Genomic DNA, 64426 nt, shown 5'->3' on the forward strand with positions numbered 1-64426 from the left:
CTTCTTATCAATGTCATCACTTCCAGCTTGGATTCCCAGCAATGGGTAACAGTCAGAGGGCTGGATCAGCTTAGGGAGTCTCCTGGTGATGTCCCTTCTCTGGGCCCCAGGCAGGCAGCACACTTCCCTATGGGATGGCTCAGGATGACACAGGGCTCCCTCAGTCCCCCTCAGGAGAGAGTCCCCAACAACTATAACCCTTCTCTTTGTCTGGACAGTGCTGGTCCTTACACTTGGTGGGGACTGCTTGGCCTTAGGCATCTCCTTCAATGGTTCCCCTTCAGCCCTCTCCTCCCCGTTGCCCTCGGCCTGCAGGGCCTCATACTGATTGTGCAAGGGCAACTGGGGTGGGAGAGGGCCGGGATGGATTCCCCTTGCTTCCCCTGACAGGGACCTGTACCCATCCCTCCCTGTCTCCAGGGATGCCTCCCGCAACAGGGGAGGGCTGCAGAGCCTGCTCCCACATCTCTAACTGCCTTTGACATTCCCCTGTAGTCCTGAGCCTAGATCCTTCATCCTGCAGCTTGGCCACTTCATCCTTAAGCTCAGCCACCAGGCTGAGGAGAAAGTTCACCTGCTCACACCTGACAGAGGTGTTGTCTCCTTCCCCCTCCATTCCAAGTGCCAGGCTCCAGCACTCCCTGCAGCCAGCAGCCTGGACTCCTGTGTGTTTGTGCACCAGCTCTGTCTGGGCACCAAGTGATTTTCTGATCGCCTTTGGCTGAGTTGTTGCCATGGCTCAGGGCTCTGTTGTTAGCTGTTAAAACAAACTAATCAATACATAGATCTGTTCCACCTCGATACTATCATGTATTTATTTCAATGCTATAGTTATAAATACAATCATTTGCATTTCCCCTAAATACTATAAACCAACAGAGGAAGCTCTCAGCTCAAGCACGCTGGTGCCGGTGCCGGTGCCGGTGCCGGTCAGCTCTGGAGCCACAATGGCTGCAGAGTGCAATGGCTGCAGGGTGGCAACTTTGCCTGAGCAGGGGCTCTTGGAGTCTCTGGCTGTGGTCAATGGCTGCTCTCCCTCAGCTGCTGTTGCTGCTGGGAGATGCTCTGCAGGCACCCCCAGGGCCTTGTCCCCCAGGGCTGCACCAGGGACCCTGATGGCTTCTCCAATCTGTCCCTCCTCCAGCTGGACCCAGAAGCCAGAGAGAGCCTCAAGGACCTGCAGGTGAAACTCAACCATGTCCTGGAGGAGCTGAGCAGAATCTTTGCCAGCAGGTACACCTGGCTGAGAGGAGGTGGGTTTGGGGGTCAAGGAACTGCAGCTGGGGCCTGGCTGGGGCCTCTGCTTGGCCAAGCAGGTCCTGGGCATGGCTGTGGGAGATGCTGAGCTGACTGAGCACTGTGCTCCCCGGTCTCCAGCCACGCCTGGAGGAGTGCTGAAGCAGCTGGGTGACATCCTGGGCCAGCTGAAGGAAGGGCACTGGCAGTGTCCCTGCCAGCACCTGCAGCAGTGCTGCACAGCATGCTGACCGTGTCCTGCAGCCCACCATGGGCCTCCTGGGCAGCAAGGGAGTGTGGGGCCAAGAGAAACACAGACATCTCTCAGCGCCCCTGACCGCCCCGGGAGTGTGGGGGACCTGCAGGCTCTGTAGTTCCTTTGAGCAGTTTGACAGAGTCAGGTTGCTGCTGAAACCAAGCAGACCTTTAGCTGCCAGGGGCAATGCTGCCTGAGCAGGGGCTCTGGGAGCCACTCTGGGCTGTGCATCCTGCAGTGCTCTTCCCTCTCTGAGGTGAGTGAAAAGCAAGACTGCTTCGTAGGGTGAGTTGTGTCTGAAAGAGCATAGAAGGGCTGAGGTTGGAAGGGGCCTCAGAGATCAACCTTCCCAGCCTGGGCAGGGACAGCTCTCAACTGGACTCAGCTGCTGGAGGCCTCATCCCAGCTGGCCTTGGACACCCCCAGGGAAGAGGCAGCCACAGCCTCCCTGGGAAGCCTGGGAGCAGCCTGCAGCCTCGGGGTGCCGGCGGGTGAGAGACTGGAGGGGAGGCAGCAAGGGGCACTTGCAGCACAGGAGGCCAGTGGCATCCTGGGCTCAGCCAGGGCAGCAGGGCCAGAGGGGCAGGCAGCCGGTTTGTGTCTCCTGGGGCAGCAGGAGCTGTGTGGGGGCTCCCCGCAGGAGCAGCTTGGCAGCCCTGGGGCCCGAGAGGCTTTCTGGGCCTGCCCTGGGGGAGCTGGAGCAGGGCTCCACAGGCAGCTCCCCTGTGGGCTCTGGGCAGCCCTGTGCCCGCTGGCTGCCGTCTGGTCCCAGCGCTGGGCACTCCTCTCTTTGTGCCGCGGTTGCCAGGGGGCCGCTGGGTGGCCTCAGGCTCTGTCGCTGTGGCAACCAGGCACAGCCCGGCCGCGACTGTGTGGCAGTGGGATCGCTGCTGGGTGCTGCTGGGTCCTGGTGGGTGCTGGTGGATCCCATTGGAGACTGGTGCCGGCCCCGGGCCGAGGTGACGATGGCTGTGTCCCCTCCCCAGCCCCAGCCCGGGGGGACTTTGGCTGCTGAGCTCAGGAGGGAGGGCTGGGAGCAGGGCCGGGCAGGGAGGGTGGAAGCCTGAGCGCCGCTGTCCCGCACAGCAGTGCTGAGGCCATTGCCGGCACCCAGCTGCTGCTCGGGGCAGGATTTGAGGGAGGAGGTTGCCCCTGGAGCCAAGCGCAGGTTCTTGTGCTGGGGGAGAGCCCCCTGGAGCTGCAGCACTTGCCATGCTGGGCACCCCCGGAGGAGCTGGAGCCCCTTCTCCCTGCCCCCACAGCTGGACAAACTGCTCCCTGAAACACAAAATCCCTCTGGGTCTTCTTTGTTGCCATGGGATGCTGCTGTGTCTGCACCCAGGCTGGGACTAAACGCGGAGGGGAGAGAGGCTGCCTGTCTCCCTGCTGCCAGTCTGATCCTCCTTCCCTTGCACCTGGGCTTTGGGATGTCTTTGCCTTCCGTTTTCACCTGTGCTGCCCCATCTGCAAGTGAGGGGTGAGAGGATTTCACCTCTGCCTAGCAAACGCTGTGCAGGCTGAGGATGAAAGATGCAGCAGCTGCCTAGGTAGCAGAGACTGCAAAGCTCCCCCAGCCCAACTCTCCTTTCCTTGCATTTTAAAACCCTAGGGGATTTCCTGAGAAGCAGCAATTCCTGCATCTCTCTCTTGAAAATCCAGAGGCTGGACGGCTTCAGGAGGCTGCAGGTAACTCAGGACAGGTTGTCCAACCTTGCCTCTGAACTGAGGGATGGGAAACAACTCCGTGAAGTCCAAGCTTCACCAGCACGGGGTCCCAGGCAGTGCTGCAGCAGTGCAGCCGCTGGTAATGTTCCCTGTCCTGGCAGCCAGCAGTGTGTGTGTGTGCTGGGGAGCCGGCACCAGGCTGAGCCTGCCAAGGTCAGGCTGGAGGCTGCATTCCTGCTGCTGCTTTTGGTCACTTCCCCTTCTGCAGCTGGGTGTCTCTGAGCTGAGTGTTTCTGTTCTTCCAGAGGCTGGGCCCCAGTGTGGGGGTGGGGCAGGCACACTGAGAATTATTTGCCCAAGAAGGTTTGGAGGATTGAGATGAAAGCAGCTTGGTTGGGACTGAGGTTTCCTGAGCGTTTCAGATCTCTCAGGGAGGCTCCAGGAAGGCAGCTGGTCAGGATGTGACCATCAACAGCCTCTGCTGGACACTGGCAAGTGCTGCTGCAGAATCTGCAGCTGGCTCAGCAAGGGGGAGAGGATGTTGCTTAGGGCTGCTGGCAGTGCCTCTTGTGCCAGCTTGGCTGTGGATCACTGGTGCCCCTCAGCAGAGTGGAGCTCACTGTTGATAGCTTTGTGTCGATGAAGAGAGGTGGTGGCCATGCTGCTGAGTGGAAGAAGTTAACCTGGACCTGCTTCACTCAGGGGGACCTGTTAAGCCATGCTACTTGTAGGCTAAGGAGGCTGGAGAGCCTCTGCTGCTGTTAGGATGAAGCCTTAAGTGGCCCTGCTCTCACCCCTGCAGCATTTCTTGCTGAGCTGCTTCCTCGAGTGGTTTCCTGCTTTTCTTTCTGCTGCTACAGCCTCTGTGGTGCCTGTAGGGAGCCTGGAGTTTGGGTGTCAGGGAGTGAAGAGCAGGGCCCCCATTCTCCATGGAGAAATGCTGGTGGGCACTGTGGTAGTTGTGTGTCTGGAAGGAGTCATCTTTGCTGGCTCATTTCTGTCCCTGAAGCCAAGCAGAGCAGCCCTGAGCAGCTCTGCTGAGCAGCTCTGCTTCTTGCCCAGGGAATGGAGCTCTGTGCTCCCCGAGGCAGAAACAGCAGCAGGGCAGCCCAGGTGCTCTCCCCTGGGGAAGGATGCCCCAGCCTGGAGACACTGTGGAGCCTTTGGCTTTGCTGGGAGTGGGCTTCTGGCTTTTCAAAGGTCTGCTGCTGCTCCTTGCAGGTGAGCTGAGCCATGGCCACTGAGCAGAACCAGCGCTCCAGGAGGCCCTCCAAAATGCCTGAGGGGCTCCAGGGCACAGTGGCAGCACCTGGTCACCTGAAGCCAGCCAGAGAGGCAAAGCAGCCTGGAACTGTAAGTAGCTGCTGTGGTCAAGAAGGAGCCCTGGGGCAGGCTGCCCAGAGAGGTCCCAGACATTCCAAACCCACCCAGATGTCATCCTGGGCAAGCTGCTCTGGCTGACCCTGTGTTTGCAAGAGGGTTGGACTGGCTGAGCCCCAGAGGTGCCTTCCAACCCCCACCCTGCTGGGATAGCCTCCATGGAGCACAGATCCAGCCCTGCAAACAGTGGAGTCAGGGCAATTCTTCCTTCCTCTCCATCCATGTCCCCTTTGCTGACTGGAGCTGCCCTGCTGCTGAGGGTCTCTCAAGGAGATGTCTCTGTGGAGGGCTCTGTGAGGCCAGGGCAGAGAGAATGAAGGAGAACTCAGACTTGGAGGCATTCCTCTGCACCTCAGCCCTGGCACAGGGCTGCTTTTCTGCCCTCCTCTGCCTCCCCCAGCAGTGCCATCTCCCCAGGGCAGGCTGGGGAGCCTGGGCCAAGGGCAGAGCTGGGGCAGTTCTGAGCACTCTTGCCCTGCTCTCTTCAGAGCTCCCTGGCTCTATCCAGCAGCACTACAGAGGGAACAAGTGCCCAGAGAGCAGCAAGCCCCAGGCATGCCCCAGCAAATCAGGCAGCAGCTCATGGGACAGAGCCCCTTGCTTGGAGCTGCTCTCTTCTGCTCTGCCTCAGGAATGCTCTGGGGTGAAACACTGCAGCAGGTCCCTCAGGAGGCTCCCAGGACTGGCCTGGTAGCTCTGACCACAGATTACTCGTCAGTGGCACTCGGACAAGAGGAGCAGAGGGCTTGCTGTGGCTTGTGCTGGTGGTCTGTGTTTCAGCTGCCTTCCTCCTCCTTCCTGCAGGAGATGCCTGAGCTCATGGAGCAGAGCCTGGGTGGCACTCAGGAGGGGAGCCTGCCCCAGATCATCCAGAGGGGTGGCAAGGCTGAGGAGAGGAGGCTGCCCCAGCTCAAGCAGAGGCTGGGCAACATTCAGAAGATGTGGCTGCCCCCAGTCTCCACCCAGAGGGGCAGCAGCCTGGAGGGGAAGCTGCCCCCAGTCTCCACCCAGAGGGGCAGCAGCCGGGAGGGGAAGCTGCCCCCTGTTCCCAGGAGGGGCAAGCCTGAGGCCAGGACCCTGCCCCTGATTGCCCAGCTTGCAGACTCCAGTGAGGCCTCCTGTCCAAAGGTAAACTTTTCCTGCCCTGCTCCTTGCTGTTGGCTGAGGCATTTGGAGAGGAGCCTGCTGGTGGCAGGCCTGCCTCCAGCTTCTCTCTAGAGCTGGCTGGCCAGGGCCTGCTGTGCTGTGCAGCTGCTGGCAGTGCTGAGTTCCTCCTGCCAGGAGAAAGCTCAGACCTTGCTCCCTGCTGAGCTGTTCAAGTCCTGAGCTGTGCTGCAGAAGCTCTGCTGCAGCTGGGGGGGGTTCCTGGAGCTGAGCCCCTGGCACTCAAGCCCCATGCAGGGGGCAGGCTGGGGCAGGACACAAGGGCAGGAGCTTGCCATTTGCCATCCTCCTGCTGCCACAGGCAGCTGCTGCTTGGGGTGGTCGCTGCCAAGGGCCTGGGGCTGGGACTCCTTCGCTGCTGCCAGCCTTGGCCTTGGAGGGCTGAAGGCCTGCAGGAGCTGCTCAGGACTGAGCACACTCAGCTGCAGTGGTGCTTTGGGGTGGAGCAGCAGGTTGGGGCCCTCCCAGGGGGCTGGGTTTGCAGGCTGCAGGCTCCTGCCAGCTGCAGAGGGGCCTCAGCCCCTGGCTGTGCCTTGTCTGGCTCAGTGTTTGCTGCAGCTGTGCCTCAAGCTGCTTTGCTGCAGAGCTGCTGGCCAGAGCACACAGCCCCGAGGGCAGAGCAGGGAGGGAGGCTGCTGAGCAGCAATGGCCAGCAGCACACCTGTGACATACTGCTTGAGGGTTGCCCTGGCCAGCCCAGGAGGTTGGGAAGCCCTCAGCTGGGCACACAGAGGGCTGGCAGCATGCTGCAGCTGCTGGCTTCAGCCTGGCCATGGCTTGTGTGGAGCAGCAGGAGAGCTGCCTGGGGCTGTGGAGTGGCAGCAGCACAGCTGGGAGAGGGGAGGCAAAGCAGGGAGGAACTTTCTCCTAGCAGTGCCTCTGCTCTGCCAGCATTTGCTGCTTGTGTGCATTGCCAGGCTGCTGCTGCAGTGGAGTGGAACAAAAGCAGCAGCACCAGAGCAGGACCAAAGAGCCACTGAAAGCTCCTGGCAGAAGGAGCTGCCAAGTCCAGTCCTCCTCCAGCTGCCCAGTGCTGCAGAGAAAGGAGCTGAACCTTGCCAGCACTCAGCTCTCCTTGTCCTGCCTTCCCTCCTCTGCTGCTGTTCTCTCCTTAGCAGCTCCCAGGCTTTACACTGGCAAAGCTCTTTGGGGCTGTGTGGGCCTCGGCCTCCCTGCCTCAGAGCAAAGATCATCCCCAGAGTGTTTCCCCTGGAGCCTCCTGTCCATTGCTGGCCCTCAGCTGCTCCATGAGTGCTGCCAGCACTGTCAGGGAGTGCTCTGGTGCTGTGTGACCACAGCAGCACAGGGCTGTGCCCCGTGTTTGGGAGAGGGAACCTGGAGAGGCAGCCCAGGAGCTGCTTAGCCTGAGCCTGCTCAGTACAGCCCAGCTCCTCTTGAGCCACCCAGGAGCCAGGTGGGAGAGCTTCTGCTTGCCCAGGCTGAGCTGGGCAGAGGGACTCGCCAGGACACTGGGCTGGGCTGGAGAGCAGTGTAGGGTTGTCACTCATGAGTCCTGCTGCCAGCAGCTGAACCTCTGCCTGCTCTCTGTGCACCCCCAGCTGCCAGCTGCCCTGCAGCAGAGCTGCTTTGAGCCTCTCCCAGCAGAGGTGCTCTTCCAGAACTACCTCCCCCACCAGGTCTACGAAGCGACGCTGGTGCTGCGCAACAAGGGCAGGGTAAGTGCTGGGGGGTGGGAGGAACCTGCCCTCTCTGGGCATGCTGTCTCTGACACTGCCATGTGCTGCTGGGATCTAGCCCAGAGGAGCTTGCCTAGAGAGCAGCCTTGCCACTGAAAGCCCTGGCTCTCTGACAATGTTGAGGGCTCTGCAGCTGTTCTCTCGTCTCACGCTCTGCCTCAGGTGTGCACCGCATCCTGATGGCTCCTTGGTTAGTCTTGGCTTTGGGGAGGGCATCTCCACCTCTCACAGCCTGCTTAGCTGCTTCTGCAATTCACTGGCAGAGCTCAGGGGCTGTCTTCTCCACTTGATGCTGGGACAAGGCCTAGGGAGGGGCTCCAGGAGAGGTGTTTGGAAAGAGCAGTGGAACAGGCTGATGGAGCAGCAGCAAGGGGAGGCCTTTAGGCAGGACCTGGGGGTCCTGCTGAGCTTCATTCAGCCCTGCTGGGGCTTTTCTGGAGCTCTGCTTTCCCTTTGGAACACCACAGCACATCCAGAGCCATCTCCTCCTGAAGGTCTCCACCTGTGCTTGGAAAGAATTGGTGGTGCTGAGGAGATTCCCCAAAGAAGTGGAGCAGGGAAATGCTGCCAGATGCCAGCAGTTTTGTTCCTGTGGCAAGGGGAACGTTTGAGACTCTCTGGATTTCAGCTGGGGAAACATTTGCTGGAGTGGGGCAGGTGCCCAGGGCAAGCTGGTGGGAAGAGGCAGGAGGGAGGAGAGGAGCTGGGTGCAAAAGGGCTCCAGGAGAGAAGCCTGTGCACACAGGGGGTTCTCTTGCCAGGCAGCAGGCAGGGTGCTGGAGGCAGAGAGGGCTCAGCAACAGCAAAGCCTCCTGGAAGCTGCTGCTCTGCAATGGAGAGCAAGATGGGAAGGGGAGAGGATGGCAGCTGGGAAGGCAGAAGCAGCCTGCATGAGAGCAGGGGAAGGAGCTCCTCCCCACACCTGCCTCTTGGGGGAAACAAAGGGAGAACAAAAGCTGTGGGGGAAGAGCAAGAGCAGGCCAAGTGTGTCCTGAGAGAAGAGGCTTTGCCAGGGCTGTGGCTGGAAAGAGAAGGCCCTTTGGCAAGGAAGGCTGCAAAGTGTGGTCCCTCTCAGTTACTGCTGGGGAGAACAGAGCCACTCCTGCTCTGGTGCCCAGCTTGGGAGTGTTGGCAAGAGGCCCCTGGGACACTGGTGTGCTCCACACTGACCCCAGACACTGTGCTGCTCTTTCCCCTTTCCTCATTAAAATTGGCCTCAGTTTCTCCTTTCCTCTGGCTCTGCTTCACAGCAGGGCTTGGGCCTGCAGCCCATGTCCCAGAGCTCCTTTGCCCAGGCAGCAGGCACTTGGCTCCAGCCTGGTGCTCTGTGTTGGAAGTGCCTTGGGAAGGAAGGATGCAGCTGGCCATGGCCAGGTTTCTCCTCACAGTGCCACAGGTGGCAAAATCCCAGTTGTGTCTTCCCTGCAGGTTCCTCAGTGGGTGAAGGTCATCATGGAGACCTCTCCTTACTTCAAGTTGCTTGGCCCCATGGGTGTGAGGCAGAAGGTAGCACCTGGCATGGCCTCTACTTACCGCATCCTTTTCACCCCCGAGGAGCACAAGGTGAGGCTGCAGGTCTCAAGAGGTTGCTGCCTTCAGTGGAAGGTGCAGCTGCAGGGCTGGCTGCAGAGCAGGGCAGCTGGGCTGGCCTTTGAGGAGCTCTCCTGCTTTCAGGAGGCTTGCACTGGCTCTCAGACCGGGAGAAAGCCTTTCCCATGCTGGAGATGCTGCTCTCCTGGGCAGGAGGCACTTGGGTGCTGCAGGGCTCTTTCTCCTTGCTGGGGCTCCTCGGGTGACCTTCCTTGGCTTCAGGGTGAGGCTTGGGGGCAGCCTCTCAAGCTGCTGCTTTCTAGGCTGTGTCCACTGCTGCCTCCTCATGGCTTTACTGCCTGGCTGAATCCAAAAGTCTGTTCAAGAGTGACCTGTGGCTTGGAGGAAGCAAAGTGGGCCTGAGCAGAGTGTGGAGCAGCACCTTGGCAAACTGCTTTCACCTCCTGGCTGTCCTGCTGGCCACAGCAGGCAGACAACAGAAGCTGAGCTCTGGAGCCAGCATTTTTCGTGCCTGCTGCTTCTCAGAGTCATGGAATGGTGGGGGCTGGGAGGCAGCTCTGCAGCTCACCCAGCCCAACCCCCCTGCTGGAGCAGGGACACCCACAGCAGCTTGCCCAGGATGGCAATGTCCAGGAGGGTTAGGAAGCTCTCCAGAGGAGGAGACTCCACAACAGAGGCACAGCCTCATTAGCAGGGGGGGTGGACTGGATGCTCTCCAGAGGAGCCTTCCAAGCCCCACTGGTCTGTGGCTCTGGGCAGCTCTCTGGGCAGCTTGGCCCAGTGCTCCAGCACCCTCCCAGCCATGCTGTGGGTGCTGGGCACACAGAGCTCCTTGTTCCTGTAGCTGCTCCAAGCCATGCCCGTGTTCCCCTGCAAAATGGGGGCAGGGGGTGCTCCCACAAGGCTCAGCACAGAGCATGGGGTGCTTCTAGAAGCATGGAATTGCTTTGGTTTGGTTGGCAGAGTTCTTGAAGATGCCACAGCTGGCAGCCAGCCAGAGCCCAGCAGCTTCCCTTCTGCCCCGGGGCCGGCACTGCCTGCAGCCTGCTGAGGCTCTTCCTTTCCCTGCAGGACTACTGCCACCAGCTGCTGTGTGTCACCCAGAGGGAGGAGTTCCCTGTGCCCATCCGGGCTGTAGGTGCCCAGGCTGTGCTGGACTTCCCCCAGCAGCTGCACTTCTCCCTCTGCCCGGTCAGGCACAGCACCCAGAGGACTCTGCTGCTGCGCAACCTGGGCCAGCGGGAGGCTCACTACAGCCTCAGCACTCAGAGGTGAGGAGCTCAGCATCCTGCTCTGCTCTGCAGGCCAGGCTTGGCCCGGCCCTGGCTGCTTCCTAGGCTGGGATCTCCTGGGCCAGGAGCTGCCTTGCCCTTTGCAGCTCTCCAGGCCAGGTTTCTGGCTGGCAGGAAGCCAGGGGGAAGCTCTGAGTGCCAGCAGCTCTTCCAGCCCTGTGCTCTCCAGCAGCCCTGCTCTGGTGGCATTGCCAGCAGCTGGGCTCTGCAGCCTCACTGCAGGGAGCTGGGTGCAGTGTGGTGTGGGGGGGACCTGATGTCATTTTCTCCTCTAGGCCCTTCTGAGGGCTGAATCTCCTCAGCACTGAGCCAGGAGCTCTCTTTCTGATCCCGGGGGGTTGCTTTTCCTTCTGCTGTCTGCAGTGAAGGGAGCTAACTCCACTGGGTGTCTGCTCCCCAGTGGGGTTCCCCAAGGCTCAGTGCTGGGGCCAGTTCTCCTGGACATTCTCTCAATGCCCTGGGTGAGGACATTGAGGCTGCCTCAGTCAGTTTGCAGACAGGCCCAAGCTGGGCAGCAGTGCTGAGCTGCTTGTTAACCTACAGAGGCACCTGGCCAGGCTGGGTCAAAGGCCAAGCCAATGGCATGAGGTTCATCAAGGCCAAGTGGCAGGTCCAGTAGCTGGCTCACAGCAACCCCCTGCCACACTCCAGTCTGGGGGAAGAGTGGCTGGAAAGATGCCCAGCAAAGACCTGGGGTGCTGCTCAACAGAGGCTGCAGCTGAGCCAGCCTGTGCCCAGGTGGCTGAGCAGGCCAACAGCATCCTGGCCTGGGTCAGCCGTGGTGTGGCCAACAGGAGCAGGGCAGTGTACCCCTGCACTGGGTACTGGATTCACAGCCTGAGTACTGCAAGGACTTTTGGCCCCCTCACTACAGGGAGGACATTGAGGTGCTGGGCTGGCTCCAGGAAGGACAACAGAGCTGGGGAAGGCTCTAGAGCAAAAGCCTTGTGAGGAGCAGCTGAGGGATCTGGGGTTGATTTAGCCTGGAGCAGGCTGAGGGCAGATCTTCTGGGATCCTTCAGCTCCCTGACAGGAGGCTGGAGCCAGGCAGGCCTTGGGCTCTGCTCCCAAGGAACAAGTGATAGGCCACGAGGAAATGACCTCAGTTGTGTCAGGGCAGGTTTGGGCTGGGCCATGAGGAACCATTTCTGCCCCTTGGGGGTTGTCAAGGCCTGGCCCAGGCTGCCCAGGGCAGTGGTGGAGTCCCCATCCCTGGGGGGTTGGTGCGGTGCTGAGGGCCAGGGTTGGGTGGTGACCTAGCAATGGGAGCATGGTTGGACTGGAGCTGAAAGGTCTCTTGCAGGCTCCCTGCAGCAGCCCTGCTGTCTCTCTCTTGCAGCCCATTCTCTGCTGAGCCCTGTGTGGGAGCTCTGGGGGTCGGGGACGCCGTGCAGGTGGCTGTGGAGTTCCTGCCGCTGCGGAGCGGGGAGCACCGCGGGGTCCTGAGCCTGCACTGTGACTCAGGTCAGTGCTGGGCACTGCCTGCCTGCACTCTGTGTCCTTGGCTGCCCCCTGCAGAGGCTCAGCTTTGGTTCCCAGCCAGTGCTGGGCCTGAGGGGTGACAGGAGGAGGGCAGGGCTCAGCCAGACTCTGTGGTGCCCAGGGCCTCTGGCACTCCTCTGTCCCCTGCTCTGCTTCTCCCTGGGCTGGCCTCAGAGCCTTTTGCTGCACTCTCCTCTCCCCATCTCCATCCCACACCTCACAGCTTCAGGACTAAAAGGCTCTTGGGCTTGGGCAGGAAGTGCTCCCTGCCTCCTTGGAGAGCTGTCAGATTTATCCTGGGGCAGGAGAAGCCCAGCTCAGGCCCCAGGAGAAGTGTCAGCCTCCCCAGGCCCTTGAGGAGTAAGTGGGGAGCCAAGGTGTGACCTCCACAGCCTTGGCTCAGCAGAGCTGATGCTGAAGCAGAGCCTTGCTCACAGATGCCCTGGGGGTGTGTTTCCTCTGCCTGCAGCAGAGCTTTGCTTTGTGCCTCTTGCTGCCCTTGGCTCCTGGGCAGCCTGCTGTGCTCCCTGGGTGCTGCTGTGGTGCTGCAGCCCTGCAGCGAGCACTGGAGCTGTCTGGGGCTGGTAGGAAGGATCCAAATGCTCCTGTAGCTTGCAAGTGAGACGAGCAGAGACTCCCCTCTGCTTTCTTCCAGGAGAAGACATTCACAGCAGCCTCAGTGGCACAGCTGTGGATGTGAACATCAGGCTGGACAGGAGCTCCTTGGCCATGCAGAAGACCTACCTGTCGCTGAGCACCCACAGCACCCTGCTCATCCACAATGGCAGTGATGTGAGAGCTCACTTCCAGTGGAAGGCTGCTGCTAGTCAGGAGGAGGAGGAGCAGCAGCAGCAGAGGTGGGTTGGAAAGCTGCACTGCAGGCAGATCCCTCTCCAAGGGTGACACTCAAGGCTGGCCTCCAGGGCTCTGGGTGCTTTGCAGTGGTGGAGGCCAGGAAAGCCCCCACAGCACCAAGGCCTGGATCCCTGGGCTTTGGGGTACTGGAGCTCAGCACTTCCCTTCCCAGCTGCATCCACACTCCAGCTGAGGATGGTGTCTTGGGGAGGAACTGCAGGGCCTGGATTTCCCCAGAGAGCAAATTGCCTTTGTGGGGGCACAAAGCACTGAGGTGCAGAGATCTCTGGGCTCCAGAGGGTCCACGAGGCTGAGGCAAGGCTCAGTGCTGGGCTGCACTGAGTAGCAGCACTGAGCACAGCTGCAGGCAGCACAACTCTGCTGCTACTCACTGCAGCTTCTCCTGCTGCAGCTGGCACAAGCTGGCAGGCTCCTTTCCCAGCCCTGTGCAGGGCAGAGTCCTTCCGGGGCCCGGAAGGTTGAGGCCATCCTGCTGCAGGCTGTTAACTGCCTCCTGCTGTCCCAGTTTCCAGCACCAGGAGCTATTTCCAGCCTTCCTTAGAGGCTGAGCAGAGTTGGGAGGTGGAGGGCTCTGCAGGGAGGGTGGAGCAAGGCAGCCCTTGGAAGCCCCCTTGGCTTCCAGCACCTGTGTCTTTGTGGTGGTGGGAGATGGGGCAGGCTCTCCAAAGGCTGGCTGTGGGGAAGCTGGGAAATTGCCACATCAGGCAGCAGAGGAACACCTGGAGCCCAGGGGCTGAGCTGGGAAGCACACTGCAAAGCCTGGGGGAGCTGGGGAAGCCTTGGGTGTCCTTCCAGCCCCGGGGGCATGGAGGGAGCTGCAGTTAGTCTGAAGCCACAGCTGGGGAGGAAAGTGCCTTCAGCTGGAGGGCTCTTCAGGGGCTTCTGAGCAAGGCAGCTTCAGTGGGGCTGGGCCAGCCCCGGGTTCCCCCTGCTCTCTGGTTTGCCTTGCCCAGTGTGTGGCTGCTGTGCAAGCTCAGGCTGTGCCAAGAGCAGCCCTGGGCAGCTCTAGGGGAGGAAAAGCCACTGGAGGCTGCTGCTGCTGGAGCCTCCTGTGACAGTCTAATAAGTTTGTCTCTCTCTATGTGAGTCAACAAAGATAAAGTGATAGCAGAGCCACTGGAAAGAAGGTGGAAAGAATCCTGTCCACCAATCCTGGATGCAAATCAGCTTGTGATTGCATCGTGATAACACGGGACTACAACAATGGACCCAAGGACCCAGCCATCACACCTTTAGGGCAAGATAATCACCACCTGTTTCCTGAGCTTTGTCTGGATGGAGACAGGGTAGATGGAGATTCCCCCCTCCTCCAGCCAGGGTCTTGCCCAAACACACAGATTTCCTGCCACTGGAATTCCTGAGGGACAATATTTGACTACATACCTAAGGACTAAAAAACTGTATAAAAAGACTTGAGCAACTGCTGGTTTGTAGAGAGAAACAAAGGAGAGAAACAGAGGAGAAAAACGGGGAGAAAAATGGAGATGAAGAAAAACACAGGAGACGGGCCAGGCCGCTGAGAAGCCGGGACAATGCTGCTCCGGAGAACAGAAGCTGCCCGGAGGACCACAGCTCCAGCCCTCTACAGACCCAGGCTGCCCAGAGGAGCCTCAGCACTGTTCCTGTATCAACCCAACATCTCCCCAGAGGACCACAGCTGTTCTCCAGCAAAAGCCTCACCACGGTGTCTCTACAAACCCAACATCTCCTGCAGCACCTTTCCTCCACAGACTTTATCTTGGGGGGGATGAGGGGTGTGGTAATATAATTCCTTTCCTCTTCTATCTCTCGTCCCTCTCTCTCTCTCTCTCTTTATTTTCTCCCTCTCCCTTTCTTATGTCCACTTTCTCTATTTTCTCCCTCTTCATTTCTTATGTCCACTTTATTTATGTAATAAATAGTCTAGCTGTTGATACTTTGGCCTCGTTTGTGCCATTAATTTCACAACACGGGAATATTTAAAAGAACTGTGTCTCCGGACCGAGACATCTAATGTCTCCGGACCTTGACACCTCCATCAGCTGTGGCAGTGGCTGTGAGGCAGGAAGGCTCTGGGGGGGCTGCTGGCTTGCACAGAGCTCTTCAGAGCTTGCAAGCATGGAGTGCAAGTGGGCAGGGAAGAGGCAGGGGTGCTGGGCTGGGGCTGGGAGCCGGGGGCTCGGGGGCAGCCCCTTGCTGTGCCGCTGCTGTGCCTCCCCGAGGCCTTCTGGCAGAGCCTCTGCAGGGCTGCTGCCGCTGCCCTTGCCTGATGGGCTGCTGGGCTTTGGCTCTGGGCTGCAGGCTGCAGGGGCAGTTCAAGCCACATCCCCCCGAGGAGCCCAGGAAGCAGCCTGCTCTCCAAGGACGCCGTTCCCGGCTCTCCCACATCTGCCAGCAGCAGAGGGCGAAGGCGCAAGCAGAGGCCCTGCTGCGCTCCCAGATCTTCACCATCGAGCCGCTGGTAAGCCCCAGCCCAGAGCCCCCATTCCTCCTCCTGCCTGGGGGAGGTCCCTTGGCAGAGCCTGCCCCCGGCTCGCTGTGCCCAGAGAGAAGAGCTCAGGGCTGGAGCCCCGGGGGCGCAGCGCGGTGCCCAAAGCCTTTGGGAGCTGCAGGCTCCCGGCAGAGGGCGAGAGCCTGCTGGCAGCTGAGCTCTGCTGCCAGGGCTCCAACAGAAGGGCACTGCCTCAGCGTCCTGCCAGCCTTCAGAGGGCTCTGCAGGCTCAGCTGCAAGGCCAGCCCCTCCCTGTGGGCTCTGGGGCTTCCCAGAGGCTGTCACAGCACTGCCAGGTCCCAACCCAGCTGAAGAAGGGAAGGAGAGGAGGCAAAGTTCAGCTGAGTCGTGGCAGGAGCAATCCCCTCCTGGAACCTGGGATGGCACCGGCTGGGAACCTCCCTCCCAGGGTCACCTCTGAGCCTGGGCCCAAGGCTGGCAGCTTGCAAGGGGCTTTGGGAGCTGAGGTGCCCCTGGGGCCAGAGAGCAGTTTGCTGCTCTGTCTCTGGCAGCCAAAGCCCAAGATCCTTGCCCCAAGCCCAGCCCTGCTGGCAGCCTTTGTGTGCTCTGAGGTGGAGAATGCTGCTGCCTGAGCAGGGCAAGATCCCTTCTCCTCTGGCAGGAAACCCTGCAGCCATCCCAACCTCTTCCTTCCTTTCTTTCTTCCCAAAGAGCTGAAATGAGTTTGCTGGGAAGGAAGGGCTCAGCTGCTCTTGCTGGTTCCTCCTGGAGCCCAGGGAAGGCTGAGAGCCAGCAGCAGCAGCACCACTGCACTGTCCCAGCACAGCAGCTGGCAGCAGCAGGATGGGAGCAGGAGGTTGTGGCAGAGCAGTAGGGCTGCTGGAGAGAGTGGGAGCTGAGCAGCACTGGGAGCATCCTGTGGTGTGTCAGAGCTGCTTTGGGAGTGTGTGCCAGGGCTCCTGCTTGGTGGCAGCTGCACTGCCTCTCCACAACCAGCTGAACCTGCTCTTGAGCTGGTGAGGGGCAGGCAGGTGAGGGGCAGGAGTCTGGCTGCCCCCAGTGCAGGCTCCTGGGGCTCCAGGTAAGGATGGAGGGACACCAAGTGTAGCCTGGCCTCAAGCCCTGGGAGTGGAAATCTTTCCTCACTGGCTCTGGGGATGTTCCACACTGGGCTCTGGGGCTGGCTAGAAGTGGGCTGCTCCATGGCTCTCTCCCCTTCTGCCTTGCCCAGCCTTCTCAGGCTCCTGCTTTCCCAGGCTTCCCTCCCTTCTGGAGCAGGTTCCCATGCAGAGCTGTGCCTGTGTCTGCCTCTCCTCCCCCAGCCCAGCACATGTGGTGTTTGCTCCTCGCTCTGCCTTGCTGCTCTGAAGGGAGGCTGCAGGGCTGTGGCTGCAAACCTGAGCTGGAAGCTTTGGAGATCAATGGTTTGCTGCCATCTTCTCTTCCAGGAGGGAGAGGTGTGGCCAAACTCCTCAGCTGAGATCCAGGTGACCTTCAGGCCCCAGGCAGCCAGAGTCTATGAAGCAAGGCTCTACTGTGCCATCTCAGGTACAGCTTCTTCCTGCTGTTCTCTGCCCCAGGCTGCAGGCCAGGCCCCAGCAACCTTCCAGCCCCCTGGCTCCTGCTCTAGCTGCTAGGAAGGGTCAGTGGCCAACAGGACCCGTGCCTGCTGTCCCTGTGGCTCCCAGCTGCTCTCCTGGCCAAGGGCAGGGCTCAGGACACTGCCTCTGGATCCCAGATCCCACGGGAGGCAGGGAAGGGCTCAGGGTTCCTGCCCTGGGTTTGCCCTGCTGGGAGGAGGCTGTGAAGGCTGAGGAGCTACAGACCTCAGCAGCTTCAGTGGCCCCTAAGCCCCTCCAGCCCCTTTCCCTCCCAGAGGAGTCCTCCTTGCCTGCAGGCATCCTGGGGCTCCTGAGGTGGTAGGAGCTGAGTTCCAGAGTGCTCCCAGCCCCTGGATCTCCTCCCCCTGAGTGCGGGGTGCCCTCCCAAGGAGCATCTCTGGCCAGCAGCTGCTTCTCCCTGCCTGGGCATTGTCCCCTGGCAGCTCTGAGGCTGTGCTTCCCCTGGGTGGCATTGCTCAGGGCTGGCTCTGCTCAGCAGGAGAAGGCTCTCCCTGGCAAGCTGAGCCCCAGCAGCCTGCTGGCTGAGCTCTGTGCTGCTGCTGTCTCCCTGCAGTGTGCTCAGGCTGTGGGTGGCAGCAGCCATCCCTGCCCCCAGCTCTGCCCTTCCAGAGGTGGTGGCTTTGCTGTGCTGGCCCAGGGCAGGGAGTGCTTGCAGCCAGGTTCAGGCTTCCTTGTCCTTCCTCTCCACCTCTGCAGGGTGCTGCTCAGGCTGTGTCTCAAGGGTGGGAGCTTGCTGCAGGCTTCCTCCAGGGAGCCTGATGCTTTGCCTCAGCTCCAGAGCCCGTGGAGGTCCAGCAGCCCAGCTCCCATTCCTGGAGGGTGCTGAAAGCACCAACCCTGCTCTGCTGCTTTGTTGCTCTCCTTCCTGCCCCAAGCCAACAGACACCCATGCCAGGGATCAGCTTTTGACTTGCCCAGCACTTGGGCCTGCTTCCCTTGGCCAGTGCCACCTCCAGTGCCAGCCCAGGGCTTGTGTTCCCCAAATGGCTTCCTGCCCCAGCTGCACTTGTCAGAGCTGGGCAAGGGAAGGCTTGCTTGCAAACCTTGCCAGGGCTGAGCTGCTGCCTCTGGGCCTTCTGCTCTGCTGAGGGAGATGTCCCTCCCTGGCAGCAGGGCTGGATCTCCAGGAGAGGTTTGGCATTGCAGAGCAGTAGGAGAGCTGCTTGCACACAGCCCTTGAGCTGCTCTGGGGCTCTGGGAGGCAGAGCTGGGCAAATGCTCTGTGTTGGCAGAGAGGAGCCTGCTCCTGCCAGGCCCTGCTGGCCCTTCCTCTCCTGGGGCTGTGCAAGAGGAGCATTGCAAAGCAGCTGCTCCCCTGTGCTCTCAGGCTGGAGTCTGTCCCAGAGGCAAGGTGCCTGAAAGAGGAGCCCCAGGAGGTTTCAGTGGGGAGTCAGTTCCTGTTGCTCCTTGATTCCTCCAAGCCCCTTGGCTGCCCTCCTCATCCCCCTAGAATGTTTGACCCTGAGGGTGCTGAGAGCCTGGCCCAAAGTGCCCCGGGAGGGGGCAGGTTTCCCCTGCCTGGAACCACTGCAGCTCAGGTTGTTTGGGGCTCAGAGCCACCTGCTCTGCTTGCAGCTGCTCCTGCTGAGGGCAGGGGGCTTGGGCTGGCTGCCCTTGGAAGGTCCCTGCCCCCCTCAAGGCCTCATCCAATGGAACTCTCTCCCCAGGCCGGGAGGCCAGGCTGCCTCTGCACATCCAAGGGGAAGGCCGAGGGCCCTGGCTCTGCTTCAGCCTGGAGCAGCTGGACCTTGGGCAGGTGTTGCTTGGCTCCACCAACAGCTATGTGGTGAGCAGCAGGGGCTGGCAGGGCTTGGGGGGAAGTCCCACTGTGGGCACAGGCTGGGAGAGTTGGGGCTCTTCAGCCTGGAGAAGAGAAGGCTCCAGGGAGACCTTAGAGCAGCTGCCAGTAGCTGGGGAGGGACTTTGGAGAAGGGCTGGGAGTGCCAGGGTGAGAGGGAATGGGGTGAAGCTGGAGGAGGGCAGCCTGGCCCTGGAGAGAAGGAAGAAATTCTTTGCAGTGTGTTGGGGGGGAGGCACTGGCACAGGTTGCCCAGGGAGGTCATGGGTGCCCCCTCCCTGGAGGTGTTCAAGGCCAGGCTGGATGAGGCCTTGAGCAGCCTGGGCTGGTGGGAGGTGTCCCTGCCCATGGCAGGGGGCTGGAACTGGATGAGCTTGAAGGTTCCTTCCAGCCCAACCCCTTCTAGGATTCATTCTCTCCAGTTCTGGCTGCTTTGCATGAACCCCCCACAGGCAGAACTGTCCTTTGGTTTCTGCCAAGCAGCAGCAGGCAGCAGCTTCTGCCTCTCCCAGCTGTGAGGTGTTTGACCAGGACACACATCAGCCTGCTGGGAGGGAGAGAGGGAAGGAGGGAGAGAGGGAAGGGAGGGAGGGAGGGAGGGGGGAAGGCTCCTCAGGTGTTCCCATTGGATGTCTTGCAGGTGACTCTGCACAACAAAGGAGCCATCGATGCCTCCTTCAGCTTGGTCCCTCCAAGTACAGCTCTGGGCTCCTGCTTCAGCTTCTCCCCCTGTCAGGGCCTGGTTTTGCCAGGTGGGTCCCAGGGTGTCCAGGTCTGCTTCTGTCCCAGCAGCCTGGGGCACTTCAGAGAAGAGTTCAGCTTCCGTGTGGAAGGATCCCCTGAGCCTGTGACCCTGACTGTCAGGTGAGAGGCTGCTTGAAGCCCCCTGTGCTGTGAGAGCAGCTTTGCTGCATGCCAGCAGCAGTGCAAGCTGCAGGCTCTGCAGTGCTCTGCAGCCAAGCCAAGGCCTCCTCTGCTGTGTCCCCACAGGGGCTGTGTCTCTGCACCTTCTCTGCACTTCGATGTCCCTTGCCTGCGCTTCGGGGACGTCTCCTATGGTGAGTGTGGCCTGGCCTTGGAGCACAGCCTGAGGGCTCTGCAGCCCCAGAGTGCAGCCTCAGAGCCTCCAGCACCTGTGGCCCTCCAGAGCAGCCTTCAGGATGTTGAAGCAGGGCTGCAGGTTGCTCAGGCAGTGTTTTGCCATCATGAGATCCAAGAGGCCCCAGGGACTAGCAGCCGGTGTCTTGTGGTGTCCCTCATCAGCCCCAGGCTGCCAGTCCTTGGCAGCAGGATGGCTGTGACAGTCCCAGGAGGGCCCAGGGGCTGGGATTGCAGGAGAAGGGAGCTGAAGCTGTGGACTAGCCTGTGCCTGCTGTGGCTCAATGTTGTTGTCAGGCCTGGACACCATTTCCACCCCCACCCCCCCGAGCTGTAGTGTCAGATGTTCATTGGGGCTGGGAGGGCCACTGGGTTTCCCCTGCCAGGCAATGTGGCCAAGGAATAGCTCTGCCTCAGGCCCTGGTGTGCTCAGAGCCCTGGGCTCCTTCTCCTTGCCCAGCAGAAGCCCAGCTCTGCTGCCTGAGATGCAGATTCTGGTGCTGCAGTTCAGTCTGACAGAAGGCTTTGTCCTGAGGGGGTCTCAGGTGTGCATGGGAAGCCAGTTCTGGGCTGCTTGAAGAGCCAGGAGCAGCCTGGCCAGGATCCCTCTCTGTTTTCCTCCTGCTGCTGGACTTGTGAGAGAACTGCTGGCCTTTGCTGAGCTGCATCCTCCCCTCCCTCCATCCCTGCTCTGCCTCTTGGTTTCCTTGTGAAGAGCCAAAGCAAGAGGAATGCCAGCAGGCAGAACCAGGGGATCCAAGAGGAGGAGTGTCCTCATTAGCTGCTAGCATGGCTGAGGCCTTGGCAGCTGAAGGCTTCCCCCATGCCCTGCTGGCCACACTCTCCTGAATGCAGCCCAGGAGAGCCTTGGCCTTCCTGGCCAGGAGGGCAGCTGGCTGCCTGATGGGGAATGAGTTGTCCCCCAGCAGTGCCAGCACAGAGCTGCTTGGCTTCCCCAGCAGCTGTAGCTCAGAGTGAGGAGAGCCCAAGCCCCAGTGCAGTCTGAGCATGCCAGGCTCTGGGCAGCAGGAGGCAGAGGAGCTGTGTGCAGAGGTGCAGAGCTGTGTCCTCTCCCCTAGGCTTCCCTCACAGCCTGTCCTGTCGCCTCACCAACGCCTCCCCGCTGCCCCTGGCCTTCGCCCTCCGCCTGCCCGGGGATGGCACAGCAGAGCCCAGCGTGCCCAGCGCTGCCCAGCTGCTGGACAACTCTCTCCCCTCCTGGAGGAGGGCAGCCACGGGGCTCCTCAGGCCCTGTGAGTTCACCATCAGCCCTTGCAGAGGCACCATCTGTGCCAAGAGCTTCGTGGACATCCAGGTAGGGAGCGGTGGGGCCAGAGGGGCTTCGGCAGCTGGGGCTGAGGCTTCCCTGCTCTGGGAGAGGGCTTCAGTGCTGCTGGCTGGGAGGGTGAGGCCAGGCAGAGCCCTGCAGCAGGGCTGGCCTCTGGGACCTTCCTGAAGGAGCAGCCTTTGGATTCTGCAGGCAGAAGCTGCAGCTCCTGCCCCACACTTGGATTCCCTGCAGTCATCTCAGTGGCACTGCAAAAGCTCTGGCAGCTGAGCAGCTTCTGCTGGGCCAAGCTTCTGCAGCAGCTTCCCACTGCACAGCTGGAGTGCTTCTGCTGGAGTCAGCAGCTCTGCCCTGCACTTCTGCTGCTCAGTGAAGAGCAGAGCCTGGGCCCTTAGCTGCCAGGCAGTGCTGAGCACAAGATGGCTCTGCTGGTGCCTGCATTCCTCTCACACAGGGCCTGGCAGCTGCCAAGGACACTTCTCCAAGCAGCTCTTGCCAGCAGCCTTGTGGTGCTGCCAGAGCCTGTGCTCTGCACATGGAGCAGCAGACCTAGGGCAAAGCCCTCCCTTTGCTTCCCAGGGCATGGCAATGGCAGGAGAGCAGCTGTGGGAAGTGTTTGGTGCTGTGCTCTCCCCCCAGGTCACCCTGTGCTCCAACACCCTGGGCACCTACAAGCTGGCACTGGTGGTGGATGTGGATGGTGTGGGCCAGGAGCTGCTCTCACTGCCCCTCACAGCCAGGTACCAGCACTTTCCTTGCAGCCCTTTGGCTCTCCTGGTGCATCCAGCCCCTGCCATGTGGTCTGCTGGCTCCAGCTGCACAGGAGAAGGCTGGCTCCAGGAGCTGCTTCTGGCCAGCCAGAGATGGGAAGAGCAGGCTTTGACAGCAGCCACCTTGAGGAGCATCTGCCCAGAATGGACAGGCCTGGCCCTGAGCCCTTGCCTAAAGGGCACAGCAATCCTGTGAATGATTGGCACTGCCCCTCCCCTGGCACAGCCTGGAGCCATTTCTCTTGTCCTCTCCCTTCTTCCTTGGGAGCAGAGCCCAAGCCCCAGCTGGCTCCAGCCTCCTTTCAGGGACTTGTGGAGAGCCAGGAGGGCTCTGCTCTGCCTCCTCCTCTCTAGGCCAAACCCCCCCAGCTCCCTCAGCTGCTCCTCCCCAGCCCTGTCCTCCAGCCCCTTCCCCAGCTCTGTTGCCCTTCTCTGGCCCCACTGCAGCCCCTCAGTGCCCTTCTTGGAGTGAGGAGCCCAGAGCTGCTGCCAGGATGTGAGGTGTGGCCTCAGCAGTGCTGAGCCCAGGGGGCCAATCCCTGCCCCGCTCCTGCTGGCCACAGCACCGCAGGTCCAGGCCAGGCTGCTGGGGGCACTTTGCAGCCTCTCTGCCCCAGGCAGCTGTGTTCTGCTCCCTGCCAGGCCGTCTCAGGAGTCAGGAAGCCTCTCCTCTGCCAGTGTCTCCATTGCCTCTGGCCCTCTCTCTGCCCAGGTGTGTGGTTCCTGCTCTGCGAGTGCCCAAGCCCGTGGTGACCTTCGGCCGCTGCTACCTGCAGCTCCCTGCCCAGCAGCTGCTGACCCTGGTGAACGACAGCGACCTGCCAGGCTGCTATGCACTGCTGCCTCAGGTTGGCATCACCCCCACCTCCTGCCCCCAGGGCTCAGCCAGGCTGTGCTGGGGAGAAAAGGCCTTTGGGAGAGAGAGACCTTGATGCTTTCCAGTGCGCTGAGAACAGGACCCAACCCGAATGGGACCTTAGGGAGCAGGGCAATGGGAACCCTCCTGCAGAGCAACCTTGGGCAGCCCTTTGGGAAGCACTTTGTGCTCTGGGCTCTGGGCTGCTGTCATGCAGGAGAGCTCAGAGGGTGGGAAAAAGCTGCTCTGCCAGCCCAAACGTGGCTGCTGGGGAGTACAGCAGCTTTGGGAGCCCCTGAGGATGCTGAGACTGTCCAAGGCTCCCTGCTTGTTTTGTGCCTTCCTGCCAGGCCGGGCTGTGGGGGGCTCTGAGCTGCCTGGGGCCCTGCCAGGCCGGGCTGTGGGGGGCTCTGAGCTGCCTGGGGCCCTGCCAGGCCGGGCTGTGGGGGGCTCTGAGCTGCCTGGGGCCCTGCCAGGCCGGGCTGTGGGGGGCTCTGAGCTGCCTGCTCTAGGTGCAGATGTCCCTGCTCAGTGCAGGGGCTTGGAGTGGAGGAGCTTGAAAGGTCCCTTGCAGGCCATGCCATGCTGTGCTCCTCCCCCTTCCAGGAGCAGCAGGAGGAGGCTGCTGTGCTGTACTCCAGCCCTGTGCCCTGTGGCATCATTCAGCCTCACAGCTCCGTGGAGATGCCCCTGACCCTGGTGGCCCAGGCACTAGGGAGCCAGGACACTCCTGCCTCTGTGGCTGTCTTTGGCTGTGCAGGACACCCCCTGGTGAGTCTGCTCTGTGCCCCAGGGCTTGCTGGGGCCTGAAGGGTAGAGGGCTGCTGGCAGGGCCGAGGGAACTTGTGCCAGAGGGATCCCTGGCAGCGGGTGGCGGCGAGAGGAGAGGCAGGGTGGTGCCCTCTGGGCTGGTGACCAGCGTGTGCCACAGCAGGGCACTGGGGACAGGGCAGATGGGCTCATGAGCCAGCAGCCTCCCTGGCTCTCCTCCTCTGCTGTGAGGAGAGCAGCAGCAGCTGCTGCTCCCGTGGGGCTCCTGGGGAGGAGCACCCAGGGACAGCCCAGAGTGCTGCTGAGGCAAAGGCTGCCTTGGGAATGAGCTGAGAAGGCTCTGCAGCAAAGGGATGGCTTGGGGCAAGCCTGAGCAGCAGCAGGGCTGGAAGCAGGCACAGGGCACAGGCAGGAGAGCTGCTGCTGGCACAGCAGGCTGGGCAGGCTGGTTTCTTTCCCCCTGACAACAGCAGCTTGTGGCTTTCAGCTGGGGTCCCTCCAGAGCCCACCCTTGCTGCAGGCCTCCTGGGTCAGGCTTCCAACACTGCCAACTCCCAGCAGGCAGAGCTCTCTCCTGTCCAGGAGCAGCCTCAGAGCTGTCTGATCCTTGCCAGCTTTCCCTAGAGTGTGGTTTTTTTTCTCTCTCTCCCCCCTCCCTGCTTGCTGGAGCAGGAAATCCACCTGGTGAGCATTGGGCAGGGCCCAGTTGTCTCTGTGCAGCCCCAAGAGATCAACTTTGGCAGCATCCCAGTTCTGCAGGACGTCTCCCGCAGTCTGCAGCTCTGCAATCAGAGCCCCATCCCTGCAGCCTTCCAGGCAGAGGTGGTGAGTATCTGGAGAGGCTTCCAAGGGAAATGGCTGCTCTGTGGCCACCTGGGGCTTGGTTTGCATCTGCAGCTTTCCCAGCTGGCTGCCTGAGAGAGCAAGCAAGATGTTCCATCCCCAGGTGGCCAGAGGAGCCTGGCTCTGGGGGCAGGTTCAGCTGGGGCAGCCCTCAGGAGAACAGAGCTTGAGGAGATCTTGGAGCAGTAGTGAGCCTGGAGCCTGTTTCCAAGCTCTCCCTTTCCTTTGTGGAAGCTCCCTGGCTGTGGGAGTCATGGTTTTGGAGCTCTGGGATCACAGAATGCCTTGGGTTGGAAAAGACCTTTCAGATCCTCCAGGCCAAGCCTGAACCCAGCACTGCCAGCTCAGCACTGAACCGTGGCCCTCAGCACCACAGCTCCAAGGCTTTGAAATGCCTCCAGGGATGGGGACTCCACCCCTGCCTTGGGCAGCCTGGGCCAGGCCCTGAGAGCCCTCCAGAGGAAGAAATTGTTCCTCATGCCCAACCTAAAGCTCCTCTGATGCAACTTGAGGCCATTTCCTCTTGCCCTATTGCCTGGGAGGAGATGCTGAACCCCCCCTGGCTCCAGCCTCCTCTCAGGGAGGTGCAGGGAGCCAGAAGGTCTCCCCTCAGCCTCCTTCTCTCCAGGCTGAACAAGCCTGGGTCTCAGCTTTGAACTGAGGATGGGGTTTTGAGCAAGCTGCTCTACTTGGAGATGTCCCTGCCCAGGGCAGGGGCTTGGAACTAGAAGATCCTGCAGGTGCCTTCCACCCCAAACCATTCTGTGATTCTCTGATCTTCTCCCTGGGACTGGCTGGAGAAAAGTCAACTTCTTGCAGCCCCTCAGTACTTCAAGAGGCCTCTGAGCAAAAGGCCTCCAAGGAGACTGGAGGAGGAACCAACCTTCTCTTGAGGCCGGGTGTCCTTTGGGCTGGGGAAGTTTAGACTCGAGGGGAGGAGAAAGCTTCACTGAGAGAGTCATTGCTCATGGGAATGTGCTGCCCAGGGAGGTGGTGGAGTCCCCATGCCTGGAGGTGCTCAGGAGGGGATTGGAGGTGGCACTTGGTGCCATGCTCTAGTCATGAGGTCTGTGGTGACAGGTTGGACTGGATGATCCCTGAGGTCTCTTCCAGCCTTGGTGATACTGTGCCATGGGGGGCACTGAGGAGAGTCTGTGAGAGGAGGGTGGCACAGGGGGGTGTAAGCTCCTGCAGAGGTGCTGTTTGCAGCCCCCCTGGCTCAGCTGCAGGCAGGTGAAGCCTTTCTGCTCTGTTCCCCTCACCTCCTCGCCCCGAGGGCCCCGGTTTCCAGCCTCAGCTGGGCTCTGCCTTGTCTTGCAGGCTGGCAGAGGCTGCTGCTGGAGGGTCGAGCCCAGCCAAGGAGTGATCCCCGCCGAGGGCCAGGTGTCTGTGTCTGTCACAGCCCAGCTGGACGACACGGGGCAGTTCCAGGCCGAGGTGCAGCTGCTGGTGGAGCACAGCCGTGGCTACGGCATCCCCGTGCGGGCCCTCGGCGTCGGCAGCACCATCGTCCTGGACAGGCCCTTGGCTCCGCAGCTCAGCCTGGGCACTCGCTTCAGGTAGGTGTCCCTCAGCTCCTGCTGCTGCCAGGGGCTCAGCCAGGGCAGCTCTCTGCAGTGCCCAAGGGATGCTGCCCTGCCCACAGCAGCTGAGAGGATGTGCTGGGGAGGGTTGGGAGCCTTCCTCAGGGGCAGGACCGTGAAGAATGCTATTGATGACTTGGCTCAGCCAAAAGGCCCCCAGGGAAGGCCAGCACAACTTTGGTACAGCTTGTCCAGGCTCCTGGGCCCGGCTGGGAAGGATCCCCATCCCAGGCACCTTCAGCAGCAGCTGAACGATTTGGGCAGAGGAAGGGAAAAGACAACTCTAAACCTGAGCTCCCCTCCAGAGCCAGAGCCCAGGAGCTGCAGTTTCTGCTTCGGTCACAAGATGGACTGCCTTGAGCTGCTGCCTGCAGCAAAGGCAGAGCAAAGGGGGGGCGGGGGGGAACCCCAAACTCCGGAGGCTTTGCCTGAGCTCCAGAGGCAGGTTCCTCACACAGCAATGTTCAGGTGGGGAACTTCTGCTCAGGGCAAGAGGCTGTGCCGGGAGCTGCAGGCAGGCAATGTCCTGAGCCCAAGCCGCGCTCTGGGTGCAATGGCAGAGGCAAAGCGAAAGCAGGAGCTAAGCTTCCCCCTTGTCCGCAGCGAGAGGGAAAGTGGAGCCGCTGGGCAGCGGCGGAGGGGAGGCTCCAGCAGCACTCCCCCAGCCGGCCGGCACCGGGCAGAAGCAAGGGGGGAAAGGGAAGGGTTTCCCACCCCCCCTCTCTGGAACTGCCGCTGGAAACAAAGCGGAGCAGCGGCAGAGCAGCGAGCTGAGACGGAGCCGAGGAGCTCCTGAGCAGCAGCAGCAGCAGCAGCAGCAGCACAGCGGGGAGCGGCCAGGGCCCTGCCCAGCAGCTCTGCTGCTGCCTTGGTGCCGCCGGCGAGGCCGGAGCCAGCTCCGTGCGGAGCCTCTGTCCTCTCCCTGCCGCTGCCGCTCCGGGCCTGCGGCAAGGAGGAAGGGCTCTGGGGCAGCCGGGGCTGGGCTCGGCTGTGCCCCGTCGGGACAGCTCTGCAGGAAGCTCTTCCTGGCTGGCTGCAAACAGGGCAGCTGCTGGGAGGGGAGAAGCTCGGGGCCAGGCAAGGGCTGGCTCCTGCTGAAGCTTTGAGCCGGCTCAGCCTTTCCGAGGGGGTTGCACTGCCAGCTGTGTGGTCAGACGGCAGCGGCACCAGCTGGGGGAGCGCTGGGCAGCAGCAGCTCTGCTGACCTTGTCCATCTCTGCTCCTCTTGCAGCCTGGCTCCCTGCTGCTACAGCTTCCAGGTCACCAACCGAGGCCGCCGCTCCCAGCGCCTCTACTGGAGCCTAGGAGGCTGCTCCCTGCCTGCCCAGCGCGGACAGCTCCCTGCCCTCAGCAGCACCAAGGCCAGAGCTCCCCCCCAGAGCCTCGCAGCTGCCTGCCCTGTGTTTCAGCTCCGGCCCAAGGTTATGGAGCTGAGGCCAGGCCAGACGATGGAGGTGATGCTGGAAGCCTTCTCCAGCACTCCCCAGGTGAGGTTCCTCCCGAGGGATGAGCCTTCCCCATCAGATCACCTCCCCTGGGACTTGTCCTGCAGTCACAGCATCAACCAGCCTGGCAGAGACCCCCAGGATCACCCAGTCCAACCTATCACCCAACCCTGTCCAATCCACCAGAGCCTGGCACTGAGTGCCTCCTCCAGGCTTTTCCTGGAGACCTCCAGGGGCGGTGACTCCACCACCTCCCCGGGCAGCACATTCCAGAGGCCAATTCTCTCTCTGGGAAGAACTTCTTCCTACTAGCCAGCCTGACCCTCCCCTGGCACAGCTTGAGACTAGCTCCAGTTCCATCCCAGCAGCTCCTCCAGCTTTCTGCAGCGCTGTGCACAGCCAGGGCAGAATCCTTTGGGGCAGGGCTTGTCCCAGGCAGCACAGACCTGCCCAGAGCTTTGTGTGGCTGTTGGCTGCAGCAGGATGGCCTCTGGAGCTCAGCAGAACTGGGCTGCAGCAGAGGCTGTGGAGGGCAGGGGCAAAGAGGGAGCAGGGAGTGTGACTTGAGGGCAGTGGCAGGGCCGTGGCTGGCAGCTGCAGGCTGTCTCCTGGCCCCCTGCTGGCAGCCCCCCTGTGCCCTGTGGCTTCTCCCTGCAGGCGGTGAGGGAGCAGCTGCTGTGCCAGGCCGCGGTGGGCGGCGAGGCCAGGAGGAGACAGATCCTGCAGGTGGAGCTCAGCTGCCAGTTCGTTGCTCCTGCCCTGCAGATGTCCTCCACAGCAATCTCTTTCCACGTGGAGAAGGTGAGCCTCTGGCTGGCATCCTGGCACTGAAGCCCTGGCTGCTGGCTGGAAGCTGTGGGCTGCCTGTGCTGGGCTTGCAAGCAGGAGGGGAAAGAGCTGCTCCCAGTCCCCAGGGCTTTGGCTGATGACTGCAGCAGGACCAAGCTTTGGCCATTAGCACTGAGGTCCTTCCTGGCTCCCCTGGGGCTGGGAACAGCCTCAGCAGCTCGACTCTGCCCTCCTTGGTGTAGCACCACTGAGAAGAGTCTGGCCCCACCCCCTGGTCCCGTTGGCTCCTGCTGAGCATTGCTCAGATGCCCTCTGGGGCTGCTCTTCTCCAGGCTCAGCAGCCCCAGGCCTCTCAGCCTTTGCTCCTCAGGCAGATGCCCCTCAGCATCTTGTCACTGTAGCAGGGGCAGCAGGTGCCTGGAGGGTGCTGGCTGGCTGTGCCTGGTCAAAGCCAACCTTAGGCTGCTGCAGGCCCTCCCCTGCCTCCTGCCCTGCAGCCCTGCTTTGAGGAGGCTCCTGGAGCTGGAAAGGTTGCAAGGGGTGCAAGCTAGGTGACTGGAACTCCTCTTGTGCTGCTGTCCCCAAGAGAGGACACACCACTGGAGTCAGATGCTCTGGGCTCACACTCTGGGCTTGATCTTTTGGCAGCAGCTGCCTCCTCTCAGGGTCCCCTTCCCTGCCTGGCCCATGAGGCTGTGCCCCTGGCCCCTGGGCAGTGCTGTGGTTTGCAGCCAGCAGCAGCTGTGCTGTGCTTAGAGAAAGCCCTTCCAGAAGGGCAGAAACAAACCCAAAGAGTCCAGAGGAGCTGTGCTGAGCTGTGGGGGCTGAAGGGTTGGAAAGGCATCAGAAGGGGAAGGAGGTGCCTGGGCACTTGAGGTTGGTTGATGCTTCTCTCCTGTGGCTGCAGCAAGCAGGGGATGTCCTAACTCCCCTGGCCCAGCCTCTTGCTCTGAAGAACATCTGCCCCCTGCCACTCAGCATGGTCCTGGCCTTAGGGCAGCCCTTCTCCATCTGCAACGTGGAGCAGCAGCCCCTGCCTGCAGATGCTCAGGTGAGCAGCCCTGGGCCTTGCTGCTGCTGGAGTGGGAAGAGGGAGGGCTGTGCTGCTGTGCTGCTCTTGGGAGGGCCTCCAGGAGAGACTTGGCTGCTGTGGAGTCAGCAGAGGGCTGGCCTGAGCTAAATCAGGTTGGAAATGAGCTGCTGGAGGGAAGAAGATACCCTCTGAATGGGGAAGAGAGCCATGGGATGCTTTGGGTGGGAAGAGACCTTTCAGCTCAAGAAGGCCAACTGGGAACTCCTCACTGCCAGCTCACCACTAAAGCATGGCCCTCAGCACCAGATCCCCAGGACTCTGCCATGGGATGGGGACTCCACCACTGCCCTGGGCAGCCTGGGCCGGGCCTTGACAGCCTTTGAGGAAGAACTTGTTCCTCATGGCCGAACTGAAGCTCCCCTGGTGCGACTTGAGGCCCTTTCCTCTTGCCCTGTGGCTTGCTTGGCTCCTTGCTGCAGCTTCCTGTCAGAGTCCTGGCTCTAAGAGACGCAGGGAAGGGCTCCAGCCCCTTCTGGGCAAGCCAGCGAGTCAAGCTGCCTCCTGGCAGCCATCCCAGCAGCCAGCCTCAGCTGTCTGCCTGCTCCTCAGGAGCAGCTTGCTCCCTTCAAGGGCAGCCCTGCCTCTGAGAGGGCTGAGGATGCTCCTCCAGCCCCTGCCTGCCCCCTGTGTCAGTGGCAGGGGTTGGGCACAGGCCCTGCCAGACAGGTGGTGATGTGGGCATGGGCACCACTCCTGTGCCCTGCCGGTGCCAGCCCTGCCAGGGCCAGGCTGCAGTGCTGGGAGGAGCAGGGCAAACAGCCTTGGTGCCAGGGTGCTGCTCTGGGGGGGGCTTTGGTGCCTCTGCTGAAGCCTGAGGGGGGCTGGGCCAGCAGTGGGGTGGGGCTGGCACAGGCAGGCCCTGCTGGAGCCACACTTGGGCACTGCCATGGTTCATGCCCTGAGCCCTGGGGACGGCATCCCACGGCTGCTGGATGCTCTTCCTCTCCTTGCAGCCCATGAAGCTGGAGGCAGGGCAGGAGCTGCAGCTCTGCATCAGCTTTAACCCTGCTCATGAAGAGGGTTTGCACTCCTGGCAAGTGGAGCAGGCTCTGAGGATCCAGTTCCTGGAGCACCCTCACCAGGAGCAGGTCCTGCTGCGGGGAGAAGTCTGCTGCCCCAACCTGCACTTCCAGAGCATGGCTGTGGACTTTGGCTGCATCCTCAATGGCACTGGAGCTGTGCAGAGCCTGGAGATGACCAACTGCAGCCAGCTGCCTGTCTCCTACTGCTGGCAGCTGCTGCCAGACAGCCAGGGCAGCCAGCTGAGGTATGGCCACCTCTGCCCTCTCCTTGCAGCTCTTCTCCTTCCTGCTGTCCTGCTTGTGCTTTGCAGAGACCAAGGTGCTTTCCCTGGGCTCTGACCAATTGCTTTCCCCTTGCCCTGGTGGGAACAGGAACAAGCCCTCCAGCTGAGCTCAGGCTGGCTGCTCAGGGCACAGGAGTCCTGCAGCACTGTGATGCTGGGCAGGAGACACTGCTCTGCAAGGCAGCCTCTGAGACGCTGGCAGCACTTCTCCTGGAGCCCATGCCCCCCAGTCCTGCTTTGTCTCTGGAGCTCCAAAGCCCTGCTTGGGCCCTGGGACAAGCAGAGACAAACTGGGAGCTCTCTGCCTGCCCTGCCAGCCCCACCTCTTCTCATTCCACTCCTAAGAACCGACACAGGAACTGCCCCCGGGACGCTGTCCAGTGCTGGCTCCCCAGCTCGGGAGAGCCAGGGACCTCCTGGAGAGAGTCCCAGGGAGGCTGCAAAGCTGCTGAGGGGCCTGGAGCAGCTCTGGGAGGAGCACAGGCTGAGAGCCCTGGGGCTGTTGAGCCTGGAGAAGAGCAGCCCCAGAGGGCAGCTGAGCAATGCTCAGCAGGAGCTGAAGGATGGGGGCAGGAGGCTGGGGCCAGTGCCTGGTGCCCAGTGCCAGGGCACGGAGCCTGCTGCCCCCTGGGGCTTCCATCTGAGCAGGAGGAGAAACTTTGGCTGTGTGGGGGCTGGATTGGCTGCTCAGAGGTGAAGCCTGCCTGGCACCCAGCCCCTGCTCCAAGAGCCTCCACCTTCAGGCAAGCAGAGGCCACTCCTCTGTCCCCCCAAGCACAGCTGCTCTGCTGCTGCCAAACCACAGGCATCCTCTTGCCCCCTGCCCTTGAGCTCTTGCCCAGCACTCAGAAGATCCCTTCTGGGCTTGCTCTTCTGCAGGCTGCACAGCCCCAGGGCCCTCAGCCCCTGCTCTCACCTTGTCTCTTTAGAGACAAAGCCTCAGCTCCTGGGGCTGCTGCAGGGACAGGACAGAGGCTGAGGGCTCCATCGCTTCCTGGCTGCAACCTGGCTGGTAGCTTCTTTTCCTTCCACCTTCACCTGCCCTGGAGTGGTGCCAGGGATGGGGCATCTCCCCCCTCCTCAGGCACCCTGGGCCAGTGTCTCCCTCTCCTCAGCATCCCAAATGTCTGCCTTGTGTCTGCTCTGAATCTCTGAGCTCAAGCCTCCCCCCACCCTGGGCCTGGCACACCAAGCCCTGCTCCCAAGGCTGTCCCCAGCTTCCTTGTAGGGCACTGGGAGTGCTGCAAGGCCACCAGAAGGTCTCTGCTGGGCTCTGCCCCTTTGCTTCTCAGTCTCCCTTTTTGCACAGTGTGTGTCTGGTTGCCCTTCCTGGTGCCCTTCCTGGCCCCCAGCCCTGGCCTCTGCCCTGTCTGCCAGCAGCCAGGTGCCTGCACTGCCCCTGTGCCAAGCTGGGCAGCCCAGAGCCTGGCCCTGCTCCATCCTGGGCTGGAGCTGCTGGGCCAGAGCCAGTGCTGAGCTCAGAGCAGCAGTGGCCAGCGAGGAGCTGCTGGGGCAGTCTCCCCTGCCTGCCCCTGCAGTCCCTGCTCACAGGGAGCTTCTGTTCCAGGTGCAGCCTCCCGGCCCCAGCAGCGCAGGAGGAGAGAGCCTGCGGGCAGCGCTCGGCCTCTGCAGGGAGCAGCTCCGGGCATGGGGGTGTGGAGGAGCCAGCCCAAGCCCTGGGGGCAGTGGGGGACCCTGCCCAGGAGCCAGCAGATGCCCAGGACTGCCTGGAAGCAGAGGTAGCTTTCCTGGGACACCTCCCAGTTTGCCCCCAGAGCCCTGCTGCTGCCAACCTCCCTTCTCATGGCCCCGCGGCCACCTGAGAGCAGGAAGGGCAGCAGGGCCAGCAGCTGGACACAGGGCTGCTGGGGAGGGACAAACAGGACAGTCTGGCTGGGGGAGGCCTCCCTCAGCTCCTCCTGGCCTCTGGAGAGTTTGGGCTGGGTTGTTTCCCAGTGTCAAATGAGGCTTTTACCTGCATGCTGCTGGGAAGGCTTTGAGCTTCCTTCTGTGCCAAGCCCAGCACCGATCCCCAGGGGCCACCTGCTCAGCCCCAGCCATTGGCACATCCTGGCCTTAGCCAAGGGCTGGGATGGCAGAGACAGCCCCAGCCATTGGCACATCCTGGCCTTAGCCAAGGGCTGGGATGGCAGAGACAGCCCCAGAGCTGTCAGGGCTCAGGAAGGGACGTGACCCAAGGGGAGACTCAGCCCTGCCCAGTGCTTTGTCTGCCAGGGAGATGTAGCTCTGCTTAGGCCCAAGGATGCCCCAGCAGCGTTCCTGCAGAGCCTGCTGGTGGCCAGGCCCCAGCACAAAGCACTTCTCAGCTTCCTGAAGCAGCAGAGCCTCTGGAGCTGGAGGAGCAAGCCCAGAAGCCTCTCTCAGAAACAGGGCTCAGAAGGCCAGAGCCAAGGCTCCCTTTGCAAGCTGGCACCTCTGAGGTTAAAGACAAGCTGCCAGCTGCTGCAGGGCAGGAAAACATCTCAGCTGCCTTCTTCAGGAGGGTGTCTGGAGAATAATGACCTGGTGGAGCTCCTCAGCTCTCCAGCAGCCATCAGGGCATGGAATGAAACCAAAGCACCATCTGAAACTGGAGAGCTGGGCCAAGCCCTCCCTCAGTCCTCCTTTGCCTGTGCTGGGGAGCCTCAGGGGCAGCTGTGTCCCTGCTTTGGTCCTGGAGAACCTAAGCTGTCCAGGCAGGAGCTTCTCAACATGTTCTTTGGGCAGGAGGGAGCAGAGCTGGACTGGCACCAGGGTGCCAGCTGCCCCCTTGGGCTCTCTGCCAGGCTCCTGCAAGCTTGTGTGTAGGAGGTGAGGATGGAGCCCAGGCCTGACCTGGGGCTGGCCTTGGAGCCACACTCAGCAGATGCCATGGCCATAGCCAGACTTGATTTGCTCCCAGCTGCCATCTCAGCTGCCCCTGGCTTGATGAGGTGCTGGAGCCTGCAGCAGAGTGCTCTCACCCAGAGCAGCCACTTGCTCACTGCAGCCCTTGGTGCTTGCTTTGCAGCTGCTGTCCGGTGCCACGGAGCAGGAGGGGGCCCTGGAAGGTGCTGTGCAGCAGGAGGGGGCCCTGGAAGGTGCTGTGCAGCAGGAGGGGGCCCTGGAAGGTGCTGTGGGAGCTCCCAGCCCAGCTGGGATGAGGCAGCTGATGAAGCTGAAGGAGACAGAGCCCCACAGGCTGGGATTGGAGGAGGCAAGTGGGAAGCTGCCTGGCTTCCAGCCTTGCAGTGGGAGAAGCAGTTCCACAGCTGGGACTGCCACTGCTGGCCCTCAGCGCTGCTCACAGAGTGGCCTCACATCCCTCCAGGCAGCTGGGCATGGAGAGGCCATGCAGGACATGGTGTAGGGCTGAGCCAAAACACTCCTTGTGCAGCAGCTCTGGGGGCATTCACAGCACCCCAGCATGGAGGGGTTGGAAGGGACCTCTGGGCATCATCAGTCCAAGCCCCTGCTCCAGCAGGGCACCCACAGCAGCTTGCCCAGCAGCACAGTGCCCAGGGGGGGTTGGAAGCTCTCCACACCAGCAGACTCCACAACCTCTCTGGGCAGCCTGCTCCAGGCCTCCAGCACCCTCACACCAAACAACTTTCTCCTCCTCTTCACCTGGAACCTCCTGGCACTTTGTGCCCACTGCCCCTTGTCCTGTCCCAGGGCACCACTGAGCAGAGCCTGGCCCCAGCCTCTTGCCCCCCACAGCTCCTTTGTCTCTTGCTGAGCATTGCTCAGCTCCCCTCTGGGGCTGCTCTTCTCCAGGCTCAACAGCCCCAGGGCTCCCCCAGAGCTGCTCCAGGCCCCTCAGCAGCTCTGCAACCTCCACTGGACACTCTCCAGCAGTTCCCTGTCTCTCTGGAAGTGGGGAGCCCAGCACTGGAGCCAGGACTCCAGAGGTAGCCTCCCCAGGACAGGGGAGAGGGGCAGGAGAATGTCCCCTGGCCTGCTGGCCACAAGCTGCACATCTTCTTCACCTTGTCACTAAGCAAGTGCTGGAGAGGACATTTGCCAGTGGCTTCTGCTGTAGCATCTGGAGAGACAGCAGAGTGCAGATCAGAGAGTGAGGAGCAGCAGGAGTCAGGGGAGCTGGGCTGGAGGCCCCCCTGGCTGCAAGGCCTCTCAGCTTAGCACCTGGTGTGATCCTCCAGCCAGTGAGGAAGGTTGGAAAGCCAAGTTGTGCAGCAGAGAGAATTTCTTGCTGCCAGGATTCCTCCCAGATGACTTTAGTGTGGTGCATTGATTAAGTTCTTCCCAATCCAAGTGCTCAGCCTCTCCCCTGCTCAGCCTCTGCCCCCACTCAGCCCCTCCCCTGCTCAGCCTCTGCCCCCACTCAGCCCCTCCCCTGCTCAGCCTCTCCCCCCACTCAGCCCCTCCCCTGCTCAGCCTCTCCCCCCACTCAGCCCCTCCCCTGCTCAGCCTCTGCCCCCACTCAGCCCCTCCCCTGCTCAGCCTCTGCCCCCACTCAGCCCCTCCCCTGCTCAGCCTCTCCCCCTCTCCTCCCCAGGTGTTTGATGTGCTGCCACTCTACGGGCTGCTGCAGCCAGGCCAGAGCCAGCAGGTCACCTTCAGCTTCTTTGGCCACCCCAACGTTGTGGCCTGTGCCAGGGCCCTCTGCAGGGTGCAGGGAGGCCCCAGCTACAAGCTCAGGCTGCGTGGGGAGGCCTCGCTCCTCAGCTACCACCTGGACACCACGGAGCTGGACTTTGGGCTGGAGGTAGCGCAGGCTTCTCCTTGTCTGGAGCCCTCTCTGCTGGGGGCTGCCCACTGAGCCCTAGGGCTAGCTGCTGTGCTGGCTCCAGGCCTTGGAAGCACCACCTTGGAGTGATGCATTCTGCTTCCAAGCTGCTCTGGAATGGCCATCCCCACCCCACCCGAGCTGGGAAGTCTGAGCGGGGAGGTCCCCGGGCGTGGCCGCCCTGGCAGGGGAGGTCCCTGCTGCCTGGGGGCAGGATGGACTGGCTGAGCTCTGGAGGTCCCTGCTGCCTGGGGGCAGGATGGACTGGCTGAGCTCTGGAGGTCCCTGCTGCCTGGGGGCAGGATGGACTGGCTGAGTGTCACGGTTCGGAGACATTAGATGTCTCGGTCCGGAGACACAGTTCTTTTAAATATTCCCGTGTTGTGAAATTAAAGGCACAAACGAGGCCAAAGTATCAACAGCTAGACTATTTATTACATAAATACGAAAGGGAGAGGGAGAAAATAGAGAAAGTGGACATAAGAAGGGAAGGGGAGAAAAGAGAGAGAGAGAGAGAGAGGGACGAGAGATAGAAGAGGAAAGGAATTATATTACCACACCCCTCATCCCCCCCAAGATAAAGTCTGTGGAGGAAAGGTGCTGCAGGAGATGTTTGGTTTGTAGAGAAACCGTGGTGAGGCTTTTGCTGGAGAACAGCTGTGGTCCTCTGGGGAGATGTTGGGTTGATACAGGAACAGTGCTGAGGCTCCTCTGGGCAGCCTGGGTCTGTAGAGAAAGGATGCTGAGGCTTGGCTGGAGCTGTGGTCCTCCGGGCAGCTTCTGTTCTCCGGAGCAGCATTGTCCCGGCTTCTCAGCGGCCTGGCCCGTCTCCTGTGTTTTCCTTCATCTCCGTTTTTCTCCCCGTTTTTCTCCTCTGTTTCTCTCCTCTGTTTCTCTCTTCTGTTTCTCTCTACAAACCAGTAGTTGCTCAAGTCTTTTATACAGTTTTTTAGTCCTTAGGTATGTAGTCAAATATTGTCCCTCAGGAATTCCAGTGGCAGGAAATCTGTGTGTTTGGGCAAGACCCTGGCTGGAGGAGGGGGGAATCTCCGTCTACCCCATCTCCATCCAGACAAGTCCTCCCACATTCCTTTACACAGGTGGTGAAAACCATTGTATCACCCTGCCCAAGGTACTTGATGGGCGGAAACCACCCTGCCCAGAAAGCGTGATGGCTGGGTCTTTGGGTCCATTGTTGTAGTCCCGTGTTATCACGATGCAATCACAAGCTGATTTGCATCCAGGATTGGTGGACAGGATTCTTTCCACCTTCTTTCCAGTGGCTCTGCTATCACTTTATCTTTGTTGACTCACATAGAGAGAGACAAACTTATTAGACTCTCACAGTAGTGGATTTGCTCCCCTCTTGGTTCTTCTTGCAAAGCTCCTGAGTAATTCCTGTGGCTGATTTACTATAAAGATATGAGGATAGGCCAGTCCTATAGCACATCTTCCTTAGCCGCCTAAGGGTAATACCTTATAAGCATTTTTACCACATATCCAATACCATCCTGACCCAATAGGTATCAGTCCTTAAGGTATGTGTTCTTTCTTTCTGGTCTGATCATGGCTCCCCATATTTCCTTCTTCCTAACTAATAAATTGTGATCACTTTGATTACTGTCCTATAAAAATTACATTCCCCCAAGGGGTTCAGGGGGGTTGGACCTACTTCAAACAGCAGCTCTTGAAGGCACAGGAACTGGCGGTTCCCACGTGCCGGAAGGCAAGGCGGCAGGGAAGGCGACCGGCCTGGATGAGCAAGCAGCTCCTGGAGGATTTAAGGGGGAAGAAGAGGCTGTATCACCTTTGGAAGGAGGGGAAGGCTTCTCGAGGTATGTTCAAGGAAGCTGTTAGATTATGTAGGAATAAAATTAGGGAGGCAAAGGCCCAGCTGGAACTGAAGCTGGCCACCTCAGTCAAAGACAATAAAAAGCATTTTTATTAATATATTAACAATAAGAAGAAGGGCAGGAAGAACCTGAACTCCCTAGTGGACCTGGAGGGGAACACGGTGACTGAAGACGAGGAGAAGGCTGAGGTCCTGAACACCTTCTTTGCCTCAATGTTTAACAGCAAGGCAGGAGTTCAGGACGAGTGGCCTCCGGAGCTGGGCGATGGGGTCGGGGAGCAGTGTAATGCCCCGGAAATCCATGAGGAATTGGTTTGGGACCTGCTGAGCCACTTGGATATTCACAAGTCCATGGGACCGGATGAGATCCATCCTAGGGTGCTGAGAGAGCTGGCGGATGTGCTAGCTAGGCCACTCTCCATCATTTTCCTCCAGTCCTGGCTCACTGGTGAGGTCCCAGATGACTGGAAACTGGCCAACGTGGTCCCCATCCACAAGAAGGGTCAGATGGAGGAACCTGAAAACTCCAGGCTGGTCAGCCTGACCTCAGTGCCAGGGAAAGTGATGGAGCAGATTATCCTGGCGGCAATAACTGCGCACCTGAAGGATGGCCAAGGGCTCAGGTCCAGCCAACATGGATTCAGGAAGGGCAGATCCTGCCTCTCCAATCTGATCTCTTTCTATGATCAGGTGACCCGTCTGGTGGATGTGGAGAGGCCTGTGGATGTGGTCTACCTGGACTTCAGCAAGGTCTTTGACACCGTCCCCCACAGCAAACTGCTGGCCAAGCTGTCAGCCCGTGGATTGGACCATTACACTCTGTGCTGGGTTAGGAACTGGCTGGAGGGCCGGGCCCAGAGAGTGGTAGTGAGCGGTGCCACAGCCAGCTGGCAGCCAGTCACTAGTGGTGTCCCCCAGGGATCAGTGCTGGGCCCTGTCCTCTTCAACATATTCATCGATGATCTGGATGAAGGGGTAGAGTCAGTCATCAGCAAGTTTGCAGATGACACCAAGTTAGGGGCAGATGTTAGTCAGTTAGAGGGTAGAAAGGCTCTGCAGAGGGACCTCAACCGACTGGTCAGATGGGCAGAGTCCAATGGGATGGCATTCAACAAGTCCAAGTGCCGAGTGCTGCACTTTGGCTACGGCAATCCCATGCAGAGCTATAGGCTGGGGTCGGAGTGGCTGGAGAGCTCCCAGACAGAGAGGGACCTGGGTGTGCTGATCGACAGCCACCTGAATATGAGCCAACAGTGTGCCCAGGTGGCCAGGAGGGCCAATAGCATTCTGGCCTGCATTAGGAATAGTGTGGCCAGCAGGAGCAGGGAGGTCATAGTGCCCCTGTACTCTGCTCTGGTTAGGCCGCACCTTGAGTACTGTGTCCAGTTCTGGGCTCCTCAGTTTAAGAAGGACGTTGAGACACTTGAGCGTGTCCAGAGAAGGGCAACAAGGCTGGTGAGAGGCCTTGAACACAAGCCCTATGAGGAGAGGCTGAGGGAGCTGGGATTGTTTAGCCTGGAGAAGAGGAGGCTCAGGGGTGACCTCATTGCCCTCTACAACTACCTGAGGGGTGGTTGTAGCCAGGAGGGAGTTGGCCTCTTCTCCCAGGCAACCAGCACCAGAACAAGGGGACACAGTCTCAAGCTGCGCCAGGGGAGGTTCAGACTCGAGGTGAGGAGGAAGTTCTTCACCGAGCGAGTCATTCGGCATTGGAACGGGCTGCCCAGGGAGGTGGTTGAGTCATCGACCCTGGAGGCGTTCAAGGGGAGATTGGACGTGGCACTTGGTGCCATGGTCTAGTCATGGGGTCTGCGGTGTCAGGTTGGACTCGATGATCCTCGAGGTCCTTTCCAACCTAAGTGATACTGTGATACTGTGATACTGTGATTTCACATCTCCTTGGACCCAACTTTGAGCCTCTCACAGATCAGTCACAGTTGTATTTGGGAGCACTGCCCCAGGGACACAGATTCCTGACCAGCTGAGGGGTAATCTTTTCCTGCCTTTACTGCCACATTTCCAATACTTTCCCTTTCCTCCTGGTGCTGCCCACCCTGTGTGTTTGTTCCTTATTACGGGATGGCGACAGCCTGGATGGATGCACATCCTGAGTGTTTTTCCCACAGAGGTGCCTTGACTTCAGGCAGTCAACGTTTGCTAATCAGTTAGGTTGCATCTCTGGACACATTTGGAATATCTCTTCTTTGGATCAGGAGTCTCTTCCATCCCCATCCTGTGTTTCTAATTCTGGATTATCCTTCAGGGAAGTGTTCATCCACAAGCTCAACAGGAGCCACCAGTGTGCACTTGCAGCCCAGAGAGCCAATTGTATCCTGGGCTGTAACAAGAGAAATGTGGCCAGCAGGGCCAGGGAGGTGATTCTCCCACTCCCCACCTGGAGCTCTGTGTCCAGTTCTGGACATCTATTACAAGAAGGATCTGGAAGTGCTGGAAGGTGTTCAGAGAAGGGCCATGAGGATAAGCATAGGGCTGGAGCTGCTCTGCTAATGGACAGACTGAGAGAGTTGGGGTTGTTCAGTCTGGAGAAGAGAAAGCTCCAAGGAATCCTTCTTGTGGCCTTCCAATATCTGAAGGACGCTACAAGAAAACTGGGGAGGGACTTTTTAGGGTGTTGGGTAGGGATAGGACTGGGGGAGAATGGAGCAAAACTAGAAGTGGGGAGATTCAGATTGGATGTTAGGAAGAAATTCTTCCCCATGAGGGTGGAGAGACTCTGGAACAGGTTGCTCAGGGAGGTGGTGGAAGTCTCATCCCTGGAGGCTTTGAAGGCCAGGCTGGATATTGCTGTGAGCAACCTGCTCTGGTGTGAGGTGTCCCTGCCCATGGCAGGGGGCTTGGAGCTGGATGATCCTTGAGGTCCCTTCCAACCCTGACAATTCTGTGATTCTCAGTATGTCCAGAGGTATTGTCAGGTATTGGAATTCCAGTGAATGCCCTCCCCCCTCCAGCCCTTCCTTAGGGTTCTCAGGGCACCCCCAGCCGTTGCTGTCATCAGCTCTCTGTGTTGTGTTCTGTATCAATCCAGAATTGACATTTGCTACCAAGGGCTTTCTTTCTAGATTGAGGTGATGAGATTTTCAGTTCCCTTTCTCCTTCTCTTCAGTCTGCTGTTCCGGCTCCGGCACTAGTGCCTGCTGGGACAGGATCCATGTGATTAAGAGGAACCCACTGGCAATTTCTGGGGAGCCTCAGATTCACTGGAGGTGATCTGCACCATGCAATGTCCAGAGAAATGTGAACCCCACAGCACTCAAGGGAACAAATAGTTAGAGAGCAGCCCCATGGAGGACCTGGGAGTTCTGGTGGACAGCAAGTTTTGCATGGGACAGCAATGTGCCCTGGTGGCCAAGAAGGCCAATGGGATGCTGGGGTGCATTTGGAAGAGTATGGCCAGCAGATCCAGGGAGGTTCTCCTCCCCCTCTACTCTGCCCTGGGGAGGCCCCACCTGGAATATTGCATCCAGCTCTGGGCTCCCCAGTTCAAGAGGGACAGGGTTCTGCTACAGAGGCTGTGAGGATGCTGAAGGGACTGCAGCACTGCCTGATGAGGAGAGGCTGAGAGGCCTGGGGCTGTTTGGTCTGGAGAGGAAAAGGCTGAGAGGGCATCTGATCAATGTCTATCAATATCTGAGGGCTGGGGGTCAGGAAGCAAGAGGCAGGGACAGCCTCTGCTCACTTGTGCCCTGGGATAGGACAAGGGGCAATGGATGGAAACTGCAGCACAGGAAGTTCCACTTCAACAGGAGGAAGAACTTCTTGACTGTAAAGGTGACAGAGCCCAGGAACAGGCTGCCCACAGAGGCTGTGGTGTCTCCTTCTCTGGAGACTTGCCAGCCCTGTCTGGATGTGTTCCTGTGAGACCTGCACTGGATTCTATGGTCCTGCTCTGGCAGAGGGACTGAGAGATCTCCAGAGGTCCCTCCCAACCCCTAACATCCTGTCACCTGTGACTCTGTGAATTGTCACAGGTCTCTGAATCCAAACGAGATCCCAGTAGGAAATACCAAGGTTCCAGCTACAAATCATGAAGTCTGTTTGAGCTTCATCTTCAAGGATCCTTCTGAAGTCACCTTCCACTGCCCCTTTGGGCTCTTCTGGGTTCTCAGCTAATGCATCCATGGGGCAAGTCCAGCTGCCTTCAAAGCAGTGTAAGTTGTTCACAGAAGCTGAGAGGCTCTTTCCGTTTCACTTAGAGGGGCTCCTGATTGTCATGGGTTGAGTTGACTCTGCTGCTGTTATCCAGACCATGCTGCAGCCATGCCAGCCTCAGAAATGAAAGTGCTGGCTGGAGCAAAGGATTGTGGGGCTTGAAGTTCAGGTTGCAGCATGGGAAGCTCCCTGTTCCAGTTGCTGCTTCTGGGTTCTGGGATTTTTTGGGTGTTGGCAGCTGTGCTGGGATGGCAGTGGGACAGGGAGGGGTAGGGGAGCAGCTCCCTGGTTTGGGCTTTTGCCTTGCTTGCTGCTGCTTGCTGCTGCTTTCCACTGTGCCTTTTCTGCACACAGGCTGAGGTCACTGTACTTTTGTATTCTGATGATCTGATTTGCTCAGGAAACTCTTCTCTCATTTGTTTCTGTATCCACACAAAGAGGTTTTGTGTGGTGTTCTTTTCCCCTCAGTTCTGTGTTGGGGGAGGCAGAGAGGTTAGGCTGCTGGTTCAGCTGAACCCAGTACATTCCTTTTCTGGAGCCCAATGTGTGGCAGGAAAGCAGCTGCCTTAATGAGGACAGATTTTGGCAGGAGACAAAAGGATTGTGGTAACAAAAAGAGATAAGAAGATGATTCAGTTAAGGCTTGAGGCTTGTCAACAGAGTTTGACAGAAGTTTTCTTACCTGTAGTGTGTTCACTATGTTGATGGATTGGCTTTCGGGGTCTGACGAGCTGTAGTCCTGTTTGTGCTGCTGATGGTGCTCAGTGTTAGCTTAGGGCAATGACTCAGAGATGTGCTCCCCACTGCCGGGCAGCTTACTCTGATTTCATCCAGTGCAATACCGGACACTCCCAAGGAAACCACTGTGAGATCTGCCCAGATGCTGGATACTGAGGAGTGGCAGGGGTTGGGGGGAGAGAAGGGGCAAATTCTTAGGCTGCTGGTCACCTCTGGTGCTTTGGAATTTCACCCCTGAGCAAGTGCAAAATCCTCCCCAGCTGGGGAAAGGTTTGGGAAAAGTCTGTTGTCAGCCTGGGAGTTCCTGAGAGACAGAAATCACTGCAATGTGCTTGGGCCTAGCCCATGCTTCTCAATGCCTGGCCCATGCTTCTCGATGCATTCTCATCTCTGTGCAGAGGGCTCAGGGGCAAGAGAAGGTCTCTGGACCTACAGACAGTGCCACAGGCATGGCAGCTGTGTCAGAATCAGCCTGTGACAGGATCAGCTGCCCCTCGTAGTGAATGGTGCTTATGACCAGGATTGTGCCCCAAATATTACCAGAACATGCTTCTGTGTGTGTGACTCAGACCCCCTTGGTCCCCCCTCCCTTCTAGAGTTAGTGGGGGTGGACCTTGGCCCCACTGAGTCCAGGTCAACAATCTGCCTGGGCATGTTTCCACCTCTGTGGCAAACAAGGCCCAGGCTACATGTTTGTTTGCCCTGTTTACAGCGTGTACTTATGCTCATTTGGCAAAGTATCGGTTGATTGGTTAATTATTGTGTTAGCAGTGGATGCTGACTGGAGCAGTATTCTTTGGGGCAAATGGTAAATAGGAGTTGTTTGGTAAACAAGTGCCCCCCACGCTGGTGTCCGTGCCTATGCCTGCGTGCGTCTCTGTGCCGCTACGGTCTGCCTCACCCGGGACTTGAAGCATCTCCAGAAGGCCTCGCTGCACATGGCCACTGTTGCCCAGCTGGGGGCAGTGCCATGGAGCGTGGGGTCAAGTGCCGCATGAGCCATCGCCACGGGAGGAAACCATGGCAGCCCCTGTGCACCACCGGTCCTGAAGCGCTACAGCCCCCAGAGCGGGGAACCTTTGCCAGGTGCTGCGCTTCGTGGAGCCAGCGGCAAAAGCCTCTGAAGCTTCCCCTGGGAGGCTCCAGGACCTTTGTGCTCTGGGAGAAGCAGCAACCCCGCGGCACAGCCACACGGTCGGCGCCGTTCTCTAGTTCCTCATGAGGGCACAGCTGTGCCACGCTGTCAGGACTCTAAACACATCACCAAGGAAAGATTTCATGAGGTTCTCAGCTCGTGAGGAAGCCAAACCTTTGCTTTATAGAATTTGGGTTCAGGTAGTGCTGAAACTGTCCTGGGTTGAGGGTTTGCTGGTCACTGACAAACCCCTCCCCCACTGCTTTTCCAATCAGTTTCAACTCTAAATTCTATAACTCATTTGGTTCATCTGAAGTGCCCAGGCACAAACGTTCTGTAGAGGTGGTTCCACCAACCCAATACTGCTGCCTGTGAATAGAAACTAAATCCCCTGCTGCATAGTTTGCATATCAGTAGACTACCAATATATCTATTAATTGATATCCTTGCTGCTCATTCCCAAGTGCACATCTACAACACTCCTGTAGGGAAAAAGAAGCCTACAAGGAAAGCAGCTGATCCTGCAAAGGACCAGGAGGGATCAGGGTTCCCATGGGAACAAGAGAAAGAGCCTGGGCTGCTGGCTTGGTTCTTATCTCTGGCTTTGGAAGATGGCCAAGGACAAACAGTGGATGAAACAAGCAGCAGGCCCCAGCAAGGCAAAGGAAATCTCTGCTTCTCTGTCCAGGCCTGTGTCTCAGCTGTGAAGGAACTGTCCCAGGAGTTCCATCAGCTCCAGAAGAAGCTTTTATTCCCCACCTGTACAGTCCTGTGTTTCAGCCATGAGAAGCAGCTGCTCCCCTGTCCAAGGGAGAGAATTAGGGAGGCACACAGCACAGCACACCCTCTGCTTTACTTGTGTGACCATGGGGAGGACATGAGGAAGTGGAAAGGAAAATCCAATCCAGTCCTGGCTGCAGGAGTCTGTGACTTACAGGGGAATTGTCCCCCCAGAGATGCTGCCTCAGTGTCCACTGGGAAATGGCCGAAGAAGAGCAGGGAAGCTGAAACTGCTTCTGGTCCTCCTGAAGGGACTCCCAAAGCATCTTCACGAGATGCAAGGGAACCAAGACAGAATTAGAGGGGCTCTGCCTCCAACCAGATGGAAGGGAGAGACAAATTGGTTTGTTGGACCACACAGAACCAATGGCCTGGCAAGTTGAAGCCATGAGAGGATAAAGCTTTAGTAGATACAGGTGCCCAGAGTGCTCTGACACCATCAAACCACAAGGGGTGGAACCCTCCTGTGTTTCTGGTGTGGCAGGAGGATCCCCACACCTGGATGTGTTGGAAGCTGAGTATTGGGATGCAAGCCACAGTTTGCTTTCACTTGGAGGCATTGAAGGAGTCACTGGACTCGATTGCCCCAGAGGTGGAAACACAGCCCCAGCATTTGCAGCATTTGGACTGGGCATGGACTGATCCAGACTGTGCTGGAACAGAGTGGAGCTGCAGAGCACCTGCAGTGAGCAGCCCTCTGGGTACTGCAAAGCAACCTCCTGTGGAGTGAGAATGGACAGTGCCTGGGGTGTGCTGCTGATTGCTGCTGGGCATGGTGCAGGTGGCACAGAATGAGGGCTTGGGAATGTCAAAGGTTAAGTTCAAAGTTTGCTGCCATTACTCCACACCATCCTGCCTCATGCCACCTTCACAGGGACAGTGCTGGCTGGAGCAAAGTACTACAGGGCTTGAAGTTCAGATGGCAACATGGGAGGCTTCCTGTTCTGGTTGCTGCTGTTGGGTTCTGGCTCTCAGGTGCTGGCTCTTTGCTGAGGGGGGGGTGGGGCTGCAGGGGTTTAACTCCTGGCTGCTGCTGCTGACTGCTGTGCTTCTTTCTGCAAACAGCCTCAGGTCAGTGTGCATTATGGGATCTCCTTTGGATTCAACTCTTTTGTTCTTATCTCAAGTCCTTATCTCAACCCAGAGGGTTTTTTGGTTCCTGTGTGTGTTATTTTTCCCTCACTTCTGTTTTGGGGAGACAGGCAGCTTAACCTCTTCTCAGCTCTTCAACCTGTTCCAGCCCCAGAGTGAAAAGCCAACAGAAGCTTTCTGAGTTCTTCCAAAGATCTCCATCAGCTTCCCCCTACACTCTCCAAAGATCCCAAAAGTCAGTCCTAGGACCATCCAAATGCCAAACACCTAAGATCACCTGAAAGCCCCTGAAGAATGCCTCTGAGATGCCCCTCAAGACTCCTCTGAGAGCCTCATTTTCCCCTCCTTGAACTGGGCACACAGCTCCACCCCATCCCTTGGGAGCAAATGCCCCCAAAATTCGGGCATTGAGGCAGGGATATCTGAAATAAAAGCAAACAGACAGGATTTGGGTAACTTTGGGGTTTTATTATTTGGGTTTTATTGGTCAATGGACAGAGGATTTCTTACCCCAGGGAGACACAAAGCACTGGGGAAGAACCAGACAGACCCTGGCAAAGCCCTGCCTAGCTCCACTGGGAGCTCCAGCTGTGCCAACTCAGCACTGTAATTGTTCTCATCAGCAATAATTGGTGTTCAGATGGGCAGGAGGTGTTTGTTGATGCTGGTGTCCCCAGTCCCTGAGAACTGCAAAGTAAAAAGGGATGATTTTGGTGCTGGAAAGGCCCTCTCAGAAGGGTCATGATTACCCCACAGATTCTAGGTGGATTTATGCCTCCCCTCCAGTACAGGCTGCTCTCTGGTGTGGATGTAGCGGTGCTTGTTGAAGTACTCCATCCGGGTGAAGCTCTTACCACAATCAGCACAGGTGAAAGCCTTCTCACCAGTGTGAGTGCGGCGGTGGCGACTGAGATGTTGCCTCTGGCTGAAGCTCTTCCCACAGGCAGCACAAGTGTAGGGCATCTCACCAGTGTGGGTGCGGCGGTGAGCAATGACAGTCTTCCTGTGGCCGAAGCTCTTGCCACGGTCAGCACAAGTGTAAGGTTCCTCACCGGTGTGGGTGCGGTGGTGTGCAATGAGAGTGCTCCTATGTCTGAAGGCCTGGCCACACTGAGCACAGCTGAAAGACTTCTCGCCAGTGTGCACACCACGGTGCTCTGTGAGGTCTCCCTTCTTAGTGAAGCCCTTACCGCAGTCGGCGCAGCTATACGGTTGCTCCCCGCTGTGGATGAGTTGGTGCCGGATGTATTTAGTACTCGTGGTAAAGCATTTGCCGCACTCAGCACAGGGGAACAGATGCTCTCCGGTGTGGATGCGGCGATGGATGGTAAGAGTGGAGATGCGTTTGAAGTTCTTGCCACAGTCCCAGCAGGTGAAGGCCTTCTCCCTGGTGTGGATGATGTGGTGTCGCCTAAGAGTAGAGATCTGCCTGAACCGTTTGCCACAGCTGTCACAAGGGAAGGACCTCTCTCCAGTGTGGGTGCGGCGGTGCTGGGTGAGATGAGAGTTCCAGCGGAACCTCTTGCCACAGTCACCACAAATGAAGGGACAAGTGCCAGGTTGTAGGCAGAGGTGCTTCACAAGCTCTGAGCTATCTGGGAAGCTCTGCCCACACTCAGGGCACTGATTCAGCTCTTTGGGTGACACTGAGGGACCTGCTCTGGATTCATCCTCCTCCATACATTCCTCCCTCTCATCCTGGTCACCTTCATCATCATCATAATCCTCCTCATCATAGTTGTCATTCTCAGCATCATCCTCCATCTTGTCCTCTTTTTCCTCCTCATCCTCCTCTACCTTGGGACTGCACATTGGCTTCTCTAACTTGATCTCTGGGTGTTGCTTCTTGCCTGGGTCCTTCTGTGAGGCCATACTGCGGGAGGGAGGGGTCACAGCTCTGCAATAGGGAAGATGGAAGCACCTGAGCCCAGGACCTCAAACCCTCAGATCCTGCCTGGGTCATGACACTCCCTGACTCCCAACACCCAGCTGGAGAAGAGAAGGCAGAGGGGACCTCAAACCTTCAGTTTTTGCCACAGTATGGGCACAGACCTCCAATACCTCTGCTGAGACCCCAGGTTCCTGTGATCAGTGCCCTGAGGTACCCTGGGGCTTACAAGTGGTCTTGTCCCACTCTCCTCGAGCCTGGTGGCATTGGCAGGGTGGTTCCTGGCCCAGCCCTGTCCTTTGATCTCCCCTGGCTCAGACAATGGAGGCAGCAGCACTGAACAAGGAACACCAAACCACCTCCAACCTTCTCCCACCACCTTCCAAATCCCAACCCCCAAACATCACCTCCTGCTCACAACTCACCCCAGGAGCCTGGAGCATTCCTCAACTCCCACAACACCTGATGTGCCTCAAGCTCCTGGAGAGGTGAAATATGCTGGGCAGGAGGAGGTGGAGGAGGTTGGGAGCTGCCCTGGGGGCTGGGGTCCTGCTGTTTCCCCACTCTGGGTTTCTTACCTGTTGGGCTGCTCCAAGGGACAGATCTGCAAACTCTGCTCTTCCCCAGCACACAGGGGCAGGGATGATGGAGAGAGGACTCAGCCCCTGGCAGAGAGAATTAAAGGGCTCAGAGAAGAGCGCTGATCTGCAAGGGATGACTCAGCACTGCCCAGGACCAGGCAGCACAGCTCAGCCTTACTGGGGGCAGCTCCCAAGCCCAGCAGCACAGCCACAGCACACTCCCAGGGCTGATCAAGATGGGAGACCTCAACAAGGTTGAGGCCGGATGTGAGGAGGAAGTTCTTCACCATGAGAGTGGTGAAGCCCTGGAATGAGTTGTCCAGGGAGGTGGTTGAGGCCCCGTTCCTGGAGGTGTTTAAGCCCAGGCTGGATGAGGCTCTGGCCAGGCTGATCTAGTGTGGGGTGTCCCTGCCCATGGCAGGGGGTTGGAGCTAGATGATCCTTGTTGACCCTTCCAACCCTGACTGATACTATGATACTATGAGACTAACTGCGGACTCAGCTCCTTGCCCGGCACACAGCCCCCAGCACGCAGCTGCAGGCCAGCACCATAACACAGCTGCCTCCACACAGCCTCTCCCAGCCCTTGCCTAAAGTTTCCTCCCACTGCCTGCCCAGGCCTCTGCTGCCTGCACCTGCCTTTGCCAGCAGGGAGAGCTCTAGCCACAGCACTCCTCCCTGGCCCTGCCCCCACCCCACACACTCTGTGCTTACCCTTGACCTGCACACACCTCTCTGCTGCCCACTCCCCAACAGAAGATCACAGCAGCCCTCAGGACACACACAAAGGGAGCTTCATGATCTCTGCAGATGCAGCAAAGGGGGAAGGGACTTGGGCAGCTTCTTGCTAAACATCTTCAGCCCTCACTGGGATGCTGGAGGAGTCTCTGGCTCCTGCCCAAACCTCACACCTCCAGCACCCTTCACACACCTGCAGCCCAAAGAGACTCACTGGAAAGGGTTTGGCTTCCTTCTCTCCCTGACCATTTCTCTCAGCTTGCTCTTTGCAGTTCCCTGGAGCTGCCACTCCACATCCCCAAGAGAAAAATGAGGTTGGATGGGAGGGCACAGTGCCCATGGGCTGCTGTTCATCTCCCAGATGACACAGGCAGAGCTGCAGCACAATTCACTCCTTTCACCTCCTAAAATGCTGCCAGATTCTGCCATTTCCTGCACACACATTTGCCACCTGGGCCCTGCATCCTCTCCCCTTTTTGGGGGGACAAGGCCTAATTCCTGCCTGACCATTCTCAGACCTTTCCCTCATTCCCAGCACATCCATGGCCCTACTGCCTTGGCTGTACCATGGTCCTGTATCCCCCACCTCCACTGCCACTGCAGCTGGAAGGGTGGAGTGGGAAATGCTGTGGCTGAGGAAGCATCTAAGGAACTGGGCTGGATGCAGCAGCACAATAATGGAAGTGGCCTGAAACTAAAGGCTGGGATCAGCTGGAGGGCTGAAAGAACAGCACCTAGCCAAGGGGGGGTTACAGATGAGGCCTGGGGAGGGACCCTGCAGACACCTCAGGCAGCAGCTGATGAGAGCAAGGGGGACAGAGAGGGAGTGAGACCTCAGGTGACTCCTGCCATGGGGGATGGCTGGGCTGTGTGGCTAGGAGCCCTGAGTGCCTCCTTAGGCTGTGCTGGATGTCAGGAGGGGACAGGGGACTGTCCTGAGCCAGGCAGGATTTGGGGCTTTGAGCTTCTGGGGTCAGCTGCTGCCAGCACCATTGGAGGTAGGAGCCAGGCAGAGCCACACAGCTGCTGAACTAAGCCCTCCCACCCCCTGCAGCCTTCACCCTCCATCTCTCCATCCAGTGCTCCAGCTCCACTCACTTGGTGCCCCCTCAGAGTCCCAAGGGTCCCACAACATCACCAGGGCTGATCTTTACAGCCAGTAGGTTCCAACAGAAGTCCCTGGATGAGAACATGGAGGAGAATACCTGTGGTGGGTGGAAGGCACTGGGATGTCTTACACCAGAGATCAGAGACCTCCAGCAGGGACAGCAGAGTCCAGAGGGACACCACAAAGTGTCATCTAGCTTAGTTCATTCCCACAAGGCCTGCACTCACTCTCTACAAAGGAACAGCACAGGCTCTCCAGTCTCCTTTGCCCTTCCTCTCTGCTCCCAGGAACATCTTCTGGGATCTCTCTCTGCAGAGGAGCTTTGAGGCCTTGGCAATGCTGCCAACTGCGGCCTGCAGCGGCCTGGCTCACCTGGGAGCTGCCTACCAGAATCTGTAACTGCAGCTCTTGCGTATGGGGGAGGAGGGGCAGAGAGGTATGGGGGAGGGGGAAGGTATTTGGGGCCTGGGGTTCTGGCCTGCTTTGGTGGAGCTCTGGAGGAAGCTTTGGCCTAGGGAGGTTGCTTGGCTCCCGTGGCCCAGGCGCACTATGGATTGTTGTGGATTGGATGCTTTGCACTGTAGGATGCAGCTCTGAACAGCACAGCCATGGAAACTGCCCAATTCTATCCAACCCTCTGGCCACAGCTTGGCATCAACTCCTTTCACAAGGCTCAAAGAGAGCCTCTCTGGCTCCTGAAACCTAAGGCAATACCCTGCAGAACAAGTTGGAGGAGCTCAAGGGGACAAGCTGCAGAGGGGGCCCAGGGCAACCTCCTGAGCTTCAACAAGAGCAAGGGCAGGGTCCTGCCCCTGGCCTGGCACAATCCTCACAATCAGGACAGGCTGGGGGAGGAGGGGATAGGAAGCAGCCCTGCAGAAAACCACTGGGGGGTGCTGCTGGACAAGAAGCTGGACAGGAACAGACAGGGGGAGCCTGCAGCCCACAAGGCCAAGGGCAGCCTGGGCTGCACCAAAAGCAGCAGGGCCACAGATGGACAGAGGCCATCCTGGCACTTGGCTCTGATCTGCTGAGACTTCACCTGCAGCACTGCAGCCAGCTCTGGAGCCCTCAACACAGGAAGGACATGGACCTGATGGAGAGGGTCCAGAGGAGGGACACAAAAATGATCAGGGGCTTGGAGCAGCTCTGCTACCAGGACAGGCTGAGGGAGCTGGGGGTGATCAGCCTGGAGAGGAGAAAAGAAGACTCTGGGGAGACCTAAGAGTGAACTTCTGGTACCTGAAGGGGACTACAAGAAGGCTGCAGAGGGACTCTTTGCAAAGCCTGCAGGGACAGCACCAGAGGCAATGGCTTCAAACTAGAGCAGAGCAGATTGAGACTGGATGCGAGGAACAAGTTCTGCATCAGGAGCCTGCTGGAACACTGCAACAGGTTGCCCTGGGAGGGGCTTGAGGTCCCAGTCCTGCAGAGGTTCGAGGTCAGGCTGGACAGGGCTCTGGGCAACCTGAGCTAGTGCAGGATGTCCCTGCTGACTGCAGAGGGGCTTGGACTGCAGCACCTTTGCAGCTCCCTCCCAACCCAAACCACTCTAGGATTCTAGGAGTCTAAGTGCAGCATCCAGGGAGAGCAGGAAGAAGATGAGGCAGAGGAGGACAAGGAAGAGGACAAGGAGGAGGAGAACCAAAATCCCTTCCAAATTCCTCCAAACCTCTGCCAAATTCCTGGAAAGCTCTTCCAGCTCTGCAGAGTTCATTCTGAAGAGAGCTGAGGGAGTTGCTAGGCTCAGGGATGTCTTGCACACTCTGCACAAATGCTCCAGAAGCTTTCCAAGTGCCCTCAAAACCAGCAGCACAGCTCTGCTGCCACACAATGCCAGGCTGCAAGGGACCCCAAGGCTCAGCTGCTCCAACCTTGCCAGCTGACACTGGACTGGAAAGGAGCTGGCCCAGCCCCCTGCCAAGCTGAGCCTTCCAACTCTGCCCTGCAGGGCAATCCACCACTGCCCTGGGGAGATGATTCCAAAGGCTGACTGGCAGGGAAAAGCTTTTGCCTCTGCAGGGCACTGTGCCACTTCAGCTCAACTCTTGCAGCAGCTCTTTGAGATCTGCCTTTGGAGCACCACAAACTCTGAAGCACTGCAGTGCAAAGCAGCTCAGCTTCAACTTCCAACTGCCTGAACTCTCTCATTTTAAATTCAAGACAGGGGCCAAGCTCACACCCAGCCCCCAAGCTCAAGAACCAGCAACTAAGGTCAGAGTCAGCTCCCAAGCACAAGAATCCAGATCAGAAATGCAGAGCCAGCCCCCAGGCTCAGAGCCAGCTCCTAAGTTCACATCCAGGCCCCAAGCCCAGCACCAGCAGCTAAGATCAGAACCACTTCCCAAGCTCAGAGCCAGCCCCCGAGCTCAAGAACCATCAATTAAGGTCAGAACACTTCCCAAGCTCAGAGCCACCTCCAGAGCTCACACCCAGGCCCCAAGCTCACAAGCCAGTAAATAAGATCAGAAACACATTCCAAGCTCAAGAGCCAGCCACTAAGGTCCAGAACCTAGATCAAAAGTGCAGACTCAGCTCCCAAGCCAGCAACTTAAGTCAGAATCACTTCCCAAGCTCAAGAACCAGCCCCTGACCTCACAGACAGGCCCTGAGATCAAGAACCAGACCCCAAGCCCAGAGTGAGCAACTAAGGTCAGAACCCCTTTCCCAGCCCACATCTAGACCCCAAGCTCAAGAGCCCGAAAATACAATCCCTTTTTGGCCCCAAATTGCCTCTTTTTGGCCATAAATTGGCCTTTTCTGGCCCCAAATTGGCCTTTATTGTCCGTTTTTGGCCCCAAATTGGCCTTTTCTGGCCCAAATTGGCCTTTATTGTCCCTTTTTGGCCCCAAATTGGCCTTTATTGTCCCTTTTTAGCCTCCTGTTGGCTCCTTTTGGCCCTAAATTGGCCCCTTTGGGACCCAAATTTGCCCTTATTGGTCTTTTCTGGCCCCAAGCTGGCCTTTATTTTCCCTTTGGAGCCCCCAGTTTGCTCTTTTTGGCCCCACATTGGCCTTTATTGGCTCTTGTTTTACCCCAAATTGGCTCTTTTGGGCCTGAAATATGCCTTTATTGTCCCTTTTTTGCCCCAAATTTGTCTTTTCTGCCCCCAAATTGGCTTTTGTTGTCCCTTTTTGGCCCCAATTTGCTTTTTATTGGCCCTTTCTGGCCCCAAATTGGCCTTTTTTGGCAGCAAATTTGTCCCTTTTGACCCCAGATCACTGGTTTTGGACTCTAAATTGCCATTTCTCTCCCCAAATGTCCCTTCCTTGCCCCTTCCTACCCCCAAATTGCCTCTTTTTGGCCATAAATTGCCATTTCTGTCCCCCAAGGTCCCTTCCTGTCCCCTTCCTGTCCCCACCCTGTCCCTCTGTGTCCCCAGGTGGGGGAGGAGCGAGCCACAGCCATTGCCCTGATGCGGAAGTCCATCAGCTACCAGTTCACTGACACGGTCAGGAGGTCTCCAAGGGTCCCCAAGGTCCCCTCCTGCCCCCCCAGGCCCTGCAGATCAAGTCAGGGGTGGCCCCAGAGCCCCTCAAGGCGACGTCTCCATGGGGTCCTACCACCCGAGTTGGCCTTCCCCATGTCCCCAACCTCTTCCTCCTCCTCCCCCCAACCTCTTTCTCCTCCTCCCCCCAACCTCTTTCTCCTCCTCCCCCCAACCTCTTCCTCCTCCTCCCCCCAACCCTTTTGGCTGTCACCAACCCTCTCCCTTCCCCCTCCCTGCTCCCCCCAGGATCATGATCCTGGCGCTCAGCAGGGGCTGTGGCGCCCCCTGCAGGTGCTGAACATGTATGGGAAGGTGGTGGCAGTGAGACACCAGGCTGTGAGCAGGAAGAAGGACAACTGCTTTGCCATGGCCCTCGACTTGGTGCAGAACAACATCCACGTCCAGAGCATCAACAAGGTCATCGACAGCCCCCACTCGGTGCGGCCCTGCGGGGCTGGGGGGGTTGGGAGTCCAGACTTGGTCCTCTGGAGGCTTCTCTTGAGGCTTGGACAAGTGTTGGGGGGGGGCTGGAGCCATCTTGGGGGGGTTGGTGGCATCTCAGGGGGGGCTGGAGGTCTCTAAAGGGGCTTGGAGACATCTCAGGGCTTTGGTGGATCTCGGGGGGGGGGGGTTGGTAGCCCTTGGATGCCCCTTGGCTGCCCCTGAGGTGCCCATGAGGTGCCCATGGTGTGTGTTCACAGGCAGCCATACTCTGCACTGCAGCTCCCAGACTCCCAGACTCTGCTGCACAACGGCAGCAGAACCCCAGCCCAGAGCAGGGCCTGGGACCCCAGCAACCCCAACACCCCCTGCAGGTGTGTGCCCTCAGCCCTCCCGAGCCCCCACCCCACCCCCTACCTTCCCCATCTCTCCTGTCACCTCTGCCCTCCCCCTTCACCTTTCCCCCTCCTCACCTCTGCCCCCCCACCTTTGCCCCCCCTCCTAACCTCTCTCCCCCCTCACCTATGCCCCCCGCACTTCAGCCCCTCCCACATCTGCTGCCCCTCCCCCCGCCTCCCCTCCACCTCTGCCCCCCCTCACTTCTGCCTCCCCATCCCCAACCCCTCCTTCATGGCCACCACCAGGAGTGGCCACCAGAGGGCGACCACCCGAGTTGGCCTTCCCCATGCCCCAAACACCTCCAGTGGCTCTCATCCACCTCTAACAGGCCCCAGAGTGTCCCCTAGGCCCCCAAAAGTGTCCCTTTATTGTGGCCTTTATTGTCCCTTTTGGGCCCCAAATTGGCTCTTTTTGGCCCCAAGTTGGCCTTTATTGCCCTTTTTTGGTCCCAAATTGGCCTTTATTGTCCCTTTTTAGCCCCCTGTTGGCTCTTTTTGGCCATAAATTGGCCCCTTTGGGACCCAAATTTGCCCTTATTCGTCCTTTTTTGACCAAAATTGGTCTTTTCTGGCCGCAAGCTGGCCTTTATTGTCCCTTTTTAGCCACAAATTGTCCTTTTTTGGACAATAAAGACCAACTTGAGGCCATTTTGGCACCAAATTGGCTCTTTTTACCCCCAAAAAATCAGCAGTTCAGCTAGGAACTCTCTCGAGGGATAATGGCATAGATAGACATCTGGGCAAGGCTCTTGGTAAGGTTAATCTGTGGATACACCTTTTAATGGCAGTTGCCCTGAGATACCCTTCCCGAGATGATCTCCCATGGAATCCTAAACCCTGGACTACTATAGATGAGGGAATTAAGTGTCTGAGAGAATTTGCTGTTAGAGAGCTACTCTATGGTGAACATGAAACTCTGAATCCTGATGACATTCCTGTGGGTACTGGTCTTGCTAAAAAGCTCACCAAGCTTGCTCCTTCTAATTATGCAAACATTCTGGCAAGCAGAATTGTGTCAAGAAGTTATGGTGGAGCTTCTCCTACGGTTGGCCAATTCAGTGATCAAATGAGACAACTGGAGGAGAGCATGACACGTGGTTCTTTGGTTTCAGCCATTGAGACTCTGGAAAAACTGAGAGTTGCATGAAGGATCTGAAGGATTCCATATCCCAATTGGCACAGAGAGATAATTCCAATTCTTCCCCCAGGTGGATACAAGTTTCATCTGTGAGGAACAGACATCCCCCAAGGAGGCCATTCCAAAACAGAACAAACCAAAACAGACCACCAAGGCAGTCATGTAGGACTGTTTGGATAACTCTGCATCTCTCTATGAAGAACTTCTTCCTAACATCCAGTCTAAAGCTCCCCTGGTGCAGCTTGAGACTGTGTCCTCTTGTTCTGGTTCTGGTTGCCTGGGAGAAGAGACCAGCCCCCACCTATCTACCACCTCCCTTCTGGAAGTTGTAGACAGCAATGAGGTCTCCCCTGAGCCTCGTCTTCTCCAGGCTAAGCAATCCCAGCTCCCTCAGCCTCTCCTCATAGGGCTTGTACTCCAAATCCCTCCCCAGCTTTGTTGCCCTTCTCTGGACACCTTCCAGCATATCAATATCTTTCTTAAACTGAGGGGCCCAGAACTGGACACAGGACTCACGGTGTGGCCTAACCAGTGCTGAGTACAAGGGCACAATGACTTCCCTGCTCCTGCTGGCCACACTATTCCCGATGCAGGCCAGGATGCCATTGGCCCTCCTGGCCACCTGGGCACACTGCTGGCTCATGTTCAGGCAGCTGTCAATCAGCACCCTCAGGTCCCTCTCTGTTTTGGAGCTCTCCAGCCACTCTGACCCCAGCCTGTAGCTCTGCATGGGGTTGCTGTGGCCAAAGTGCAGTAAAGTTCTCCAGTCTATCAGCAGGCACATGTGTCACATCTCAACTGGTCATTCTCTACTGGCATGCTTGTCATTAAGGCAAAGAAGAGGTCAAAATAACAAAACTATATTTTAACATGTGTACTGGAGCAGAATGACCTCCCTGCTCCTGCTGGCCACACTGTTCCTGATATAGGCCAAGATGCCATTTGCCTGCTTGGCCACGTGGGCACACTGCTGGCTCATGTTCAGCCTACTATCAACCAGTACCATCAAGGTAGCTTTCTGTCTGGCTGATCTCCAGCCACTCTGACCACAGCCTGTAGCACTGCATGGGGTGGTTGTGGCCAAAGAGCAGCACCCAGCACTTATAGGGGCTCTGCCTCCAACCACATGGAGGGGAGAGACAAATTGGTTTGTTGGATCACACAGAACCAATGGCCTGGCAAGTTGAAGCCATGAGAGGATAAAGCTTTAGTAGATACAGGTGCCCAGAGTGCTCTGACACCATCAAACCACAAGGGGTGGAACCCTCCTGTGTTTCTGGTGTGGCAGGAGGATCCCCACACCTGGATGTGTTGGAAGCTGAGTACTGGGATGCAAGCCACAGTTTGCTTTCACTTGGAGGCATTGAAGGAGTCACTGGACTCGATTGCCCCAGAGGTGGAAACACAGCCCCAGCATTTGCAGCCTTTGGACTGGGCATGGACTGATCCAGACTGTGCTGGAACAGAGTGGAGCTGCAAAGCACCTGCAGTGAGCAGCCCTTTGGGTACTGCAAAGAGACCTCCTGTGGAGTGAGAATGGACAGTGCCTGAGGAGTGCTGCTGATTGCTGCTGGGCATGGTGCAGGTGGCACAGAATGAGGGCTTGGGAATGTCAAAGGTTAAGTTGAAAATTTGCTGCCATTACTCCACACCATCCTGCCTCATGCCACCTTCACAGGGACAGTGCTGGCTGGAGCAAAGTACTACAGGGCTTGAAGTTCAGATGGCAACATGGGAGGCTTCCTGTTCTGGTTGCTGCTGTTGGGTTCTGGCTCTCAGGTGCTGGCTCTTTGCTGAGGGGGAGGGCTGAAGGGGTTTAACTCCTGGCTACTGCTGCTGACTGCTGTGCTTCTTTCTGCAAACAGCCTCAGGTCAGTGTGCATTATGGGATCTCATTTGGATTCAACTCTTTTGAGCTTATCACAAGTCCTTATCCCAGCCCAGAGGGTTTTTTGATTCATGTGTGTATTTTTCCCTCACTTCTGTTTTGGGAGGGAACAGACAGCTTAACCTCTTCTCAGCTCTTCAACCTGTTCCAGCCCCAGAGTGGAAAGCCAACAGAAGCTTTCTGAGTTCTTCCAAAGATCTCCATCAGCTTCCCCCACACCTTCCAAAGATTCCAAAAGTCACTCCTAGGACCATCCAAATCCCAAACACCTAAGATCACCTGAAAACCCCTGAAGAATGTCTCTGAGATGCCCCTCAAGACTCCTCTGAGAGCCTCATTGTCCCCTCCCTGAACTGGGCACACAGCTCCACCCCATCCCTTGGGAGCAAATGCCCCCAATATTCAGGCATTGAGGCAGGGATATCTGAAATAAAAGCAAACAGACAGGATTTGGGTAACTTTGGGGTTTTATTGAGACAATTGGTCAATGGACATAGGATTTTTTACCCCAGGGAGACACAAAGCATTGGGGAAGAACCAGACAGACCCGGGCAAAGCCCTGCCCACCTCCACTGGAGCTCCAGCTGTGCTGACTCAGCACTGTAATTGTTCTCTTTAGCAATAATTGGTGTTCCGAAGGGCAGGAGGTGTTTGTTGCTGCTGGTGTCCCCAGTCCCTGAGAAATGCAAAAGAAAAAGGGATGATTTTGGTGCTCGACAGGCCCTCTCAGAGGGGCCGCAATTACCCAACAGATTCTAGGTGGATTTATGCCTCCCCTCCAGTGCAGGCTGCTCTCTGGTGTGGGTGCAGCGGTGCTTGCTGAGGGATCGCTTCTCGCTGAAGCTTTTGCCACAGTCAGCACAGGTGAAAGGTTTCTCACCAGTGTGGGTGCGGTGGTGGTAAATGAGATAGCTCCTACGGCTGAAGGCCTGGCCGCACTCAGCACAGCTGAAAGACTTTTCGCCAGCGTGCACACGACGGTGCTCTGTGAGGTGTACGTTCTGGGTGAAGCTCTTGCCGCAGTCGGTACAGCTGTAAGGTTTCTCACCATTATGGATGAGTTGGTGCTGGATTAATGCAGTACTCGTGGTAAAGCTCTTGCTGCACTCAGCACAGGGGAAGAGATGCTCTCCAGTGTGGATGCGGCGATGGATGGTGAGAGTGGAGCTGCGTTTGAAGTTCTTGCCACAGTCCCTGCAGGTAAAGGCCTTCTCACTGCTGTGGGTGAGGTAGTGTTGCATAAGATGAGAGATCTGCCTGAAGCGCTTGCCACAGTCGTCACAAGAGAAGGGCTTCTCTCCAGTGTGGGTGAGGCAGTGCTGGGTGAGACTATAGCGCTGGGTGAAGCGCTGACCGCAGTCAGCACAGGTGAACGGTTTCTCTCCAGTGTGGGTGTGGCGGTGATGGGTGAGATGACTGCTCTGGGTGAAGCTCTGACCACAGGCCACACAGACGAACGGTTTCTCTCCAGTGTGGGTGCGGCGGTGCCGAGTGAGATTGCCGCGCTGGGTGAAGCTCTGTCCGCAGTCAGCACAGGTGAAAGGTTTCTCTCCAGAGTGGGTGCGGCGGTGCTGGATGAGCTCGGAGTTCCAGCGGAACCTCTTGCCACAGTCACCACAAATGAAGGGCCGGGTGCCAGGCTGCGGGCAGTGGTGCTTCACTAGCTCTGAGCCACCTGGGAAGCTCTGCCCACACTCAGGGCACTGATTCAGCTCTTTGGGTGACACTGAGGGACCTGCTCTGGATTCATCCTCCTCCATACATTCCTCCCCCTCATCCTGGTCACCTTCATCATCCTCATTATCCTCCTCTTTATAGCTGTCATTCTCAGCATCATCCTCCATCTTGTCCTCTTTTTCCTCCTCATCCTCCTCTACCTTGGGACTGCACATTGGCTTCTCTAACTTGATCTCTGGGTGCTGCTTCTCCTCCCAGCTCTTGTCTGGGTCCTTCTGTGAGGCCATGCTGTGGCAGGAAGGGGTCACAGCTCTGCAATAGGGAAGATGGAAGCACCTGAGCCCAGGACCTCAAACCCTCAGATCCTGCCTGGGTCATGACACTCCCTGACTCCCAACACCCAGCTGGAGAAGAGAATGCAGAGGGGACCTCAAACCTTCAGTTTCTGCCACAGTGTGGGTTCAGACCTTTAATACCTGTACTGAGACCCCAGGTTCCTGTGATCAGTGCCCTGAGGTTCCCTGGGGCTTACAAGTGGTCCCACTCTCCTCGAGCCTGGTGGCATTGGCAGGGGGGATCCTGGCCCAATCTCTCCTGGCTCAGGCAATGGAGGCAGCAGCATTGACCAATGAAGACCAAACCACCTTCAACCTTCTCCCACCACCCACCACATCCGAACCCCCATCACCTCCTGCCACACAACTGACCCCCACAAGCCTGGGGAGTTTCCAAATTCCAACACCTGATGTGCCTCAGAACCCCTGGGGGGGTGAAATGTGGTGGACAGGAGGAGGCGGAAGAGGCTGGGAGGTGCCCCGGGACTCTAGGATTCTGGGGGCTGGGGTCCTGCTGTTGCCCCACTCTGGGTTTCTTATCTGCAGGGCTGCTCCAAGGGGCAGATCTGCAAACTCTGCTTTTCCACACCACACAGAGGCAGGGATGATGGAGAGAGAGGGACACAACTCCTGCCACAGAGAAGCAAAGGTCTCAGAGAGGACTGACCTGCAATGGATGGCTCAGCACTGCCCAGGACCAGGCAGCACAGCTCAGCCTTGCTGGGGGCAGCTCCCAAGACCAGCAGCACAGCCACAGCACACAGCCAGGGCTGCTCAAGATCGGAGGCCTCAACAAGTGCAGACTCAGCTCCTTGCCCAGCACACAGCTGCAGGCCAGCACCACAACACAGCTGCCTCCACACAGCCTCTACCAGGCCTTCCCTGCAGCTTCCTCCCACTGCCTGCCCAGACCTCTGCTGCCTGCAGCTGCCTTTGACAGCAGATCTTGCTCTGGACCCAGCTCTCCTCCCTGGCTCTGCCCCCACCACACTCACTCTATGCCCAGCTCTGCCCTGCACATGCCTCTCTGCTGGTCACTCCCCAAGAAAAGATCACAGCAGCCCTCAGGACACACACAAAGGGAGCTTCATGTTTTCTGGAGGTGCATCAAAGGGGGAAGGGACTTGGGCAGCTTCTTGCTAAACCTCTTCAGCCCTCACTGGGATGCTGGAGGAGTCTCTGGCTCCTGCCCAAACCTCACACCTCCAGCACCCTTCACACACCTGCAGCCCAAATAGACTCACTGGAAAGGGTTTGGCTTCCTTCTCTCCCTGACCATTTCTCTCAGCTTGCTCTTTGCAGTTCTCCTGGAGCTGCCACTCCACATCCCCAAGAGAAAATGAGGTTTGATGGGAGGGCACAGTGCCCATGGGCTGCTGTTCATCTCCCAGCTGACACAGGCAGAGCTGCAGCACAATTCACTCCTTTCACCTCCTCAAATGCTGCCAGATTCTGCCATTTCCTGCACACACATTTGCCACCTGGGCCCTGGATCCTCTCCTCCTTTTGGGGGGACAAGGCCTAATTCCTGCCTGAACACACCCAGGCCCTTCCCTCATTCCCTGCCCATCCATGTCCCTACTGCCTTGGCTGTCCCATGGCCCAGTGTCCCCCACCTCCACTGCCACTGCAGCTGGAAGGGTGGAGTGGGAAATGCTGTGGCTGAGGAAGAATCTAAGGAACTGGGCTGGAAGCAGCAGCACAAGAATGGAAGGGGCCTGAGACTAAAGCCTGGGATCAGCTGGAGGGCTGAAAGAACAGCACCAAGCCAAGGGGGGGTTACAGATGAGGCCTGGGGAGGGACCCTGCAGACACCTCAGGCAGCAGCTGATGAGAGCAAGGGGGACAGAGAGGGAGTGAGACCTCAGGTGACTCCTGCCATGGGCTATGGCTGGGCTGTGTGGCTAGGAGCCCTGAGTGCCTGCTTGGGCTGTGCTGGATGTCAGGAGGGGTCAGGGGACTGTCCTCAGCCAGGAAGGGTTAGGGCCTTTCAGCTTCTGGGGTCAGCTGCTGCCAGCACCATTGGAGGTAGGAGCCAGGCAGAGCCACACAGCTGCTGAACTAAGCCCTCCCACCCCCTGCAGCCTTCACCCTCCATCTCTCCATCCAGTGCTCCAGCTCCACTCACTTGGTGCCCCCTCAGAGTCCCAAGGGTCCCACAACATCACCAGGGCTGATCTTTACAGCCAGTAGGTTCCAACAGAAGTCCCTGGATGAGAACATGGAGGAGAATACCTGTGGTGGGTGGAAGGCACTGGGATGTCTTACACCAGACAGTAGAGACCGCCAGAAGGGACAGCAGAGTCCAGAGGGACACCACAAAGTGTCATCTATCTCATTTCATCCCCACAAGGCCTGCACCCACTCTCTACAAAGGAACAGCACAGGATCTCCAACCTCCTTTGCCCTTCCTCTCTGCTCCCAGGAACATCTTCTGGCATCTCTCTCTGCAGAGGAGCTTTGAGGCCTTGGCAATGCTGCCAACTGCGGCCTGCAGAGGCCTGGCTCACCTGGGAGCTGCCTACCAGAAGCTGTAACTGCAGCACTTGGGTATGGGGGAGGAGGGGCAGAGAGGCATGGGGGAGGGGGAAGGCATTTGGGGCCTGGGGTTCTGGCCTGCTTTGGTGGAGCTCTGGAGGAAGCTTTGGCCTAGGGAGGTTGCTTGGGTCCCGTGGCCCAGGCGCACTATGGATTGTTGGGGATTTGATGCTTTGCACTGTAGGATGCAGCTCTGAACAGCACAGTCATGGAAACTGCCCAATTCTATCCAACCCTCTGGCCACAGCTTGGCATCAACTCCTTTCACAAGGCTCAGAGAGAGTCTCTCTGGCTCCTGAAACCTAAGGCAATACCCTGCAGAACAAGTTGGAGGAGCTCAAGGGGACAAGCTGCAGAGGGGGCCCAGGGCAACCTCCTGAGCTTCAACAAGAGCAAGGGCAGGGTCCTGCCCCTGGCCTGGCACAATCCTCACAATCAGGACAGGCTGGGGGAGGAGGGGATAGGAAGCAGCCCTGCAGAAAACCACTGGGGGGTGCTGCTGGACAAGAAGCTGGACAGGAACAGACAGGGGGAGCCTGCAGCCCACAAGGCCAAGGGCAGCCTGGGCTGCACCAAAAGCAGCAGGGCCACAGATGGACAGAGGCCATCCTGGCACTTGGCTCTGATCTGCTGAGACTTCACCTGCAGCACTGCAGCCAGCTCTGGAGCCCTCAACACAGGAAGGACATGGACCTGATGGAGAGGGTCCAGAGGAGGGACACAAAAATGATCAGGGGCTTGGAGCAGCTCTGCTACCAGGACAGGCTGAGGGAGCTGGGGGTGATCAGCCTGGAGAGGAGAATACTCTATGGAGACCTAAGAGTGACCTTCTGGTACCTGAAGGGGACTACAAGAAGGCTGCAGAGGGACTCTTTGAAGCCATTGCCTCTGGTCCTGTCCCTGCAGGCTTTGCAAACTAGAGCAGAGCAGATTGAGATTGGAGGTGAGGAACAAGTTCTGCACCAGGAGCCTGCTGGAACACTGCAACAGGTTGCCCAGGGAGGGGCTTGTGGTCCCAGCCCTGCAGAGGTTCAAGGTGAGGCTGGACAGGGCTCTGGGCAACCTGAGCTAGTGCAGGATGTCCCTGATGACTGCAGAGGGGCTTGGACTGCAGCACCTTTGCTGCTCCCTGCCAACCCAAACCACTCTAGGATTCTAGGAGGCTAAGGGCAGCCTCCAGGGAGAGGAGGAAAAAGATGAGGCAGAGGAGGACAAGGAAGAGGACAAGGAGGAGGAGAACCAAAATCCCTTCCCAACTCCTCCAAACCTCTGCCAAATTCCTGGAAAGCTCTTCCAGCTCTGCAGAGTTCATTCTGAAGAGAGCTGAGGGAGTTGCTAGGCTCAGGGATGTCTTGCACACTCTGCACAAATGCTCCAGAAGCTTTCCAAGTGCCCTCAAAACCAGCAGCACAGCTCTGCTGCCACACAATGCCAGGCTGCAAGGGACCCCAAGGCTCAGCTGCTCCAACCTTGCCAGCTGACACTGGACTGGAAAGGAGCTGGCCCAGCCCCCTGCCAAGCTGAGCCTTCCAACTCTGCCCTGCAGGGGAATCCACCACTGCCCTGGGGAGAGGATTCCAAAGGCTGACTGGCAGGGAAAAGCTTTTGCCTCTGCAGGGCACTGTGCCACTTCAGCTCAACTCTTGCAGCAGCTCTTTGAGATCTGCCTTTGGAGCACCACAAACTCTGCAGCACTGCAGTGCAAAGCAGCTCAGCTTCAACTTCCAACTGCCTGAACTCTCTCATTTTAAATTCAAGGCAGGGGCCAAGCTCACACCCAGCCCCTAAGCTCAAGAACCAGCAACTAAGGTCAGAGTCAGCTCCCAAGCACAACAATCCAGATCAGAAATGCAAAACCAGCCCCCAGGCTCAGAGCCAGCTCCTAAGTTCACATCCAGGCCCCAAGCTCAAGAACCAGCAGCTAAGATCAGAACCACTTCCCAAGCTGAGAGCCACCTCCAGAGCTCACACCCAGGCCCCAAGCTCACAAGCCAGCAAACCAAACCAAACCAGGTTGGAAGAGACATTCAAGATCATCACGTCCAACCCATCAACCAATCCAACCCACCCAAACAACTAACCCATGGCACCAAGTACCTCATCAAGTCTCCAAATAAGGTCAGAACCACAATAATAACCACAATAATAAGCAAATAAGGACAGAACCACATTCCAAGCTCAAGAGCCAGCCCCCAAGCTCAAGAGACAGCCACTAAGGTCCAGAACCTAGATCAAAAGTGCAGACTCGACTCCCAAGCCAGCAACTAAGGTCAGAATCACTTACCAAGCTCAAGAACCAGTCCCTGACCTCAGAGACAGGCCCTGAGGTCAGGAACCACACCCCAAGCCCAGAGCCAGCAACTAAGGTCAGAACCCCTTTCCAAGCTCACACCCAGACCCCAAGCTCAAGAAACAGCTCCCAAGCCAGCAATTAAGGTCAGAACCACTTTCCAACCTCAGGAACTAGCCCCCAAGCTCCAGTACCAGCAACAAAAGTCAGAGCCAAGCTCCAGAGCCAGCCCCCACAAGCTCAAGAGTCAGCCAGTAAGGTCAGAACCACTTTCCAAGCTCAAGAAGCAGCAGCTAAGATCAGAACCACTTCCCAAGCTCAGAGCCAGCCCCTAAGCTCACAACCAGCCCCCAAGCTCAAGAACCAGTCCCTGACCTCAGAGACAGGCCCTGAGGTCAAGAACCACACCCCAAGCCCAGAGCCAACAACTAAGCTCACAACCCCTTTCCAAGCTCACAACCAGACCCCAAGCTCAAGAGCCAGAAAATAAAATCAGCACCACTTCCCAAGCTCAAGAGCCAGCAACTAAGGTCAGAACACTTCCCAAGCTCACAGCCAGCCCCCAGGTTCAAGAACCAACCCCCAAGCTCCAGAACCAGCAACTAACATCAGAACCACTTCCTAAGCTCACACCCAGACCCCAATCACAGTATCACAGTAGAACTTAGGTTGGAAAGGACCTCGAGGATCATCGAGTCCAACCTATCAACACCGACCCCATGACTAGACCACGGCACCAAGTGCCACGTCCAATCTCCCCTTGAACGCCTCCAGGGATGGTGACTCAACCACCTCCCTGGGCAGCACTTTCCAATGATGAATGACTCGCTCGGTGAAGAACTTCCTCCTCACCTCGAGTCTAAACCTCCTCTGGCACAGCTTGAGACTGTGTCCCCTTGTTCTGGTGCTGCTTGCCTGGGAGAAGAGACCAACCCCTTCCCGGCCACAACCACCTTTCAGGTAGTTGTAGAGGGCAATGAGGTCACCCCTGAGCCTCCTCTTCTCCAGGCTAAACACTCCCAGCTCCCTCAGCCTCTCCTCATAGGGCTTGTGTTCAAGGCCTCTCCCCAGCCTTGTTGCCCTTCTCTGGACATGTTCAAGTGTCTCAATGTCCTTCTTAAACTGAGG

At 58.4% G+C, this 64426-nt stretch overlaps 2 protein-coding genes across 2 annotated transcripts; one reads left to right on the forward strand and one right to left on the reverse strand.

Moving 5' to 3' along the window:
- Positions 1–5476: 5476 nt before the first annotated feature.
- Positions 5477–35054, forward strand: LOC137458382 (hydrocephalus-inducing protein-like). The gene is made up of 23 exons (XM_068169896.1): positions 5477–5665; positions 7261–7377; positions 8827–8961; positions 10021–10220; positions 11581–11705; positions 12379–12580; positions 14880–15039; positions 16479–16578; positions 18320–18438; positions 19091–19314; positions 19441–19508; positions 20628–20863; positions 21476–21576; positions 22319–22454; positions 23069–23233; positions 23906–24058; positions 25397–25635; positions 26891–27146; positions 27762–27905; positions 28801–28944; positions 29940–30164; positions 33303–33488; positions 34791–35054. The coding sequence occupies exons 1-23, from the start codon at positions 5477–5479 to the stop codon at positions 35052–35054; spliced, it is 3888 nt and encodes a 1295-aa protein (XP_068025997.1).
- A 10396-nt stretch (positions 35055–45450) lies between these two features.
- On the reverse strand, positions 45451–58350 carry LOC137458383 (zinc finger protein 850-like). Its single transcript, XM_068169898.1, has 3 exons — positions 58221–58350; positions 57230–58133; positions 45451–46685 (listed from the first exon to the last, which is right to left on the reverse strand). The coding sequence occupies exons 1-3, from the start codon at positions 58348–58350 to the stop codon at positions 45548–45550; spliced, it is 2172 nt and encodes a 723-aa protein (XP_068025999.1). The 3' UTR covers positions 45451–45547.
- Between the last annotated feature and the right edge of the window lie 6076 nt (positions 58351–64426).

The sequence above is a fragment of the Melanerpes formicivorus genome, unplaced genomic scaffold (assembly GCF_026170545.1).
Source record: "Melanerpes formicivorus ecotype bairdi unplaced genomic scaffold, bMelFor1.0.p_v2 SCAF_241, whole genome shotgun sequence".
Classification (NCBI taxonomy): Eukaryota; Metazoa; Chordata; class Aves; order Piciformes; family Picidae; genus Melanerpes; species Melanerpes formicivorus.

Excerpts from the sequence above, each read along its gene's own strand:
- LOC137458382 (XM_068169896.1), top strand. The coding sequence starts at position 5,477 with ATGTGGCTGCCCCCAGTCTCCACCCAGAGGGGCAGCAGCCTGGAGGGG. Across the intron at positions 19,315-19,440 it reads CCTGTGACCCTGACTGTCAG|GGGCTGTGTCTCTGCACCTT; the intron begins GTGAGAGGCTGC and ends GTGTCCCCACAG. Across the intron at positions 22,455-23,068 it reads GCTATGCACTGCTGCCTCAG|GAGCAGCAGGAGGAGGCTGC; the intron begins GTTGGCATCACC and ends TCCCCCTTCCAG.
- LOC137458383 (XM_068169898.1), bottom strand. The coding sequence starts at position 58,350 with ATGTGCAGTCCCAAGGTAGAGGAGGATGAGGAGGAAAAAGAGGACAAG. Across the intron at positions 58,134-58,220 it reads CCAGGATGAGGGGGAGGAAT|GTGGCTCAGAGCTAGTGAAG; the intron begins GTATGGAGGAGG and ends AGAGCTTCCCAG. Across the intron at positions 46,686-57,229 it reads CAGCCTGCACTGGAGGGGAG|AGCTGTGACCCCTCCCTCCC; the intron begins GCATAAATCCAC and ends TCCCTATTGCAG.